General features: G+C 53.9%; 4 protein-coding genes across 11 annotated transcripts in view; 3 read left to right on the top strand and 1 right to left on the bottom strand.

Moving 5' to 3' along the window:
• Positions 1 to 5925, top strand: part of SRGAP2 (SLIT-ROBO Rho GTPase activating protein 2) — a gene marked incomplete at its 3' end in the record, with an annotated part of 89503 nt that extends 83578 nt beyond the window's left edge. The window contains exons 22-23 of one of the 2 annotated variants that reach the window (XM_079327272.1): positions 1 to 148; positions 3546 to 5925. The exon at positions 1 to 148 is cut by the window's left edge and continues 180 nt beyond it. In XM_079327272.1, coding sequence (XP_079183398.1) covers positions 1 to 148; positions 3546 to 3908 — 511 coding nt within the window. The remainder of the gene's footprint in view (positions 149 to 3545) is intronic. The other variant, XM_079327273.1, reaches the window with a different exon arrangement.
• Positions 5926 to 13143: 7218 nt separating this feature from the next.
• IKBKE (inhibitor of nuclear factor kappa B kinase subunit epsilon) lies at positions 13144 to 29060 on the top strand. Of its 3 annotated transcripts, XM_079327281.1 has the most exons (21): positions 13144 to 13237; positions 13338 to 13517; positions 14180 to 14320; positions 14419 to 14548; positions 14849 to 15030; positions 15671 to 15831; positions 16253 to 16363; positions 16540 to 16719; positions 17505 to 17707; positions 18250 to 18314; positions 18401 to 18492; positions 19271 to 19372; positions 21070 to 21139; positions 21215 to 21327; positions 22522 to 22598; positions 22844 to 22883; positions 23935 to 24036; positions 25343 to 25439; positions 26463 to 26557; positions 27411 to 27482; positions 27967 to 29060. In XM_079327281.1, the coding sequence occupies exons 2-21, from the start codon at positions 13431 to 13433 to the stop codon at positions 27998 to 28000; spliced, it is 2154 nt and encodes a 717-aa protein (XP_079183407.1). In that variant the 5' UTR covers positions 13144 to 13237; positions 13338 to 13430; the 3' UTR covers positions 28001 to 29060. The 3 variants fall into 3 exon arrangements, with proteins under 3 accessions (XP_079183407.1, XP_079183406.1, XP_079183408.1); XM_079327280.1 differs by lacking the exon at positions 13144 to 13237 and having other exon boundaries at positions 13321 to 13517; XM_079327282.1 differs by lacking the exons at positions 13144 to 13237; positions 19271 to 19372 and having other exon boundaries at positions 13321 to 13517.
• Positions 29061 to 30495: 1435 nt separating this feature from the next.
• On the top strand, positions 30496 to 59000 carry RASSF5 (Ras association domain family member 5; the record flags this gene model as incomplete). Of its 5 annotated transcripts, XM_079327483.1 has the most annotated exons (7): positions 34709 to 34809; positions 35920 to 35999; positions 39949 to 40058; positions 54083 to 54196; positions 55012 to 55309; positions 55565 to 55680; positions 56251 to 59000. In XM_079327483.1, the coding sequence occupies 7 exons, from the start codon at positions 34724 to 34726 to the stop codon at positions 56401 to 56403; spliced, it is 957 nt and encodes a 318-aa protein (XP_079183609.1). In that variant the 3' UTR covers positions 56404 to 59000. The 5 variants fall into 5 exon arrangements, with proteins under 5 accessions (XP_079183608.1, XP_079183611.1, XP_079183609.1 ...); XM_079327482.1 differs by lacking the exons at positions 34709 to 34809; positions 35920 to 35999 and adding an exon at positions 30496 to 30799; XM_079327485.1 differs by lacking the exons at positions 34709 to 34809; positions 35920 to 35999 and adding an exon at positions 31703 to 31733.
• A 527-nt stretch (positions 59001 to 59527) lies between these two features.
• On the bottom strand, positions 59528 to 66919 carry EIF2D (eukaryotic translation initiation factor 2D). The gene is made up of 15 exons (XM_079327296.1): positions 66776 to 66919; positions 65781 to 65971; positions 65468 to 65551; positions 63948 to 64038; positions 63289 to 63396; positions 62743 to 62993; positions 62530 to 62647; positions 62024 to 62069; positions 61800 to 61903; positions 61540 to 61698; positions 61339 to 61428; positions 61128 to 61223; positions 60802 to 60922; positions 59872 to 60046; positions 59528 to 59785 (listed from the first exon to the last, which is right to left on the bottom strand). The coding sequence occupies exons 1-15, from the start codon at positions 66829 to 66831 to the stop codon at positions 59715 to 59717; spliced, it is 1761 nt and encodes a 586-aa protein (XP_079183422.1). The 5' UTR covers positions 66832 to 66919; the 3' UTR covers positions 59528 to 59714.
• Positions 66920 to 67915: the final 996 nt, after the last annotated feature.

Genomic DNA, 67915 nt, shown 5'->3' with positions numbered 1-67915 from the left:
CAGTGGCCACGGCAGCCTCAACTCCATCAGCCGGCACTCGTCGCTCAAGAGCAGGATGGAGAGCCCGCAGCTGCGCAAGGCGGCCACGGCCGGCCGCTCCAAGAGCTTCAACAGCCACCGGCCCCTGGACCCCGAGGTCATTGCCCAGGTGAGCACAGCTGGGGGCTGGCACCCCGAGGTCATTGCCCAGGTGAGCACAGCTGGGGGCTGGCACCCCGAGGTCATTGCCCAGGTGAGCACAGCTGGGGGCTGGCAGGGTGTGGGACCCCGAGGTCATTGCCCAGGTGAGCACAGCTGGGGGCTCACAGGGCTGGGACCCCGAGGTCATTGCTCAGGTGAGAGCAGCCCCTGCTGGGGGCTGGGGGCTGGCAGGGTGTGGCACCCCAAGGTCATTGCTCAGTTGAGAGCAGCCCCTGCTGGGTGGCTCACAGGGGCTGGGGTGCTCCTGAAAGCAAAGCCACTGAGAGAGGTCACAGGTAAAATTCAATAGGAGAAAAAAAAAGGTAAATAAAATCCGTGCAGTAGTACAAAAGAAAAGCCCCTGACAGAGTCAGGGTACAGCCTGACAGCCTGCTGGTTAGGGTGGTGGTAGCAGTCCAGATGAAGTGATTCCTGTAGAAATCCTGGCAGTGATCCTGGTAGCTCTTGTCCTCTGGAATCCAGTGGAAAAGGCTGCTCTGGGGTTCCAAATCTCATTTTTATCTGGGTAGGAAAGGCTTGGCTCCTCCCCTGGCTGGAGCATCTCCCAGTGGGATGATGGAATTTTATCAGTCATGCCCTGGGACTCACTGGCCATGAACAGGAGATACCTCCTGGAGGGAGGATGGGCTGTGGAAAGATAAAGATGATTGCCCAGCTGGTTTAAAGATGGCCCATTAACAAGAGATGTCTCCTACAGGGATAATTCACTGCCACACCCAGTTTTAAACAATGACCCATTAACAGGAGATATCTCCCACAGGGATAGGACTCTCTGCCACACCCAGTTTTAAACAATGGCCCATTAACAGGTGATACCTCCTGGATGAAGGGTGGGTCATGGGAAAGGTAAAGATGATTGCCCAGCTGGTTTTTAACAATGGCCCATTAACAGGAGATATCTCCCACAAGGATAAGATTCACTGCCACACCCAGTTTTAAACAGTGGCCCATTAGCAGGAGATATCTCCTGAAGGGAGGATGGGCTGTGGAGAGATAAAGAACACTGCTGGTTTAAAGATGGCCCATTAGCAGGAGATATCTCCACAGGGATAAGGGTCCTGCCCCACCTGTCTAGAATCCAACCTTTGGGCACATCTTTACATTGTAACCTAGGGCAGGTACAAGGTCTGAGTTAATGCTGTGTCCATTCTCCAGGAGGGGAGGGCGGCTGTGGGTGGGACAGGCTCTAGGAGCTGGGCTTGGTCAGTCTGGGCAGGGGAAGGCTGAGGGGGATCCCACTCATCCTGCAGATCTCCCCAAGGAGTGTCAGGATGTGCCAGGCTCTGTTCAGCCACAGGACAAGGAGCCATAGATCAGAACAGAAAGTTCCAACATGAGGAAGAGTTTCTGTCCATGAGGGTGGCAGAGCCTGGAGCTGCTGCCCAGGAGCTCCTGGGCTTTCCCTCCCTGCTGCCACCCCAAACCCCCTGGACGTGTCCCTGTGTCACCCCCAGGTGACCCTGCCTGGACAGTGGGTTGGGCTCCAGGGGTCCCTTCCAGCCCCAGGCATTCTCTGACTGTCTCAGTGCAAAATTAACTTTAATTAAGGACACAGCCCCAGTCTGGGCTTTCACCCCCTCTGTGTGCAGGGCACTGAGGCTGCTTTCCTGAGGGCAGATAAACACTCAGGTCCTTCCTCCATAAAGACTTGACCCTGTTTGTTACCCAGAATTTAATCTCAGCACTAAAAACACCCATTTCAGAAAGTGACACACATTCCAAAGCTGTCAGCAGAGAATTAAACAATCATAACCTCAAGACATGAGAAAAATGAAGTATTTATTGTGGATTTAACACTCCTGGTGTGGCATGGAAAGCACATGGAGCAACAGAGCCCCAGTGGGAGCAGGCTGCTTTTACTGTGCAGGTCTCCAGTGGCATCCTCACCTTCCTGCAGGGCTCAGAGTGACCAGAAACCAGAACATAACCCTGCTGGATTTCAGGAGTTTGTTATTCACACAAGGGCCTTGAAGCAGGGCTGGCTCCAAAAGATGTGGAGTTACAGATTTCCCTCTTCCACCAGGGCCCTTCCTGGGTGGATGTGGCTGCATTTTTCTGTCCCCCTTGGATGGCTCAGGCTGAAGCCAAGGAATGCTCCAGGCTCAGGTTACAAAGCCCAGCAGGTTCCTGAGGAGCTGGGAGGGAAATACACGAAAATTAAACATGATTTTTATTGACAGAACAGCAACTCCACCTAATAAATAAGGGACACGTTAAAACCCAGTGGGTTTAATGCTGAGGGGAATTTGTATTTTGCCATTTTTGAGTACCTAGAGCCCATTTGTTGCAGTGGAAATGCAGTGTGCAGCTCCTGTTGTCTTTGTGGTTCCCTGTCCTGCCGAGGTTTAGCTTGATATAAATCAGATTCTTTGTTTTTTCAATTAGGCTCTGGCTGAAGTTGTTCTGTCTCCTCTCCCTGCCAGAGCCTTCACTCCATTGTTTCACTGGAGAAGAGTCTGGGGACAGAAAGGAAAGGGGAGAGGAAAATAAATAAAAAAGGAGGGAGAGAAATGCAAGCTGTGTTAAATCAGTGTTATTCTCTGTTAGTATCTGCTCAAACACCATGCAATAACCATCTTACATATTTCCCCAACTTCACAAGGAAAATCTGCCTGGCCTCAAGATAGAGTGGGAGGTGTCAGATTTCTGCCTCTGCTTTCTTCCACCACTCCTTGAGTGATTTACCTTCCCCACCCCCTGAAAAAGCTCTGAGGAAGCTGGAGAGCTGCAGCCAAGAGTGTGAGTCAGGCAGGCTGAGCTCTCCTGCTCCCCAGGGAGTTCTGTGCACCACTGGGCTCTCCAGCACGAGTGTAGGTCCTGAGACAAAACCCCCGATTTTAGCTCCAAAATCCTCTTTATATTTATTTTTAATAACTGTAATACTTTTCAAGAGGAAAGAGAAGGGCCAGTTTTGGTTTCTGCACGTGCTTCTGACATCCTCTGTGTTTTCTAAAATTCTGAGTGCTGTGAAATACATTTCTGGGAAGAGCCCAGGAGGAAAACCAGTGAGGCAGCAAAGCCCAGGAGGGTTTCAGCATTCAGTGTGTCCGAGCCATCGGTGCTCCTCCAGGAATTCACTCTGCTGCATCTCAGCGCCAAATAAACGGCAAGAATGGGCAGCAGTGCTTTGCTTTCTGTTCACCGCTGTAATTTGGGGCTTTGCTTTGAAGTCTGGGCAGCGAAGGGCCAGATCAGCACCCAGGCAATGCAACAATCGCCTCCCTCCGAAAATCCCGGCGATCATTATCTGCAGGACGCGGTGCCAACCCACCCCCTGCTGCTTCAAACACACCCCAACCCTTTTCCCTTCCTTGTTCCCCTCCTGACCCTGCGCTCCCTTGCAGGACATCGAGGCCACCATGAACTCGGCGCTGAACGAGCTGCGGGAGCTGGAGCGGCAGAGCAGCGCCAAGCACGCCCCCGACGTGGTGCTGGACACGCTGGAGCCCCTCAAGCCCCCCCCGGCCGCCCCCACCTCGGAGCCCTGCAGCCCCCTGCACGCCCAGCTGCTGCGGGACGCCGAGCCGCCCTTCCAGCGCAGCGCCAGCGCCGCCGGCGACATCCCCTGTGCCCTGCGCCCCCTCAAAGCCACCAAGGCCACCAAGCCGCCGGCCACCCGCCCCAAACCCGCCCTGTTCCCCAAGGGCGGCGCCCCCAGCCCGCCCTCGCCCGCGCAGCAGCCCCCCGACAAGTCCTGTACTGTGTGATGCTGCTGCCCCGGGATGGAGCACGGCGGGATTTCCATGGAGCAAACCCTCCTGAGCAGCCCCGGGATGTCCTGCCGGGCTGGGACAGCCACAGCAGCGCCCACCCGCTGTGAGCTGGGCAGGGGAACGCCAGGGGATCGGCTGGAGGGAACATTGGTGGTGTCCTTTGGGATGCTGTAGTGACTTCTGTATTCTGTGTTTTCATTTACCACAGGGAGACAATAGGATAGATTTTAGTCTGTTGCATGTTTTGGTGCCACTGGTTACGTGGAGCTTGGACATGCCTATTTCTTGTGCATTATTATTATTATTATTATAATTATTATTATTATTATTCCGTCGCCCGCTGGTGCCACTTTGGTCAAGGGTCTGTCTCGACCTCCATCACACCCTCTGGTTTTGTTTGTTTGCTCCCCATTCCTCCCCCCTTTGGCCATCCAGCCTCATGCTTCTGTTGTCATGGAAAAAATAGTTTACTCTGGAGCACTCGTAGGTTTTGTGGAGTTCTAGGTAAGATGTGTCTGTGCAGATGGAAACAAACACGTTCCTGAGCTCTGGGAGCACAAAGAGCCCAGTTGTTGCTTATGGACAATCTTCACTGGTTTCCCCTTTGCTCTCCCATATTTAAAAGCAGCTTCATTGCTTCCAGTGTCATTTTCAGCCCGTGGGCTCTGATGTGCTGTTTGCTCTCGGGAGACTGAATGTAAAAAAAAATTACAAAACAAAACAAAAGAGGTAATTTTGAAAAGAAGCATCCTCTGCTGGGAGCCCATCCCCATCCCTCTGCTGCTTTGCCCATTGCTCAGGACAGATCCTGACCCCAATCCCAGCACCAAGCACTGTAAAAACTTCTCAGAAACTTCTCTCAGGAGTTCTCAAGCTCCCTGCCTTGTCCCTCTCTGCTCCTCTGGGGCTGCCCTGGGGATTTCTGCTCTTATAGAGCAGTGCAGGAGCTGCTGGGGACAGGGGTGTGACAGCACAGTGGCCTCTGGAGTGGCTTCCCTGCAGGACTGACCTGTGAATGAATGAATGAATGAATTCTTTGCTATTATTTGTATTTATCCGTAGCCAGCAGCATCCACGGACTCTTTTGTACTCCTCTGGGAATTCTCTGCAGTGCCCACATTTATTTAATTTCATAATTAAAAGGCTTGTGCCACTTAGCAGTGGAGCCTGGCTCTCCTTGTTCCTCACTTTTCCAGGATTTCAAACGAGCTGCACATCTTAGGCTTCCATCAAACCAGCAATTCAGGACAAGGGAAGAAAAGTCATTTTGAAGCTGAGTTTCCTTTCAGTTTGTGGCTTCCTGGTGACTGCAAAGTCACTTTAATTGGCACTTAAGAAAGAAGAAACAAAGAAGAGTTGCTGAAATGTCCTTTGCTGATGCATTTAGGATGCTGGAAAAATGGAGCAGGGTGTTCTGCAGCCCTGGCCATGTCCACACGCACAACCCCTCCCTGCAGAAGCAATCAATCCATAATTAATGACTTCCCAAAAAGCTTCCTCTGGGCCCTGGTTGAGGACATGCAGGACTGGGGAGCCCTGGTGAGGTTCTGGTGAGAGAATTCCTCATTTCTCCTCCTGCCAGGAGCTGGGGACCCCACGGTACGAGTGTCACTGTCCTGCCACAGCCACCTCTGCTCTCAGGTTCTGATGGACTTCACCACCAAGGAATCACTTGTTCTTTTGGGAAAACAAACACAAATAGAATTATTAAACTTGTGATTTTTTTGCTCAGGCAGAACTTTCTGGCATTATATTTTTTAGTAAGATTTTTTGGGGTTTTTTTTTTATTTCCTTCCTCTTTTTTTTTTTTTTTTTTTTTTTTGTTGGTCTCAAATGACTGAAGTTAATCTGTGTCAAGAGCAGGATCTCTGTAAATTGACTTTGCCTCATTTTAATGCCTTATTTTCTTTCTATATTTTTATGCCTAGCATTCAATATTCCTAAGAATCAAGTGTTCAGCCACGCACAGCACATTGGAGGAGCTGCAGGTCTGAAGTGTGGAATGAGATGGAAACAAAATTTTTTTAAAAAATGAAAAAAAAAAAGCAAACTTCAGGTTACTGTAACAGCAACTGTCTGTATCTGAATTCTTCCTGTGCTTCTCTAGCATCCACAGCTCTGGGACAATCCTGCTGCCAAGGGCAGGATCACCTGGAAATGGAGCAACTCAACTGGAATTCTGGTGTGCACTGTGATTGACACAAGCAATAGGACAGGATGAAGCTCGTCCTTCCTCTTCCTCACACACTGGGGGGGATGAAACAAGAAAATCACAAAAATAATGGCAAAAAAAAAAGGAGATTTTCAGCTTGTCCTCCTCACTCTGTGAGCACACAAGGCTGAGAGGATTTGGCAGGAGTGTTTTAGGAGCAGGCACTGCTGGGAAGGTGGAGGAGGAACTGGAAATGTTTTCTCCCTGCAGAACCAGGAGTGGACAGTGGTTTCCTTGGGGAGGTACCAAGGTCACTCCACACCTTCATATCCTGAAAATATCTTAGCTCTTCCACAGAAATCCTCTTTTCATGACTTTTTTTCTGTAATGTCTGTGTCAAATATAAAGACAAAAGAAGTGTTTGATAACTGGAATTACGTCTGTCTGTTGGATAGTGCTTTGTATGAACCTTGTTCATCAGGTGTTGGATTGAAATAATCCAAAACAAAAAAAAACAACAAACTTTTAGAATGAAACACATTTTTAGGTGATCAATCTGAATGGTTTCTGAAGCTCAGACCTTTTCTGGGTTGTTTCCCTCGTTGGGAATGGAGCAGTGTAACCATTGCTTAATTTCTGCCTCTCTGAGGTTGCCCAAAGTTTATGAATTGTAAATTTGTCCTTCATGTCTGAGCAGTGGGACACGATCAAACCCTCTCACTTTATCTGTGCTGGGTATTTTATTGCAATGAAAATGAGTAAATAATTAAGAGTGCACTGTGACAGCAGAACAAAAAAAAAAAAAAAAAAGGAAAAAAGAAAAAAAAAAAAGTTGTTGTATATGTCTGTATTTTGATACCTGTTCAAAAGGAGTCTTTGGGTTTCCTGTGCTGAATACCTCATGTGTTGGGTTTTGGGAGTTTTTGTTGATTTTTTTTTTCTTTTTAATTTTTTTTTTTTTTTCTTTTTTAAGGCAAGATCATTCTTGCACAAAAGTAGGTTAAGATAACCGAGTTCTCATAAATTTATTTACTGAATCAAAACACTTCAGCTTGGCAAGAAATCCCATCTGTTGTAATTCCCCACCTTGAACTGGGAAGAGCTCCAGCAATACTGGGACAGGAGAAGTTCACTGCAGGTGGAGTTTGCTGCCTTATTTCTCTTCTTCTCTGTGTCAAAATCCTCACATTCAGTGGAGCATGGTGTAGCTTTGGGGATTTATGGAGCTTTTGGATGATGTTATCCTGGAAAAAAATAGCATCTCTGGTTCTCAGCACTTCAGATCCTTCCTGGATTGGGAGAGTGGAACCCTCCCTTGGTGTGGAGGGGACAGTGCAGGAGGTGATGCTGTCAGAGAGGGATCAGCAGGATGGAAACGTGCCCCAAAAATCCCCCTGGGCACAGCTGGGGGGTCCAACAGGAGGCTGAGCTCAGCCCCATGAGGTGGGAGGGGAGGGGAAGGAGGAGCCCCTATGCCCCCAGGTGCCCCCAGGTGAGGAGCCCCTGTGCCCCCAGGTGTGGCCAGGTGAGGAGCCCCTGTGCCCCCAGGTGTGGCCAGGTGAGGAGCCCCTGTGCCCCCAGGTGAGGGGCACCTGTGCCCCCAGGTGTGGCCAGGTGAGGAGCACCTGTGCCCCCAGGTGAGGAGCCCCTGTGCCCCCAGGTGTGGCCAGGTGAGGAGCACCTGTGCCCCAGGTGAGGGGCACCTGTGCCCCCAGGTGAGGAGCCCCTGTGCCCCCAGGTGTGGCCAGGTGAGGAGCACCTGTGCCCCAGGTGAGGGGCACCTGTGCCCCCAGGTGAGGAGCCCCTGTGCCCCCAGGTGAGGAGCCCCTGTGCCCCCAGGTGTGGCCAGGTGAGGGGCACCTGTGCTTGGCAGGACCAAGCCCTGGGTGTGGAGGGATGTAGAGAGTACAAACACACTGAACTCACCTATGAGCCACAGGGCAGGGAACTACTCCAAAACCTCCAAAAACTGCTCCAAAAACTGCTCCAAAAACTCCAAAAACTGCTCCAAAAACTGCTCCAAAAACTCCAAAAACTGTTACAAAACCTCCAAAAACTGCTCCAAAAACTGCTCCAAAACCACAGGAGAACGGGAGTGTTGGGGCACTTCCATCACTTGTCCAGAACAGAAACAGCCAGGAATTTATTTATTTTCAGATTTTTAGCTTTCATAAAAAAATCCAGCCCTTTTTTTGGGCTTTTCTGGCCTTGGCTGATGCCCCACAAGCCCAGCTGAGCACACAAAGCTGTTCTGGAGTGGGAGGTGGAAAGGAGGGAAAATCCTTCCCCAGGGACACTCCAGCCCTGGGGAGCACCAAGCACTTCATGGACTGAACTTTGAGCTCTTCCCACATCATCTCTCTGCGTGTCTCTGTGTCTGTGTGACAACCTGGTACTTGAAAATAAGAAATAAAACCAGAAATACTTGATCCTCTGCCTGGTGCCTGCCCTGGCTGTGTCACGCACAACTGTTCTACCCCCCAGAACACAGGTGGGTTCTGTTCCAGCCTCAGCTCTAGCTGCAAACATCAATTTTGGTGGCTCTAGAGATGCCAAAACAGCAGTTCAAGGTCTGGAAAATTGAAGGGTTTTGTTTGGTTTTGTTTTTGTTTTTTTTCCTGTTAAATTTTGTGCTTCCTCTAAGGTAGTTTGGGATTAAAAGTGTTTTTCAGCCACGGGCTGAAAAGAGGTGAAGGTGGAGAGGGCAGAAATCTTCCTGCTGTGCTAATACTTGATGTGCCAAGCTTCACACTCAGTTTGCAGTGGGAATTGTAGGTGTAACTTGACTCCTGGACTTCACCAGCCTTTCCTCCAGCCCTGGGATGTGAAAACAGCCCAAACCCAAGGGGCTGGACCCGAGGGTGCCAAACTGCAGGAGCAATATTTGGGAGCAGCAGCTTCTCCAGCCCAGCTCCATGTAGCTCAAACAGGGCAATTGCTGAAATCCAGCTCTGGTTTCCCAGGTCCTGCTGCCAGGCAGGAAAATCAGGGTGCAGAGTGTAGGAATTGTGTTTTTCTGTCTGAACCTGGGGTTGTCAGCAGCAGTTGTTTCATGGTGGGATGGAATGTTCTTGCTAAAACAAGTTTCCACTGTTTCATGTCTTCTACACCAGTATATATATGGTGTATATATAAAACTGTGTAAAATTGTACTTTGTACATAGAACTCTGTACAATATGGAGGTACAGCCTTTTTGGTTTTGTTTTTTTTTCCCCCCTTTTGGTACAGTATTGTACAGTATTAGGAGTCGATGTGTTGGAAGTGTTAAATCCATACTGGGGCAACAAAATGTATCCATTGTCATTAGCAATAGTTTTGGAGAAATAAATGTTTTGGGTATGGTGGAAACACTGACCTGAGGGTGCTGCTGTGTGATGTCCTGGGTTTGAGAGGGGGAGCATGGCCTGGGGGGGCTTCTGGAAGCTCAGGAATTGTTGGAGGGGCTGGTGAGTGGGTGAGGAAGGGTCTGCAGGAGCTCACGGTGCCACCCTGGGCATGGGGACACTGATGGCAGCAGGGCAGGCACAGAGAGAAGGGGACACCAAGGATGTGGTGGTGGGACAGGGGAATGGCCTGAAACTGGAGGAGAGCAGGGCTGGGTGGGATTTTGGGGGTTTTTTTGTTCCCTGGGAGGGTGGGCAGGGCTGGCACAGGTGCCCAGAGAAGCTGGAGCTGCCCTGGATCCCTGGCAGTGTCCCAGGCCAGGCTGGGGCACCCTGAGATAGTGAAAGGTGTCCCTGCCATGGAATTACAACACTAAACATCTCTTCCAACCCAGGCCATTCTTTCTGTGCCCCCCCAGGTTCCTGGGTCTGTGTCCCCCAGCCTGGGCTCGCACGCACCCACCACAGCAGGATGGATTCCCCAGGCAAACCCTTCCCTGCCAGTGACCTGATTGAAAAATGCTTAATCTTCATCATTTTCCTGGGGAGGATGGGCCCCCAACTGTCTCAGGAAAGAGGATTTAAGATTGAGATTAAGGATTGGATCATTATTATTATCATTACCAGCTTTTCCCCATCTCTTTTTTCCATTGGCCTTTTTCAGAGCGTGGAGGGGAACGTGACAGGGCTGTGTCATTTTGGCTTTTCTTAACATTCAAAGGAATTATTTCCAGTGAGATTTGATGTTTAACTGAGGCATTTTGTCCCTCCTGTCCCTGGGGTGAGCATCCCTGTCCCCCAGCATCTCTTGTAGGGCACAGCTGGAAATTTTTAATCCAAAATCACAGCAGCTCCTGTGGTACCAGCCCAGGGCCAGCTGGGCACCCTGGTGGTGCCTTTTTTTTTGTTTTTAAAACATGAAATAGGAGTCAGAGTGGCACAGATAACAAGGGATTGTTGATTTTTCCTGGGTCACTGTCCAACAGAAGATGCTGTGATGATCTCCTAAACCCTCAGCAAACCACAGGTGGGTCTGACCCTCCCTCACAAACCCCATTATCCCATTTTTAACAAAAACCCGCCGTGGTGAGTGCTGGGAGGGTTCAGCTCTCGGGTTTGTCACAGTGGGGACACCACTGGGCTCGTGGATTCTCAGTTTTTCTGACCCCAAGCACGATGTCCCTGCTGCACACAGAGCTCGCTGCTGCTCCTTTATTCTTCGGGCTTTGCTGCCACCAGGTGGAACAATTCATTCTTGTCACAAATCGCTTTCAGGGCCGGGTTTTTTCTCTCCCAGATGCTCTATCCCACCACACCAGGGTTTATCCTCTGTGTGCACATCCAGTCCTGGGGTTCAGATGGGATTGAGGAGTCAGCTGGGAGGAAAAATCTGCTGATGGGGCAACCAGGGAGAGGAAATGAGCTGGGGATTTTAAAAGGATAGCAGAAGAAAGGATAAGGGGGCTGGAAGAAGCCAGGCAGGTGTGGGGGTGAATTCCCAGCCACGGGCTTGGCAGCAGCATGGGGACAGAGTGATGCTCCTGTTTTAAGGACACAGCCAGCACATGCATAGAAAATAAAACTAGACACAATTTCAAGAAGTCACCCTGGGCCTTTCTCTTCCTGTCAGCTGAGCTGCAGCAAAATGACTTCAAACAAAGTGAATTTATGTTTCATGTGGTTAAACAGATGTCACTGAGACTCTGCCACCCTTCCCAGCCCTGGATAACCCCAGGGAAGGGCCAGGCTGTGCCCTCCCTCAGCCTCCAGAGGCTTTTCCAGGCACACTCACCCGTGGCTGGGAAAATGAAGCTCAGCAGGAATTAAGGAACTAATTAGGGGTGGAGTTTGTGTGCAGGCTGGTGGAGTGGTGTCACTATTTGGATGTCCCACACGTTGATAAACTCTCAGACCTCTGGAGGTTTTATTGGTGAGGATGGAGCCTTTAGACACATCCACACCAGCCTGGAATAATTCCTGAGAGTGGGGCCCTGGTGCTGAGCTGGTCATAGGGGCAGGAACAGCCTCACTGTGCCCTGTGCAGGCAGCAGAGTGCCCTGAATCCCATATCCTGCCCTGAATCCTACCCTGAACTCCACATCCTGCTCTGCATCCCACCCTGAACCCACATCCTGCATCCTACCCTGTTCCACATTACATATTCCATCCCTGCATCCTGCATCCCATCCCACCCCACATCCCATATCCTGCTCTGCACCCTGAATGTCACCTGCATCCCACATCCACCCTGTCCTACATTACATATTCCATCCCTGCATCCTGCATCCCACCCTATCCTGCATCCCACATCCCGCTCTGCACCCTGCATGTCCCCTGCATCCCACATCCCACCCTGTCCCACACCATCCCAGGGTCCCGCACAGCTCCGTGCCAGCCTCGCCAGTCGCTGCCGTGTCCGTGCCACTGTCCCTGCGCTGGCACAGCTAACAAGGGCTGGACACGGACCCTGCACACGGACCCCGCACACGGACCCTGCACACGGACCCCGCACACGGATCCCGCACACGGACCCCGCACACGGACCCTGCACACGGACCCCGCACACGGACCCTGCACACGGACCCCGGACACGGACCCTGCACACGGATCCCGCACACGGACCCCGCACACGGACCCTGCACACGGACCCCGCACACGGACCCCGCACACGGACCCTGATATGGACCCCGCACACGGACCCCGCACACGGACTCCGCACACGGACCCCGCACACGGACCCCGGACACGGACCCTGCACACGGACCCCGGACACGGACCCTGCACACGGATCCCGCACACGGACCCCGCACACGGACCCTGCACACGGACCCCGGACACGGACCCTGCACACGGATCCCGCACACGGACCCCGCACACGGACCCCGGACACGGACCCTGCACACGGATCCCGCACACGGACCCCGCACACGGACCCCGCACACGGACCCCGCACACGGACCCCGGACACGGACCCCGCACACGGACCCTGATATGGACCCTGCACACGGACCCCGCACACGGACCCTGATATGGACTCCGCACACGGACCCCGCACACGGACCCCGCACACGGACCCTGCACACGGACCCTGATATGGACCCCGCACACGGACCCTGATATGGACTCCGCACACGGACCCCGCACACGGACCCCGCACACGGACCCTGCACACGGACCCCGCACACGGACCCCGCACACGGACCCTGCCCCAGCTCTGCTCCCCAGTCCCCGGGCTCAGCACGTTCAGCGCCCGCCGGGGCCGGTCCGGAGCAGCGGCGGCGAGCCCGGGGATGGGCTCGGGGCTGGGAAGTTTTTTCTCGAGCAGGAAGCTGCAGCATTTCCTCCTCCTGCAGCGTGGCCGCTCTCGCCGGGCGGGTTTTGCAATCCGCGGGTTTCAGTTCCCGGCCCGGGGAGGTGCCGAGCTCTGGCAGCTGGCACGGCTTTGTTTGCCAGCCCCGGCAGCTCCGGGCCGGGCGGGTCCTGGCAGCGCTGGGGGCTCGCTGCGTGCTCGGGGGGCTCGCTCCGTGCTCGGTCCGTGTTCGGGGGGCTCGGTCTGTGCTCGGGGGGCTCGCTCCGTGCTCCAGGGATCGGTCCGTGCTCGGTCTGTGCTCGGGGGACTCGGTCAGTGCTCGGGGGGGTTCGGTCCGTGCTCGGGGAGCTCGGTCCGTGTTCCCAGGGCTCGGTCCGTGCTCGGGGGGCTCGGTCCGTGCTCCAGGGCTCGGTCCGTGCTCGGGGGGCTCGGTCCGTGCTCGGTCTGTGCTCGGGGGGCTCGGTCCGTGCTCCAGGGATCAGTCCGTGCTCGGGGGGCTCAGTCCGTGCTCGGTGAGCTCAGTCCGTGCTCGGGGGGCTCGGTCCGTGCTCGGGGGGCTCGGTCCGTGTTCCCAGGGCTCGCTCCGTGCCCAGCCTTGGCTCCCCTTGGCACCAAGGCTGCGCTCGCTGGGCAGCGCACCCCGGGCTGAGCCCCGCGCTCCCCGCCGGCCATGCAGAGCACCCCCAACTACCTGTGGAGCACCGAGGACCTGCTGGGCCAGGGGGCCACGGCCTCAGTCTACAAAGCTCGCAACAAGGTGAGCGGGGGCAGCTGGGGGGGGCAGGGACCCCAAAACTGCAGAGCCCCGGTGCCCCCCATCTCTCCCGCCCCAGCTCCGCTCCCCTCGCCCTGCCGCGAGATCCTTGCCCGGGCAGCAGCTCGGGCGCTGCTTTGGGTTTTATTTTCATTTTCCATGGGGCTCCTTGCCCTGCTCTGCGGGTCCGGGGCGGTTTTTGGGGCGCTCACAGCCGGGTGCTGCTCGCCGCCTTCCCGAGCGGCGCGGGGGGAAGGAGCAGCTTTCCGGGGAATGCCCAGAGCTTTTGAAAACCCCATCCCTGGCCATTTGCATACTTCATGCAAACACTCGCCTGGCTTGCAGCGGGCCCTCCTCCCCAGCAGCCTTTGAAGTTTATTGAGCAAACTGCGGGAGCTGCTGGGAACATCCCCATCCCTGCGGAGCTGCCAGCCCGGAATCCAGACGGGAACTGTGTGTGGGGCCGGGTAAACACAGCCCGGGCTGCAGGGCAGGAAGAGCGAGCGGGGAGGGGATGGCAGCGGTTTGTGTGTGCAGCGGAGCAGAGCTGCAGCATCATTTACATCCCGAGCGGGGTGTGCGAGCCGGCACTGAGCTCCGCAGCTGCTTCACACGTGAGCGACATCACAGCGTGTTTCCTTTCCCTCTTTCTCCCCTTTCCCCAGAAATCGGGGGAGCTGGTTGCCGTGAAGGTCTTTAACAATGCCAGCTACCTGCGGCCGCAGGAGGTGCAGATGAGAGAGTTCGAGATGCTGCGGAAGCTGAACCACAAAAACATCGTCAAATTATTTGCCGTGGAGGAGACAGTGAGTGGGAACCCCTCTGGGGCAGCCGGGGCGGGGGAGCCGGCCCTGCTGGCTGGGAGACACGGGGCTGGCTGAGCCCTCCTGGTCTCCCACCGCAGGGCAGCAGCAAGCAGAAGGTGCTGGTGATGGAATATTGCTCCAGTGGCAGCTTGCTGAGCGTGCTGGAAGACCCAGCCAATGCCTTTGGCCTGGCCGAGTCCGAGTTCCTGATCGTGCTGCAGTGTGTGGGTGAGTGTGGGGTCAGGGACTGAGACCCCCCAGCCCTGGGCAGTGCAGTGAGGGCTCAGGAACTGCACCCTGAGCAGGGCGGGGTTGAGCTCTGTGCTCCGTGGGGTTTCTCCTTGCTCTGGGAAGCTGCTGTGACACTGAGCTGTGCCATGTCCTCATCTCTCCATCCTCCCAACCCCGTCTAAGTGCAGCCACCGTGGGATTCATCCCCTCCCCAGCCCTTTCCTCGTTCCTGAATTCAAACTGTCCCTAAATTCAAGCGCAGTGCCGCAGCCCCAGAGAGGAATTTGCTTCCCCCAGTGTCAGGGATGAACCACCTGCGTGAGAACGGCGTGGTGCACAGGGACATCAAACCCGGTAACATCATGCGGCTGGTGGGGGAGGACGGGCAGAGCATCTACAAACTGACCGATTTCGGAGCCGCACGGGAGCTGGAGGACGATGAGAAGTTTGTGTCTGTCTATGGGACAGAGGAGTACCTGGTGAGCAGGGCTGGGGACCCTGTCCCTCGCTCTGACAGCGCGGGGGCTTGGGAGCAGCGACTGGAGGGGCTGGTCCGTGTCTGGGCAGGGGAGGGGTCGGTGCTTTGTGGCGGGGGAGGGATTTTGAGGAGGATTGGGAGCTCTGTTCCAGGGGATGATTTTGGGGAGCACCCACAGCTCCACTCCATGTGCTGGTTTTTGGGGAGCACCCAGAGCTCCATTCCATGTGCTGGTTTTTGGGGAGCACCCACAGCTCCATTCCATGTTTGTGCTGTTTTTTTGGGGAGCACCCAGAGCTCCACTCCATGTTTGTGCAGTTTTTTTGGGGAGCACCCAGAGCTCTGTTCCATGTTTGTGCTGGTTTTTGGGGAGCACCCACAGCTCCACTCCATGTTTGTGCTGTTTTTTGGGGAGCACCCACAGCTCTATTCCATGTTTGTGCTGGTTTTTGGGGAGCACCCACAGCTCCACTCCATGTGCTGGTTTTTGGGGAGCACCCACAGCTCCATTGCATGTGCTGTTTTTTGGGGAGCACCCACAGCTCCGTTCCATGTGCTGGTTTTTGGGGAGCACCCAGAGCTCTGTTCCATGTTTGTGCTGGATTTTGGGGAGCACCCACGTGCCTGTGCCTGCCCCACAGCACCCCGACGTGTACGAGCGAGCCGTGCTGCGCAAGCCCCAGCAGAAGGTGTTTGGGGTCACCGTGGACCTCTGGAGCATCGGGGTCACCTTCTACCACGCTGCCACCGGCAGCCTCCCCTTCGTGCCCTTCGGGGGGCCCCGCAGGAACAAGGAGATCATGTAGGTGGGGCTGGCTGCTGCCTCTGCTGCCGGCTCAAACCCTGGCAAGGAGCCTGTGGGATGTGTGGGGAAGAATCCCTGTGCTGTTTGCTGTGTTCCCTGTCCCAGTGGGATGCTTGGATGGAGCACTGAGCATGGGTGGCATCCCTCCCATAGCAGGGGGGTGGAACCACACGATCTTGAAGGTCCTTTCCAGCCCAGACAATTCTATAAAATGCATTCCCATGACCTCCTGGCTAAGCAGCTGGAAGGGGAGGCAGGGTTAATGCTCTCTTGACTGTTCCTTGCAGTATTTCCCCTCAGTTTCCCCCAGTGAATCGTGTCTTTCCCAGCACATCCACGCTCTGCCCCCTCCCTCCACCCCAGTGCCCAAACAGAGCTCTCTTGCTCGAGTCAGCAGCCAGCAATTCCCTTCCCACAGGTACAAAATCACCACGGAGAAGCCTCCTGGGGCCATTGCAGGGATCCAGAGGCAGGAGAACGGGAACATCGAGTGGAGCTACGAGCTGCCCATCACCTGCCGCCTCTCTGAGTGAGTGTCCCTTGCAGCTCCTGTCCTCAGGCAGCACAGGAGGCGTTAACGAGGCACAGAAACTTTCCCTCTTCAGGTGTCACAGCTCTCAGGCAGATCTTTGCTTTCCAGACAGGAAAAGGGGCTGCAGGGCAGGGCAGTGTTTGCAAACCTCTCTCCTTCTCTTGCTGCTGCAGGGGGCTGAAGGACCAGCTGATCCCCATCCTGGCCAATATCCTGGAGGTGGATCAGGAGAAGTGCTGGGGATTCGACCAGTTTTTTGCAGGAACCAACGACATTTTGCACAGGATGGTGGTGGACGTGTTCTCCCTGCAGCAGGCATCCTCCCACCGCATCTACATCCACTCCTACAACACGTGAGGCTGCTCAGGGCTGCACTGCTACAGGGCAGGGTTTGGGGAGCACCCAGGGCTCTGCTCCTGGTGATGGTTTTTGGGGAACACCCAGGGCTCTGCTCCTGGTGATGGTTTTGGAGAGGACCCAGGGCTCTGCTCCTGGTGATGGTTTTGGAGAGGACCCAGGGCTCTGCTCCTGGTGATGGTTTTGGGGAGCACCCAGGGCTCTGTTCCTGGTGATGGTTTTGGGGAGCACCCAGGGCTCTGCTCCTAGTGATGGTTTTGGGGAGCACCCAGGGCTCTGTTCCTGGTGATGGTTTTGGAGAGGACCCAGGGCTCTGTTCCTTGTGATGATTTTGGGGAGCACCCAGGGCTCTGCTCCTGGTGATGGTTTTGGGGAACACTCAGAGCTCCATTACAGATTATGATTTTTGGGGAACACCCAAAGCTCCATTACAGATTATGATTTTGGGGAGGACACAGAGCTCTGTTACAAGTGATGGAAATTTGGGGATGGAGCTCAAAACCCTGAGCCCCTCACTTTAACAGGGGAACCTGGGGGCAGCACCATTCCCTTTGCACTGCTCCCAAACCAGGTTAAAACACACCAGGCTCAAATCAGCCTTTGCTGGGGGTGCACTAATGGAGCTGTGGGCACACCAAGAGCTCCAATGGGCTCTGCTGACCTTGTCTGATACTTTGCTAAGAGGAAATATCAACATTTTGGTATTTTGAGGGCAGCAGGCTGCTAAATGGATGGGAATCTGTGTGCTCATCCCCATCCTTTCATTCTTTCTCCATTTCAGTACCACCAAATTTTTAGATGCCGTCTTCAAACAGACAAATATAGTCCCTCACCATCAAGAATATTTCTTTGAAGGACATCTGTACGAGCTGGATCCCAATCTACAAGTTCATAATTTCTGCAGAACCACAGAGAGCAGCCCCCTGACCTTGCTCAGCACCTCAGAGCAGCCCGAGGATGTGGTGGGGGTCCAGTACAGAGACCGTGAGTGTGGGAGAGGGGAATTATCCCAGTCCTTATCCTGAGAGATTTCCCACTGCCCAGCTGGGTGATGGGCCCATTTCCTGCATCATCCACGTTTCACCTGGATCCCAGTTCCCAGCAGGGTTCCCAGTTCACCAGACTGGTTGGTTTTCCCACTGCCAGTCCCCATTCCCAGCAGTGAGCCCAGTTCCAGCAGCAGGAGTGTTGATTCCCAGTGCCAGCTCCCAGTCCTGATGCCATTCCCCAGTCCTGATGCCATTTCCCAGTCCTGATGCCAGCTCCCAGTGCTGATGCCAGCTCCCAGTGATGTTTCTGGTCCCTGGAGCAGGATTAGGGGATTTCAGGGTCAGTTTTCCCCTGCCATGTGCTGCTCCTCCTCAGCCAAGTGCCACACTGGGCTTTGCACAGAATTCCTGCCTTCATCCACACTCCCAAAATTCCTGGGAGGGCTGCACTGAGCCTGCACCCCTGAGCTGGAACCCTGAGTGGCCCCAGGGTGTATTTGGAGCCCAGCTGGGGACAGACCCTGCCTGTCTTTGCAGCAGCACTGGAGTTCCCCAAGCTGGTGCCCAGGGTGGACGTGGTGGCCGACTGCAGTGCAGCCAAGGTGGGTGAGGGGCCAGGGCAGCCCCTGGCAGGGGCTGGCAGTGCCCTGGGGCTGGCCCAGAGCTGGCAGTGCCCTTTGCCTTGCAGAGTGCCCTGGGTGCTGCTCACCAGACCCTGCGCCTGGGGCAGAGCCTGCGGAGGGGCCGGGAGCTGCTGGCCAGGGGTCTGCACTGGCTGATGTGAGTCTGGGCTGGGGGCTGCTGGGCTGGGGGCTGCACTGGCTGATGTGAGTCTGGGCTGGGAGCTGCTGGCCAGGGGTCTGCACTGGCTGATGTGAGTCTGGGCTGGGGGCTGCTGGGCTGGGGGCTGCACTGGCTGATGTGAGTCTGGGCTGGGAGCTGCTGGCCAGGGGTCTGCACTGGCTGATGTGAGTCTGGGCTGGGGGCTGCTGGGCTGGGGGCTGCACTGGCTGATGTGAGTCTGGGCTGGGGTCTGCACTGGCTGATGTGAGTCTGGGCTGGGGGCTGCTGGGCTGGGGTCTGCACTGGCTGATGTGAGTCTGGGCTGGGGTCTGCACTGGCTGATGTGAGTCTGGGCTGGGCTGGGGTCTGCACTGGCTGATGTGAGTCCCTGCTGGGCTGGGGTCTGCACTGGCTGATGTGAGTCTGGGCTGGGCTGGGGTCTGCACTGGCTGATGTGAGTCTGGGCTGGGCTGGGGTCTGCACTGGCTGATGTGAGTCCCTGCTGGGCTGTTGTCATCACTGTGAGCATCTGTTGGAAATGTTTCTGCCCAGGGCAGGAGGTTGGGAATGAAATGAGCTTTAATGTCCCTACCAACCCAAACCATTCCATGATGAATTTCACTGCTCCTTTTGGGGCAGCACAGTGAGCAGAGGGTGAGACAAAACCCTCAAACCAGCAGCCCCAGCCCATTTTAGGTTCCTGCAGCCCCCAGCTCCTGCCCAGCCCCCCCAGCAGGGTGGGCTGTGCTGGAGCTGCTCCTGTCTCTCCTGGCAGTGGGACCCTGAGGACAGAGTGCTGCAGGATCCTGGAGCAGAGCAGGGGGGCTCACTCTGTGCTCACCTGCCTGCAGCTCACCCAGGGCAAGGCTCACCTGCTGTAAGTGGCTCTGCGGGCTCTGGGCGGTGCCTGGGGAGATCTGGGGCTCTCAAAGGTGCCTGGACAATCGGGAAAAGGAGAATTCCAGGAGCAAGGGAGGCAGGAGGCTGTTCCACTGTGTGGGGAACGAGCCACTCTGGCTGCTCTCCCTCTTTGCTTCAGTTTTTATTATCAGTCCTTGGTCTCCCAGGGGCCCAGAGTTAGTCCTGGCTCTGGCTGTGCTCTGGCAGAGTTAGTCCTGGCTCTGGCTCTGCTCTGGCAGAGTTAGTCCTGGCTCTGCTCTGGCAGAGTTAGTCCTGGCTCTGGCTGTGCTCTGGCAGAGTTAGTCCTGGTCTGGCTCTGCTCTGGCAGAGTTAGTCCTGGCTCTCCTCTGGCAGAGTTAGTCCTGACTCTGGCTGTGCTCTGGCAGAGTTAGTCCTGGCTCTGCTCTGGCAGAGTTAGTCCTGGCTCTGGCTGTGCTCTGGCAGAGTTAGTCCTGGCTCTGCTCTGGCAGAGTTAGTCCTGGCTCTGGCTGTGCTCTGGCAGAGTTAGTCCTGGCTCTGCTCTGGCAGAGTTAGTCCTGGCTCTGGCTGTGCTCTGGCAGAGTTAGTCCTGGCTCTGGCTCTGCTCTGGCAGAGTTAGTCCTGGCTCTGGCTCTGCTCTGGCAGAGTTAGTCCTGGCTCTGGCTGTGCTCTGGCAGAGTTAGTCCTGACTCTGGCTATGCTCTGGCAGAGTTAGTCCTGACTCTGGCTGCTGCTCTGGCAGAGTTAGTCCTGGCTCTGGCTGTGCTCTGGCAGAGTTAGTCCTGGCTCTGGCTGTGCTCTGGCAGAGTTAGTCCTGGTCTGGTTCTGCTCTGGCAGAGTTAGTCCTGGCTCTGGCTGTGCTCTGGCAGAGTTAGTCCTGGCTCTGGCTGGGCTTCTCTGACTGCTGCAGCCCTTGGGCAGGAAGGAGCCAGGGCTGCCACCAGCTCCAGGAGAGGCAGATGGAGTTGGGGTAAAACAAAGAGCAGGAGGGCACCAGCTGCAGCCCCCATGGGGGTCTGGCCCCATCCCCAGCCCCATTCCCTGCAAACCTGGGAGCTGGGCTGCATCCCAGGGACCCTCCACGGGGAGAGCCCCTGCAGGAGTCTGCACTGAATGATGGAGAACCCTGGGCTGCCCCCAACCTTCCCCAGCTACCCTGGGCCGAGCTGAGCCCAGTTTATCTCAAGCAACCCACTGATATTTTGCTTTTCTGCTGCTTTTTGTTGTTGTTGTTGTCGTTGTAGTGGAAAATTCTTTGCTGCTGTATTGCTGTTCTTTCATTCTCTGCCATTTAGCACAGTCTCTTAATTTCCATTTCTTTAAAAAAAAAATAAAATAATAAAAGCCAAGAGCAGCAGTGCTGCAGCTGTCTGCCCTGGCTCCCCCAGCCCTTCCAGCACTCAGCAATATTCTGGGGCTGAGCCAGTGCCAGCTGCAGGGGCACACACAGCCCCGAGCTGGCCTGGAGCCAGGGGGTGCAAAACCAACAATTTTGGAGCAAATTAGGCACAACAGGGAGAGTTTTTACCAGATCAGCACTTTGCACCTCCTGGCTCAGATGTGGCTCTGAAATCTGAGTTTCTGCCCCCCTGCAGCCCCCAGGGCCCCAGCACGAGCTGGGCTCCTCTGCCCCAGGGGCAGCTGCCAGTGGAGTGTTGCCTCCTTCAGGAAATCTCATTTTCTGTCCTTGCTCAGGTACCAGGCTGCTCCTGCAGGCAGCAGGGGCCCAGCTGGGGTGGATGTGCTGAGGACAAGGCTGCAGAGGGTGAGCAGCACCCCCAGCCCCTGCAGCCCCCAGGGCTCTGGCAGCAGCTGGTGCCAACCTTGCCCTCCTCTGCAGGTGGATGAGGAGCTCTCCCAGTGCTCCCACAGCATCCTGGACTTCCAGGGGGCACTGGATGGGATTTTGGCTGAGCTGGTGAAGGACAGGCAGCAAGTGCATGAAGACAAAAGGTGTGGGGGGGAATCCCTGGGCTGGATGGAGCACTTACCCTAACCCTATTATTATTATTATTATTATTATTATTATTATTATTATTGTCATTATTGTCATCACTCTGTGCATCTGTTGAAGTGTTCCTGCCCAGGCAGGGGGTTTGGGATGAAATGAGCTGTGTCTGTGTGCAGGGACACGGGCAGCAGGGTCACAGCAGGTGCACATTCCACCCCAAAAGTGGTCACTGCACTTTAAAATGAGGATTCCACCCCAAGGAGCCTCACACTTCCTTCCCTGTGTCCCTGTCCCATCCCTGTCCCTGTCCCATCCCTGTCCCTGTCCCATCCCTGTCCCATCCCTGTCCCCTGTCCCTGTCCCATCCCTGTCCCTGCTCAATCCCTGTCCCTGTCCCATCCCTGTCCCTGTCCCATCCCTGTCCCTGTCCCTGTCCCATCCCTGTCCCCTGTCCCCTGTCCCTCTCCCCTCTCCCCTGTCCCTGTCCCTGTCCCATCCCTGTCCCCTGTCCCTCTCCCCTATCCCCTGTCCCTGTCCCTGTCCCATCCCTGTCCCCTGTCCCTCTCCCCTATCCCCTGTCCCCTGTCCCTGTCCCTGTCCCTGTCCCATCCCTGTCCCCTGTCCCTGTCCCTCTCCCCTGTCCCTGTCCCTGTCCCATCCCTGTCCCTGTCCCTGTCCCTGTCCCTGTCCCTGTCCCTGTCCCTCTCCCCTGTCCCTCTCCCCTGTCCCTCTCCCCTGTCCCTGTCCCTGTCCCATCCCTGTCCCATCCCTGTCCCCTGTCCCTCTCCCCTGTCCCATCCCTCTCCCCTGTCCCTGTCCCTGTCCCATCCCTGTCCCATCCCTGTCCCCTGTCCCTCTCCCCTGTCCCTGTCCCTCTCCCCTGTCCCTGTCCCTGTCCCTGTCCCTCTCCCCTGTCCCTCTCCCCTGTCCCTGTCCCTGTCCCATCCCTGTCCCATCTCTGTCCCTGTCCCATCCCTGTCCCTGTCCCTGTCCCTGTCCCTGTCCCTGTCCCTGTCCCTGTCCCCTCTCCCCTGTCCCATCCCTCTCCCCTGTCCCTCTCCCCTGTCCCTCTCCCCTGTCCCATCCCTGTCCCTGTCCCTGTCCCTGTCCCTGTCCCTGTCCCTGTCCCTGTCCCTGTCCCTGTCCCATCCCTCTCCCCTGTCCCTCTCCCCTGTCCCATCCCTGTCCCTTTGCAGCACCCAGCAGATGGAGTGCTGCCTGGAGAAGATGCAGGTGATCTACAGGCAGTTCAGGAAGGCCAGGACGTGTCTGAGTGAGTGCTGGGCTGGGGGCACGGGGCAGGGATGGCCATGGAAAAAGGGATGGGTTTGGTTTCTGGGACTGGCAGTTACTGCAGGGAGCCCTGAACCTCAGGAACCTCAGGAACCTCAGGAACCTCAGGAACCTCAGGAACCTCAGGGGCTGCTGTGCCCTGCCAGTGGCCCAGGAACAGCCCTGAGTGCTGGGAATTGATGGGCTGGGAGCAGGAAATGTCTGTGACTCTTCTTTCCTCCCCAGGGCTGGGCTACAACGAGGAACAAATCCACAAACTGGACAAGTGAGTCCCACCCTGTGCCCTGCTGGGGCCAGGCTGCTCTTGGTGCTTCTGCTTGGACCCCAAAGGATTTAGATACAGGATAGATAGATATGGCATTTAGAGATTTCATTTCTATAGATTGATAGATTCATATATTGATATATTCTTATAGTCCTATATTTATATATTTTCATATATTTATATATTCATCATTTATATATTGATATATTTAATTTATATATTGATATATTTATATATTGATATATTGATATATTCCTATGGTCCTATATTTATATATTTCATATATTCATTTTTTATATATTTATATATTTAATTTATATATTTATATATATTTATAGATTTATTTATTCATATATTGATATATGAATATAGTCCTATATTTATATATTTTATATATTCATTTTTTATATATTTATATATTTAATTTATATATTGACGTATTTAATTTATATATTGATACATTGATATATTGATATATTCCTATATTCCTATATTTACATATTTTATATATTTATATATTCATAATTTATATATTTATATATTTAATTTATATATTGATATATTTAATTTATATATTTTTTTATTGATATATTTATAGATTTATATATTCATATATTGATGTATTCCTATATTCCTATATTTTATATATGTATATATTCAGAATTTATATATTGATATATTTAAATTTTATATTTATATATTTATCTAAATATATATTCCTATATTGATATATTCCTATATTCATATATTGATATATTCCTATATATATTAATACATACATTAATAAATATTAATATATATTTATATTTATATTTATATTTACATTTACATTTATATTTATATCTATATTTATATTTATATTTATATTTATATCTATATTTATATTTATATTTACATTTACATTTATATTTATATTTACATTTATATTTATATTTATATTTACATTTATATTTACATTTACATTCACATTTACATTCACATTCACATTCACATTCACATTCACATTTCCATTTATCTATATAATAATTCTCTCTCCTATTCCTGATTTCAGGCTGAATTTGGGGAACCTGGCCAGGAGGGTTCTGGCCATTTTCCACAATGACTGTGTGCAGCAGTACCAGGGGGCCCTGGCCCTGCACAGCAGCAGGATCAGGTACAGGGATGGCCTTGGGATCCCTCACTGGCATTTGGGACAGGGAACTTTAAAAACCCACCAGGGGTCAGATATTCCTGTGCTGTGGGCTCAGTGGGGAGATGGAAATGGGGATTTTGGGAGGGCTGGCTGCTTTTCCCCATTATTCTATCCCTGCTGTTTTAAATTTATATTTTTTAACCCCCCCTAAATTATATCTGGAGTTCAAGCAGCTTTTCCCTTGCTCTGGAGGAGGGGGAGAGGTGATTTTATCAGGACAGAATTTGATGTTGAGACAGAATTCTGCTTGCTGGGGGTGATTTTCTGTGAAACAGTGCCTGGGGAATAATGCAAAGAGCAAACTGAGCAAAGCAGTGCCCGTGGGAGGGGGAGGCAGGAGGTGCAAAATTTGGATTTTCATGGCAAAGATGCTTTTGGAGAGGAGCAGCTTCCCCTGGGCTGCTGCTGTGGCTGGAGGGAGGAGGAATTTCTGGAATATCTCACAATTAAACCCATTTTTTGACCCAGTCCTGTTTCTGGTGAGGGATTTCTGGGCTGGATTTACAAGTGGGGAGGATTTTTAGGCTGGAAGTTTGATTGGGATGCTCAGAATTTCTCCAGGAGCTGAGGGCAGGGTTTGCTCTGTGCCTGTGCTCTCCTTGCCTTTCCCCATTTTCCCCCATTTTTTTCCCCATTTTTTTCCTAATTTTTTCACAGTTTTTCCCTGTTTTTTTTCCCCAGTTTTTCCCCAAGATAAAAACCCTCTCCATCTTTTCCTGGGGTATTTTTGTCCCTGTTTTCCTGCAGAAAGCACCATGAGTCACAGCTGGATATTTTTAATTTCTTGTTACTTCAGTTTTAATTGTCCTGTTTTGTTTCCTGCTGGGGTTTGTGGGATTGTTTTTCTGGGTACTTGAGGTGGATCATTCACCTGAAATATTCTTTGTTTGTTTTTTTTTAAAGCCAAAACAAACTTTTTTTTTTTTTTTTTAATCAACTCCTGATGTGCCTGCTGGGTGTGAGGATTTTGTGGGGAGATGCTCAATCTAAGGCACCAGGTTGAGTTGGGTGAAATGATGGGCCTGAGCTGCCTCATTTACAATCAACTTTCCCTAATTATTTTAATTAATTAACCCTCAGTGCTGTTGGCATAACCTGGCCTATGGTGGTGACAATTACACCAAAGCTGTGACTCATTTATTTTCCTTCAGGATTTTGAATCCAGGCAGGACTGCAGAAAGCAGCATGCAATTAAAACACATTAAAAAAAAAAAAAAGAACGATGCCAAGTGCTGATTGTAATTTTGTCATCCCTTTCTCCTTCCAGGAAGGTTTGTGAGATAAAGAGGCACCTGAAGAGGCTCAGCAACCACATCAGCAGCTGCAGTGTGGAGATGATGGAGTGCCAGGACTGCCTGCAGGGTGTAGGTGCCCACAGCCCCCCCTGCTCCCCCCAGACACCTGCAGGATCTCTCAACCCCCTGCTGCAGTTTTTGTGGGTGATCCAAGCTGGAAATGTTGATTTGTGTGAGCAGGAAAACCTTTGGTAAAGGCACTGCTGGTCCCAAGGATTGCCTGGCACCAGGGATGTGTGCCCAAAAAATGGGAATTGCAACAGGAGGAAAATGCTGCTCCACCTGCAGATTGCAGCAAAGCTGCTGAGCTGGGGCACAGCCTCCTGCTCCATGTGCTGGGCCTGGGCTCATTATTGAGTTTGTCCTGGGTGGGACTCTCTGGGTGTTTGGCCCTGGGGTCAGCTCTACACGCAGCCCCTGGCACTGCCAGGACCCCAGGGTGGGCACTGCCAGGGCCCCATGGTGGGCACTGCCAGCACCCCAGGGTGGGCACTGCCAGGATTCCATGATGGGCACTGCCAGGATTCCAGGGTGGGCACTGTCAGCACCCCAGGGTGGGCACTGCTAGGATTCCATGGTGGGCACTGTCAGCACCCCATGGTGGGCACTGTCAGCACCCCAGGGTGGGCACTGCCAGGATTCCAGGGTGGGCACTGTCAGCACCCCAGGGTGGGCACTGCCAGGATTCCATGATGGGCACTGCCAGGACCCCAGGGTGGGCACTGCCAGGATTCCATGGTGGGCACTGCCAGGATTCCATGATGGGCACTGCCAGGACCCCAGGGTGGGCACTGCCAGGATTCCATGGTGGGCACTGCCAGGATTCCATGATGGGCACTGCCAGGACCCCAGGGTGGGCACTGCCAGGATTCCATGGTGGGCACTGCCAGGATTCCATGGTGGGCACTGCCAGCACCCCAGGGTGGGCACTGCCAGGATTTCATGGTGGGCACTGCCAGGACCCCATGGTGGGCACTGCCAGGATTTCATGGTGGGCACTGCCAGCACCCCAGGGTGGGCACTGCCAGGATTCCATGGTGGGCACTGCCAGGACCCCAGGGTGGGCACTGCCAGGACCCTGCACCTCCACAGGCTCTGGACAGGCTTCTCCAGACAGAGAAATGGGATTTGGCCCCAGCTCCTCCCGTGCCTCCCCCCGCCCCCCTGAGCCAGGAGATGGCTCTGAGGTGAGTCCTGGGGAGGGTCTGGGCCAGCCCAGCTCCTCAGGGAGGAGCAGAACCTCCTGTGCCCATCCTTGGGATGGGGAGAGGCTGCTGTGTGTGCAGGGCTGGGAGCTCTGACCCTGCTGGGTGTGATCCCTGCTCGGTGTCCTGTGGGGCATCCCAGCCCTTCAGCAGGAGCTGCTCCCATGGGAGGAATTCCCTGCAGGAGTTAGGGCTGGATCTGCCCCTGCAGGATGCAGAATTAGGGCTGTCTCCCTGCAGGAATTAGGGCTGTGTCCCTGCAGGATGCAGGAATTAGGGCTGTGTCCCTGCAGGATGCAGAATTAGGGCTGTGTCCATGCAGGATGCAGAATTAGGGCTGTGTCCCTGCAGGATGCAGGAGTTACAGCTATGTCCATGCAAGTTGCAGAATTAGGGCTGTGTCCCTGCAGGAATTAGGGCTGGATCTGCCCCTGCAGGATGCAGAATTAGGGCTGTGTCCATGCAGGATGCAGAATTAGGGCTGTGTCCCTGCAGGATGCAGAATTAAGGCTGTGTCCCTGCAGGATGCAGGAGTTAGGGCTGTGTCTATGCAGGATGCAGGAGTTCGGGCTGTGTCCCTGCAGGATGCAGAATTAGGGCTGTGTCCATGCAGGAATTAGGGCTGTGTCCCTGCAGGATGCAGAATTAGGGCTGTGCCCCTTCAGGATGCAGGAGTTAGGGCTGTGTCTATGCAGGATGCAGAATTAGGGCTGTGTCCATGCAGAAGTTAGGGCTGTGTCCCTGCAGGATGCAGAATTAGGGCTGTGTCCCTGCATGATGCAGGAGTTAGGGCTGTGTCCCTGCAGGATGCAGAATTAGGGCTGTGTCCATGCAGGATGCAGGAGCTGCTGCAGCAGATGAGGTCGATCACCTGTGATCTGCAGCTCAACAACAGCATCATCGAGCGGTGAGTGAGAGCCCCAGCAGGACCCCTGCTCCTCCACAGGGATGGGCTGGGGTCTGGGGGGCTCCTGGGACACCCACACTCACTCCTGGGACACCCACACTCACTCCTGGGACACCCACACTCACTCCTGGCATGTTTCACATTTGCACCATGGCCTGGCAGCAGCAGAATTTCTTTTTCATTTAGCCATGAACTTCTCCATCAATTCTTCACCCCCTGTCCAGCCTTTTCCCTGGCTGCTGCTCACTGCCATGGAGATGCAGCTGCTTTCTCCTTCTGTGTGAAAATCTCTGTAAAACCCAGAGTCCACTGCTGAACCCTCTGTGATTTTCCTCCTCTGCATCCTTTTCTTGGGGCCCTGAATGCAAATGGACCATGGGGATATGTACAACAGGATTTCCAGGAGTTTTAAGAGACAAAACCCAAGGAGTTGAGAATTCAGCCCTGTTTTTAGGACCTAAATTCTTTGGTTTTGTCCCTGCAGGTTGGGTGGGGCTGCTCCCACTCCCCCAGTCTGAGGGACATGGTGAAGGTGCAGCTGCTGAAGCAAAACCACTTCCCAGCACAGGGAATTCAACGTGCCTGGAGCAGCAGAATCATCGATTTCCATGCCCTGGGAGCTCCCTGTGTCCTCCTACCTCTGTGCTCCAGCACTTTGCACCTTCACCCCACCAGCTCCCTGCACCTCTGGGAGTTTGGCCAGAAAACTGAGTGGGGTTTTATCTTTTTCTTTGTAAAAAATGCTTGAAGGACTTGGTGTTTTTATGGTTTCTCTGAATCACTGTGTCAGATGAGGAAGAAAAAGAGGTTTCACCTTTTGTCCTCTTACTTATTTAGGAATTATTCCAATTTTTACCCTGCTGGAGTGGGGCAGGGGGGATGCTGGTGGCTGTGAGTGCTTGGGATGACATTCCCAACCTTTCCCTGCTGTTCTGCTCCAGGGAAACAGGATGGAGGGGGAGCACATCCCTGCCTGCAGAGGGAAGGAGGAGCAGCACTGCAGGGCTGTGCCCAGCCTGACTTTCTTGTAGGAACACGCTGAGGGTGCCCAGGAGCCTCCCCCGCCCAGGAAACCTTTCCCCAGTGGAATTTGGCACCAGAGCTCCCCATTCATTTTAATTATAAAAACCAACATCCTGAATGTCAAACCCAACTGTTTGCTGTGGAGACATGGAACTAATCCATTGCTTAAAAGCTTTTCTCCTACCAGATATTTTCTGGGGTTCACCAAGTTTTCTGAGGGACTTCATTTTGAATGCAGGTAGAATTCCCTGATATTCCCAGAGGGTCCCTGCTGCACCTCCTGGATTCACTGGAGCTGCACTGAATCACACCAGCTGAGAATTTGACCTGGAACACGTTTGGCTTCCACAAAAAGAGATTTATTTCTTGGCAAACAGAAAAAAGAGTTTTTGCTAATAGCCCTTGTCATGCTTTAACTGCTGTAGCACAGCAGCTGCACAAGGGACTTCTGGAATTCAAATGAAACAAGAATTTTCCTGCCAATTTCAATTACTTGGGGTTTTCATTTCCCCCAAAAATATTTTAACCTGTGGCCTAAAAGAGCTTGCTGTGCTGTCAGCTGTCAGCTGTCAGCTCTGAATACCTGAAGGGACAGGAAAATGATTGTCATGAGCCTCTTGTGCAGGCTGAGCCACAGCTTGCTGTGGGGACAGAAAATATTGCATTTATTTAGTGTTTTTATGCCCTGAGGCTGCAGAGATGTGTCCTGGGATGGGATGGTTTTAGGAGGTTCCCAGCCAGGTGCCAGGTAAACCTTCACCCTCAGAAATTTCCTTTATTGTAGGTGATTCCTGGTACAATTAACAGTTTGTGGAGGGCATAAGATAAAAACAGCAAACTTATGTGGAACAATTTACTGAGGAATAATCTGCTGCTGCTTTCAAGCAGAAGTAGAGGGGATGTGAAAGTGAATCAGGATCCTGAATTGGGAAGAGAAAGACCTTCCAAAAATTAATATTGCTGCTTAGCACAAACAAAAGTCGAATTTTTCCAGCTGTGTTATTCCTCCTTTGGTTTGAAGCTCTTATTAGGGGCTGCTTATGGCACTAGGCTGCTGAGATTCAGAGCCAGTGTTTTAATCCATCCTTCAAATTAGAATCCTTGCAAAGGATTTAGATATCCTTGGCTTATCCTGTCCTCAGGAGTACACGGGAGACGTCAAATTCAGCTTTTGATAAGCCCGGATTCAGCCAGCCCAGCTCTGCCCTGGCTGCAGCTGCTCTCAGCTCCCTTCTCTCCCCATCCCGCAGCAATCCGGGGCATTTGGAAGGGTCGCGTTTCACTGCAGGGCGAGTGACAGCAGCAGGGACGGGTCGGTGGCGCCCGGCTCGGGGCTGTGTCACCTCTCCAGAGAAATCGCCCTCCTGGCCAGCAGGGAGGGGGTGACAGGGACCTCCATCCCCTGTGCCATCCCCGCGGTGACAGGGGACGCGCAGCCCCGGCTCCGGCCACCCCCGGCCGTGCCCGGGGGAGGAAGGCACCGCTGGTCCCCGAGCTGCTGCATTTCACGGTTTTTTCGGTATTTTCCCTTCCACGTTTCCCACAAGCACGGAAAGGCTCGGGGGGAGGTAATTCCTGCGCGTCGCAGCCCTGCAGAGGGGACAGCGGCTTTTCCCCAGGTGTCCCATCCAGCATCATGGGGGACAAAGCGGGCGCGACAAAGCTGCGCTCCCGCAGAAACCGCTGGGGAAAAACCTGGCTGTGCTTGGTGGGACCCCCTCGGGGGATGCACGGACCCCCAAACCCGCGGGAGTGACTGTCCAGCGGGGATTCCCGGGGAGAAGCCGCTGCGGGGACATTCCCAGGGAAATCCCAGAGCGAGGAGCGGGTGAACATCGCTCGGGGGCCGCGAGCGCGAAGCGTCCCGGAGCTCGGGGAGGGGGATCCCCACGGGCGGGGGCCGGTCCCGGTGCCACCCCCGCCGTGTCTCCTCCCTCCCGGCCGCTCGCAGGCGCCTGCGCTGCCCCGCTCTGCCCGCCGCTCCGAGCCCATGGCATCGCCGGCCGTGGGGCCTCTCCCCCGGCCGCTGCCGCCCCCCGAGCCCCGCTCCATGCTCCGCTGGCCGCCCCGGGGCGGCCGCTGCCCGGGGAGCCCCGGCGGGGCCCGGGCCGCCAGGAGGCTGCGGAGGCGCGGGGGAGCCCCGAGGCTGCTGCCCGACGTGCGGAGCATCTTCGGGGCGCCGCGGGATCCCCCCGAGCGCGGCCGCGGGCACCGCTTCGCCCCGCGGCTGCCGCGCCGGGGATGGTGCGACCTGTGCGGGGAGGCGGTGCGGGAGCGCGCCCTGCGCTGCGACTGTGAGTGCTGCCCGTGTCTGAGCGTCCTGCTGTCCCCTGCTGTCCCCTGTCTGTCCCCTGCTGTCCCCTGTCTGTCCCCTTCCTGCCTCTCGCTGTCCCGCACCGCTGTCCTTCCCGCATCCCCACCCGGTGCTGCCATCCCGCATCCTTACCCTGCCCGGACTCTGCCCCCCCCGGACCCTTTCCCTGCTGTTCGCCCCAGCTCTGCACCCCCCAGGTCAGGGTCTGCACCCCCCAGGTCAGGGTCTGCACCCCCAGGGTAAGGGGTCTGCACCCCTCAGGTCCGGTTTTGGGGCCTGCGGGTCCCCCTGGGGCAGTCCCGGGGGGCTGCGCACCGCGCCGGGGGCTGCGGGAGCGGGTGCGGTGCTGCCGGGCGGGTTTGGAAAATGAAGCTGTTCCAGGAAAAGAGGAGATGATCGGCTCATGGGCGGGGTGAGCAGGGAGGGTTCGTGTTTGTAAAGCTTTACAGTGAAGGGTAAAGTCCTCCAGAATTTGTAAATTCGCCTGAAGCTCTGCCCGAACTGCTGGGGAGATGCACCGGGGCGTTCTCATGTCGCTCCGTGCTGCTGTTCGTGCTCTGCGGGAGGGATTCATCCTCCCTCCGGCTGGGAAGGGGCAGGAGGGGCCCGAGGTGACCCGGCTGGGGCTTTGCAGTGACACCCGCGTGTCCCTTGTCCCGGGTGCCGCTCCTGCTCCCTGGCGAGCTGTGACCCGCGTTGGGTGTTGCAAGAGGTTTTAGCAAATTTGTGTCGCTGATAACTTGGGGATTTGTGCCCTGCTGCCTCTGAAGCCGCTGCTGTCCAGCTCAGTCCCTCAGGCTGGGGGGAAACTTTTTTGGGATACAGCTGGTTGTGCTTGAAAAATTGCTGGTCGGGGTCAGCTGAGCCTCTTGAATTTTGGCAGAAGGTGTCAGTGCTGATGCCATTCCCTGCAGGTTTGTGCCCATAAAATGACCTGTACCAGTGTGGGTGTGGAGGGCAGGGAGGTGATGCCCGCGGTAATTTGGGGCTGAGCCGCGTCCCACCGCGGGCGGGGGGTGGGGGACGCGTCGCTGCTCATTTTTGGGGTCATTTGGGAACTCTGTGCCAGGCACGTGCAGCAGCACCAGCCTCACCGGGGCTATTAATGCCAGTCCTGGTCCTAACGCTGGGCTTTCCTTAGGTGTGAACCATTCCGTGCTCCTGGTGGGGATTCGCGCAGCTCTCGGGATGAAGAGCTGGGCAAGGGGCAGCAGCCCCAGATGGCCCCGCTGCAGCTCATTAAGGCTTCAGCCCTTCCTGTGTTAATTAAATGTCACCCGGCCGCCGCCGCAAGGTGACACCGAGGGGCTGGGAGCGGGGGGAACCCTTGGAGGGGGATGTAAATCTCGTTTTTGGGGTGCACCTTTGCTTTCTGCCCGGTGTTCTGATGAATTCCCTCAAACGCTGCTCGGGGCCAGGTGGTTCCCCGGGGCTGGGAGCTCCTGGCACGCTGCAGGGAATGTGTGAGTGCGGGTGCTTAAAAAAATGTCCAGTTTGGGAGAAATGAGGTTTATTTGAGGGGAAGAAACTTTGTCGAGGCTCTTTCTCCAAACCCTGGGGTCAGGTGTGAGGTGAGGTCCTGGCTTGTGTGCTTTCAAATCCTGACTTTAAATACAAATTCACGGAATTTTGTGGTGTTGTGAAATCCTGTATAAATAGCTGTTTTGAGGGACTTCTCCTCTGACAGGATGTTTTCCATACTTATATTGAAACAGATTTTAAATAACTCTATTTCCCTTTTCATTTCAGAGAATTATGCAGACTGTGGGAGTAGTTCTGCCTCAAAAACTCCCCAAACAACTGGAATGGAGGGGGAGGGACACTCATATCTGCATTTCCTGTCATCCCAATAGTGATTCCCATTAAAAATGCCTGAGAGCTGCAGACGGGGCGTGCTCTCCCCGCTCGGTGAACATTTATTTTTTTCTTCCTGATGCAGAGTTGCTGCTTGTTTGCTTTTGACTTGAAGCCTGAGGATACTCAGGTTTTTGTTTGCACAGTCCTGGCCTATTTTTATTTATGTCAGATCTGGTTGTATTTAGTAGAATGGGAAAGTGGCATTTCTTTATTTATTTATTATAATTATTGACTGTTCAGTCTGGAGGAAAGGAGGCTCAGGGGGATCTTTTCTCTGATTTTAACCCAAGTCCTGCTGCACCTGGGGCTGATACAGATGTTGCCTGAGACATGGCAGATGTTGCCTTTTTCCCCTGCTTTATTTGGAGTGTTGCAGGACAGACATCCAGTGTGAAAGGAGCTGGGAGCTCGGGAGTGAATCCTTCTGGCATTCCCTGCAAATCCTTGTTTCCAGCCGTGGAGGGGATGGATTTGGGCAGGAGTGGCTGTGCCTTGAGTATCTCCTGTCTGATGTGTGTGGCTTTGTGCTGCTGGCACCTCTCAGAGCTGAGTCTGCAGTAAATAACCTCGTGTCAGGGTGTAAATCTCTGTACTGGGACAGCTTTTCCTGCCAGCTTTTCCTGGCTGGATGGGCAGGGTGCAGGGGTGCTCTGGGGTGTTTGGGTGCAGTTCTTGGGTGTCCTGGTGACTAATGCAGCTTCAAAGTCCCCTGTGTGTCCTTTGGGACAGCACAGAAACCAAGCTGGTTGGGCAGACACCGGCTGGGAACGGCTCAAGCGCTTCCCTGGCTCTTGGTGTGTCTGATAACCAAAAAACCAAGTATTTTGATATGTGTGTTGATAAAATAGAAGGGTTTCTCTGCAAGAAAACCGCCCCAGCTGCCCGTGCTTCCCTGTGGGCAGCCCTGGAGGGAAACCTCAGAGCGTGCCCAGCGCCTCTGACAAGGCGGCCACACCTGGAGCCGCCTTTTGATCTGTGCCGGATCAGCCGCACGGATCCAGCTCAGCTCGGCATCCCCGCGTTTTGTGCCCTGCCCCGGAGCCGCCCTGAGCTCCCCAGCAGCTCCCCTCTGTTCAGGCTCTGCGCTGGACCAGCCCCTATTTCCCTAAGGAGGGAGTTGGTAAAACAACATTTCTCTTTCTCATTTGTAGAACTGGCTTCAGTTCTACTGCTGCGGGTTCCCCAGGAGCAGTTTGTTTAAGATAAGGAGCTCTGGAAGGAGCCCAGCCTCACCTGGAGGAGGCTCTGCTCACACCGCTGCTGCTTTTTGGGGCACGGAGGTTTTTGTGCCTCTGCTTCCACCGCATCCTCCCACACTCAGTCTCGCCGCTGTAAACAATAATCGCCGACAGTTCACAGGACCCACAGCGCTTTGCATTTCTGTCCCATTTAGCTGATCCGGGCAGATTCCTGAGGCTTTTGCTGCTGCCAGGTGACTCGGGCAGGTGGGGATGGCGTTTGCCGGGGTTGGGTGGGGTCCGAGGGTGCCCCAGGCAGGGCGTGCTCCTCCCTGGGAGGAGATGGAGCGGCGGGGAGGGACAGGGACAGAGCAGGGCTGTGGGACAGGGACTGGCAGAGCTGTGGGACAGGGACAGAGCAGGGCTGTGGGACAGGGACTGGCAGAGCTGTGGGACAGGGAATGACAGAGCTGTGGGACAGGGACCAGCCCAGAGCTGTGGGACAGGGAATGACAGAGCTGTGGGACAGGGAATGACAGAGCTGTGGGACAGGGACTGGCAGAGCTGTGGGACAGGGAATGACAGAACTGTGGGACAGGGACCAGCCCAGAGCTGTGGGACAGGGACTGACAGAGCTGTGGGACAGGGAATGACAGAGCTGTGGGACAGGGACTGGCAGAGCTGTGGGACAGGGAACAGCCCAGAACTGTGGGACAGGGACCTGCCCAGAGCTGTGGGACAGGGACCTGCCCAGAACCGTGGGACAGGGAATGACAGAGCTGTGGGACAGGGAACAGCCCAGAGCTGTGGGACAGGGACCTGCCCAGAACCGTGGGACAGGCTCCTGGGTGGCTCAGGGCTCCAGGGTCATGTTTCCTGCTGCATTCCCCTCCAGTGCCTTGGGAAGGGTTTATGGAGAGAGACCCCAGCCCAGGCTCCAGCTCTCAGCTTGCAGGTTGGTTTTTGGGGTCTCCCTCTGCTTCATGCCAGGGAAGAGGTTGCTGCTCTGGCTGTGGGGAGGAGGGAGGTGCACAGGGGCTCTCTGGGTGACTGAGGAATTCCCTGAGATCAGTCATTGCTTTGGATGCTCAGGGTGGGTTTTGGCTCGGGTAAATTCCACCTTTGTCACTCCCTGTGTTGTGCTGGGTGCTGTTTGTGAGCACAGGGGGACAGGGCAGGTGTCAGGGGCTTGTTAAACTGGTGTTGGTGTCCCACCCTGTCACTTGACACCTGGTAAAGCTGTAACTGCTCCACCATGGAGCAGTTTGGGTGGGAAGGACCTGGAAACTCATCTCATGGCAGGGACACCTTCCACTGTCCCAGGCTGCTCCAGCCTGGCCCTGGGCACTGCCAGGGATCCAGGGGCAGCCACAGCAAATCTGTGCCAGCCCTGCCCACTCTCCCAGGGAAGGATTTATCCCAATATCTTACCTAAATCTCTCCTCCTTTAGTTTAAAACCATCCCCTTTGTCCTATCACCCTCTTCTTAAAAATGCCCTGATTTTCAGGGATGCTGTGAGAGGCTCTACAAGCCCCTCTTAACACTGTGCAGAGTTTAAATGAATTTTATAAATACAGTTAATCTCAGTGTATACCTTTAACCTCTGATTAAACACTGGGGGACTTTTTTATCCCTCAAACTTTAAAAGACTGTGGGGAAAAGCAGCAAAGGGAGAAGGGAGGATGCCAGGGGGAGACCTCCCAGCTCACGGCCGAGCCCTGCACTTTCTCTCTCTAATCTCTTCCGTTGGGTTGTTTTATCTTATCAAGCAAAAAGCCCCAGAAATAGAAAGTTTTCCATGGCTTACAGGAGATGCACGAGCCCTGAGCTGCGCTCCCTGCTCAGAAAAATAAATAAAGAGCCCCTGTCAGATGGCAGCAGGTTGTAAATGGACAATGTCAGTGCTTTATCTCCTCTGGTGGGAGCGGGCTCAGCTTGCTGCATCCCAGAGCATTTGGGGCTGGAAGGTGCCTGGGGAGCTGCTGTGCTGAGGATGATGGAGGGGAAGGCAGCAGCAGCTGCCTGCTTCGGGCTGGTCACCAAGAGAATCCGTAAAATCTTCAGGCACTTGCCCAAATCCAAGCCCTGGTCCTTGGGACTGCGCCTGCCCAGGAGGCCCAGCAGGGAGGTGCTGCTGCTTAAAGGTGGGTGCTGCTGGGGTTTGGGGTTTTGGGGCTGGGATTGGGGTTTTCTGCTGGATTTTGGGGTGCAGGGTTTGCCTTGGCACTGCTGGGCACGGGGCTGGCAGCACACCTGGGGCACCAGGTGGGTTCAGCTCTCCTGTGGCTCCTCTGCTCTGGCAGGAGCACAGGGCATCACTGCTGTCCCACCTGCACTCCCAGGGAAAAGTTGGGATTGTTAAACAATGCTCCAGAACATCTGGCAGCAGCTGGGGCTGTGCTGTGACACAGGCACCTCACAGAGGGGTGGCTGCCACTGAGGGAGCCCTGGGCAAACAGAACCAGCCTCTGGGGCTGCCAGTGTTTGCAAACAAACCAACCCAAACCAGCTGGGTTGGCCCCAAAAGTGCCAAGAAGGGAGTGCAGAGATGGAGCTGCAGGGCTGGGGCTGGCTCAGTGCCCTGGGGGGTTTCACTGAGCTCCTTCCCTGGGTGCTGCACCCACCCTCTGTGGGTGCTGCTGCCCTGTCCCTTCCCCCTGTCCTGGTGCCACATCCTGCTGCCACCCCTGAGGTCACCCCAGTGACGCCAGGCACGGCAGCAGCACCTCAAGATAAAAAAAATAAAAATAAATATTCAAAATGCAGCCTCAGGTGCAGCCTTGGAGCTGTGTGAGCCCCTGCAGGAGTGCAGAGTTTGGAAGGAGGAAATCTCTGTTCTGCCACCTGTTCTAGACATCTCTGCAGCCTCCTTCTCCTTTTGCCCCCATTCCCACTGGGGCAGGTGGGGTGGGAGATTCCCCTTGGGGTCTGTGGGACCCTGGGGTGGGGATGGGAGGATTGGGGTGGGCAGGATGTCTGGAGAAACTTCCCTGGGAGGGTGGGGAGGCCCTGGCAGGTCCCAGGCCAGGCTGGAGCCAGCTGGGGTAGGTGAAGGTGTCCCTGCTATGGCAGAGCAGCTTTGAGTCTGTTGTGACCCAAACCATCCTGTGAGTGCTCTCCTGTGTTTAGGCACTGATGGCAGTTTATGTAGGACTGCTTTAACCCATTCTACCCCCTGAGAGACTTTATCTGGGGAGAAAGGGAAATTCTCTTCAGCCCCCCAAGTTTTTCACAGTACCATGACCTTTCTCTCTCTCTTTTTTTTCAAGCAACTCCATTTCCAAGTGTTCCATTGTTTGACTGGAATGGAAATTCTCTTCAAGCCTAAGTGGAGGCATCCTGCTCCTCTTGGCAAACTGGTCACGTGGCTGCTTCCCAAAGCTGTGCAGGGTTTCTAAAATTAGTGTTCCCCACCGGATCCCAGTGATTAGCTCTGTTAATAGGTGATGGTGACTAAGGAGGTGTCACACTCTAATCCCACAAAGCAAAGCCACAACGGGCCTGATCTGGAGGAGGTGCTTGGCAATTGGCATTTCTGTGGTGCAAATTACCTGTGCCAGACCTTTGGCTGCCTTTGCCCTGCACCTGGAGCTGCCCAGATTTGAAAATCTGGGCTCACAGGGGGAGAGGGGACGTTGTGGAGGTGGCAGATGCTCAGGTAAACCCACATTCTCCAGCTGGCAGCTCCAGCAAAGACTTGGCCAATGTCCCCCATTAAAAGGCTTTTCCAGTTGCTGGAAAGGTCATGCATTAAATTAGTGTGTAACTGCAGCTTATCTCTAATTAAAAAAAAAAAAAAAAAAAAGCTAAATCTCCCTGCTTTTCCCCCAGGCTTGCTTGAGACAACTGACATGGAATAGGAGAATGACAGACAGCTCACGCCAGATGAATGTTAAATGATAAATAATTTCTCTGTATCCCCTGGAGATTGATTTCCCCCCTCAGGCACCAGCTCCCAGCTCCTCTCCCTCATTCTCAGGCACTGGAGAATTCACCAGAGCTGAGCAGAAATCAATTTCCAAGCCAAAGATGGGATATTCCTTTGCTTTCTTGCAAGCCCCAGACATTCAAAACCAATGACCCAAATGCTAAAGGGTAAAAAAAAAAAAAAAAATGTAAAGGAAGAAAAAGGAAAAAGAAAGAAAATGAGTATTTAAAAGGCAAGTTCAGTGGCTCTTAGCAAGTTCTTGGGGCTGGTGCAGGACAGGCACTCACATCCCTCTGTGGAGTGAAATCTCTTGCCTTGCTTTTAGGGTATAATTATTTTTTTTCCAGGTTGGTGACCGCTCAGGAATTCTGGGCAGTGTAAAAAGTAAATTTAAGGCTGTTTGTATGGCAGTTAAAAATTAAAAGGCTCAGATGGGCCGTTAAAGTGGAAGGAGGCTGTTCACTGCAGTCAGGAGGGTTGGGAGGAGCTGGGACTTGGAGGAGGGGGTTGCAGGAGTGGTGGCTGAGGGTATGGGGTAGCTGGAGCTGGCTGTGCCAAACGTGCCCCTCTGCAGCTGGGGGGGAGCAGGACCCGTGCATGAAGGGGTTAAAGCTGCTCTGTGCAGAGTCAGCTGGGCACGAAGGGGTTAATGTCTGCCACTGGGGCAGTACCCAACAAAAACAGCCACAGAAATGCCTTGGTGCACCTGGGGACGGGGTCACACCCTCTGCTGGGGCTGGGATGTGTCCCTGCCCCCTCCAGGGGTGGAATTGGGGCGGCTGGGGCAGATCTGGATTTGGGGCTGCTGGGGCAGATCTGGATTTGGGGCTGCTGGGGGCAGATCTGGATTTGGGGCTGCTGGGGCAGATCTGGATTAGGGACTGCTGGGGCAGATCTGGATTTGGGGCTGCTGGGGGCAGGTCCCCATTTGGGGCTGTTGGGGGCAGATCTGGATTTGGGACTGCTGGGGGCAGGTCTGGATTTGGGGCTGCTGGGGGCAGATCTGGATTTGGGGCTGCTGGGGGCAGATCTGGATTTGGGGCTACTGGGGCAGATCTGGATTTGGGGCTGCTGGGGCAGATCTGGATTTGGGGCTGCTGGGGGCAGATCTGGATTTGGGGCTGCTGGGGCAGATCTGGATTTGGGGCTGCTGGGGGCAGATCTGGATTTGGGGCTGCTGGGGGGCAGGTCCCCATTTGGGGCTGTTGGGGGCAGATCTGGATTTGGGGCTGCTGGGGGCAGATCTGGATTTGGGGCTGCTGGGGGCAGGTCCCCATTTGGGGGTGCAGGGGGTCTCTGCCCCCCGACCCTGCCCTTGGAGGTTTCATGTTTAGTCCCTGGCCCAGAGCTGTGGCTGCCCCATCCCTGGACGTGTCCAAGGCCAAGTTCTTGGAGCATCCTGGGATGGTGGAACTGGATGATCCTTAACATCCCCTCCAACCCCAAACCCTTCTGTGCTATTTAGTGACCTTAAACCGTTTGACATCTGTGCACACAAAGATATTTCCCTGTGGAGAGGGTGAAGGATCCTTTCCCCATGCACTGGCCAGGCTTGTGCTGCAGGTGACACCTGCCAGGAGCAGAGCTGTCCCGTGGTTTGGTGGCATTTGGGGATTTTTCCATCCTTTATGTACCAGAGAGGCAGCAAGGTGCAGGAATGGGGTTTGTGCTGCTCTGTGCATCCAGGAACTGAGAAAGAGAGAGGAAAGAGAGACAGAGGGTGTGGGAACAGTTTTGCTCTGGGTGAGGTTTTCTGGTGCCTCTGCTCACCTGCAGGAATGTGCCTGAAGAGGGACATGTGTGTTCAAAGGGACATGTGTGTGGACATGGATATACGTGTGAATGGGGACATGTGTGTGAACAATGACCTGTGTGTTCAAAGGGACATTTGTGTGAACAGGGACATGTGTGTTCAAAGGGACATGTGTGTTCAAAGGGACATGTGAGTAGACATGGATATATGTGTGAATGGGGACATGTGCCTGAACAGGGACATGTGTGTTCAAAGGGACATGTGTGTTCAAAGGGACATGTGTGTGGACAGGGACACGTTCCTGCTCTGTCTCTGGGCTCCCTCTGGCTCTGGCCCGTCCCTGGCCGTGTCCCCCCGCTGTCCCCAGCCCCGCCCGTGCCGGTGCCTCACGCTGTCCCCTCTGTCCCCGCAGACTGCAGGTACACGTGTCACCAGGAGTGCCGCAGCCTCATCCAGCTGGATTGTCGCCGGTGCCAGAGCCAGCTGTCCCCGGAGGGGACGCTGCTGCCAGCCTGCGGCCAGGTATGCGGGGAGGGGTCCGGGGGGCGCAGCCCGGGCGGGGTGTCCTGCACGGAGCTCGTTCGCTGCTCCCTGGGGGTTTTCCAGGAGGGAAGGGCTGGGCAGGGCTCAGCTGGGAGTGTCGCTGGGAGTGTCACCCCTGTGCCACCTGCAGCCCGTGACAGGGGAGCTTTAATGTTCCCTCCAACCCAAATTGTGTGACTGCACAGCTGTGTTTAGGCGCTGATGGGAGTTTATGTAGGACTGGTTTAACCCATTTTATCCCCCTGAAAGGCTTTATCTGGGGAGAGAGGAAGGGATGGGAGAGGTGTGTGAGCAGCTCTGCCGTGGTTAAACGTGTCACCGAGCTGCTGTCACCTGGGGCAGAGCTGTGTCACCTGGGGACATCAACCCCCACACGGCCCAGATCCCAGTGCCTGCAGGGACTGGGATCCTGGGATACTGGGATACTGGGATCTTGGGATCCTGGGATACTGGGATCCTGGGGTACTGGGATCCTGGGATATTGGGATTCTGGGATCGTGGGATACTGGGGTACTGGGATCCTGGGGTACTGGGGTACTGGGATTCTGGGATCGTGGGATACTGGGGTACTGGGATCCTGGGATGGGATGGTCCCAGCACAGGGTGCACAGAGATGCATTTTCGGCACCCCGAGATGCATTTCCCAGGGCACCAGCAGGGATTTCCAAGGAGTGCTGGCTGCCAGCCTTGTTTGGGGAATTTCAGTGGTCCTGGGGGATGGAGACTCTTCAGTCTGTGTTAGGATGTGCAGTTAATCCTGGCTTACTCCGGAAGGCTCAGCTTTGCTTTAATCCTGCCGTGTCTGGGGCTCCTGCGTGGGTGGCACAGGCTGCAGGGCCAGGGAGGCTCTCACCACGCTGGAGGAGATGGGAGATGCTTAAGGCATGGCTGGGAGAGCTGCCTGGAGTGGATTTGGCTGGGATGGATTCTCTTCAGGCTCTGTGTGCTTTTTGGAAACGTTTGGAACAGCTCCTCAGGGGAGTGGTGGAGTCAGCACACCTCCAATTGTTCAAAGAATGAGTGGATGTGGCACTTGATGATCTGGCTTAGTGGTGTGCTGGGATTCAGCCAGAGGCCTTTTCCAGCCTTGATGGTTCTGTGGTTCTGTGTTTGTCCCTCATTACAACCCCCTGTTTATGTCCCTCTTCGTGGAGGACCTTGATGTGCTCGTGCAGAACTGGGGGTGGGAACATTTTGCACTTTTCCAAGGACAAACAGGTTTTCTGTTTGGGGTGTGGGGTTTGGTTTTCATCCATCCTTTGCTGGACAGCTGCTGCTCAGTATAAAATGATCAGGAGGGATCTGAAGTGGGATGGGATTTGATTACAAAAGGGCTCAGGGTGGGTTCTCCACTCCAGGTGTTTGTGTAAGGGGTGAAGGTAAATCTGTGTGTGGCTGCATCTCCTTAGGATGTCACTGGGCTTCCCCAGCAATTGGGCTCTTGGAAAAATGAAAAAGGCTCGTTTCATCTTCAGGATGATCACCCCAGCCAGGGTTATTGATGGCCCTAATAACAAACAGGGAGCCTGTGCTTGGTGGCCATCCATCACCCTGCCACAGCCCTGCTGTCCCCTGGGGAGGGGGAGGCATCCTGTGAAACAAAAGTGTCTCTCCAATTCCAGCAGCAGACAGAAATCCATCAGCCCATCCCAAAGTCCCAGCTGGAGATTGCACCTCAGAATCCTCAGCACAGCAAAGCCCTGGCTGGGATCCCATGGCCTGTGCTGGGGGCTGGTTTGAGGGTTAATGAGGGTAAATCTCTGCTGTAAAGCTCCATTATTCCTTATGGATAATGGATATTCAGGGACAAATCATTGCCAGGTTTGCTTGATCTGAGCAGGCAGCCACGTTCCTGGAGGGTTTCTGTTGGTCAGGCAGGTTTTGCTGCTGGGAGAGGAGGAGGATGGAGGGAAAATTAAAGTCAATATTCCAGTAGGAGACTAATAGGATGCCTGAATACAGTGGCAGGAGGGGAAGAGGCCCGAAAACACATGAAAAAATTAATAGCTGGCATAATTGGAAGTCATTAAATCATATTTTCAAAATTAAGCAAAGCGGAAGCATCAGAGAAATAACTATTTTAATACCACCTATTTAAAGACTGTTACCATGTAATAGCAGGCATTAATAATTTGGGCTTTGATCCAGTTAAGTATTTAGGAGTGTTTTACATTTGGGTCCCAGATCAGCCTCCCAGGGTGACATCCAGACTCTGCTGAAGCTGCCAAAAGCCTCCTCTGGTCTGGGCAGCAGCAGGAGCTTGTTCCCTGATTTGGCAGGGCAGGACCCCGAGGTCAGGGGGGTTTGGGGGGCTTTGTGCAGGTAACCATTACATGGAGCTGCTGCTGGACAAAGGGCTCAAAGTTATTTGGTTTATTTGGCTTTGTTGTATTTTTTATGGAGCTGATGTCCCAATCAAGGAATAAATGAGGCATTCTTGGAGAATCCCATGGAGCATCCAGAGGTTGCACCTTGGTTCCCCTGGGAAACTTTTGGGCTGAGGCTTCACAGAAGAGCCCAGTGCTGATGCTCCCAACCCTCACTTTCTGCTGGTATTGCACATGCTCAATTTAACCTTAATTCTCCTCTAAATTTATCCCTGTGGAGCAGAGGGAGTTGTGCTGCTGCAGGAACACGCTGCTGCCATAAGAACGTGGCTTTTTTATTCCCTCTGTAAATAAGGCATTTGGATTCTTGCCTTCCCCTTTCTGAGCTGCAGATGTTGCCAGGCTTTCCATCCACATCCCTGTTTGTATTCATGGGGTGCTGCTGTGGTGGGCACAGAGCTCTCAAAGCCTTGTAGCAATTGAAGCTCTTCAGCAGATACAGCTGGGAGGGTTTGGAGCAACATCTGCAATCTGTCAAGAGGTTTTGGTGCTGGCTTGTGGTGGGAAGGTCTGGAGGAGCAAGTTGAGATATTGGGAAGAAATCCTTGCCTGGGAGGATGGGCAGGCCCTGGCACAGGATGCCCAGATGTGGCTGCCCCTGGATCCCTGGCAGAGCCCAAGGCTGGACATGGGGGTTTGGAGTGGGAGGTGTCCCTGAGGGCAGCAGAGCCCTTCCCCTGCCCAGCCCCACAAATCCCTGTGATCCTCCCCAAGCAGGAGGGTCGGGGCTGCTGTAAAAGCAGGACTCAGGAGCAGCTTTTTCCTGGGCTGCAGTGGAAGCTGCCTCAGCCTGGCTGCTGGAATCAGCTGCAGGACAGGGAGACACCCGCTTGTGATGCTCCTGGCACCCCGAGGGGGTCTGAGCTGCATCCTCACCCGCCTCCCCCTTCCCCACCACCTCCATCCCCTGGGGTGATGCCGCAGCAGCTCCGGGGATGCTCCAGCAGCCCCCATCCCCCCGTGGCACCGCGTTTCGGGTCTCCAGGGCGATGCCAGGGGTCCGCAGGGGCCAGGGCCGAGCCCAGCACCTCGGCTGCGAGCGGGGTGAGAAATTTTGCAAGAGGAAGTGGCCGGGCTGCGGCAGTGCGGGGCGAGGGCAGGAAGGGGAGGCGATGCTGCCGCTGCCGCTGCCGCTGCGCGGGCACCCCCGGGAGCGCACTGGGAGCGCACTGGGAGCGCACTGGGAGCGCACTGGGAGCGCACTGGGAGCCGTGCCCCTTCCATGCCGGCCCGGCGCCGCCGCGCAGGGAGGGCTGCGGCGAGGGAAGGGTTACCCGGCACGGCTGCCTGTGGAGCAGCAGCAGCTCGGCAGGATGAGCGCAGGGAGCCGGTGAGCGGCGAGCCGGGGATGTGAGCGCAGCGGGGACCCCGATGGTCGCCGGCCCCCCGAGCCCCTCGCCCCTGCCCGGCTCCCATGACCATCGGCAGCAGCATGAGCAGCGGCTACTGCAGCTTGGATGAAGACCTCGAGGATTGCTTTTTCACGGCCAAAACCTCCTTCTTCCGCAGCGCGCAGAGCAAGGTCCCTGCCAAGGTAACGCGCGGAGCCGGGGATGCCGGCGGTGCCGCAGGTTGGGGCGCGGGCGCTGCCAAAAAGGAGATGCTGCGGGGTTCAGGGCAGGGCTGCGGGCACGGAGGGGGTTCTGCCCTATCGTATGGGGGTTCTGCCCTCTCCTATGGGGGTTCTGCCCTCTCCCGAGGGGGTTCTGCCCTCTCCCGAGGGGGTTCTGCCCTATCGTGTGGGGTTTCTGCCCTCTCCCGAGGGGTTTCTGCCCTCTCCCGAGGGGGTTCTGCCCTCTCCTGCGGGGGTTCTGCCCTCTCCTATGGGAGTTCTGCCCTCTCCTATGGGGGTTCTGCCCTCTCCCGAGGGGATTCTGCCCTCTCCCGAGGGGGTTCTGCCCTCTCCTATGGGAGTTCTGCCCTCTCCTATGGGGGTTCTGCCCTCTCCCGAGGGGGTTCTGCCCTCTCCTATGGGGGTTCTGCCCTCTCCTGTGGGGGTTCTGCCCTCTCCTGTGGGGATTCTGCCCTCTCCCGAGGGGGTTCTGCCCTCTCCCGAGGGGGTTCTGCCCTCTCCCGAGGGGGTTCTGTGCCGCTGCGGGTTTTTCTCAGCCGGGTTTCCCCGTTCCGCGGGGATTCACGCCTCCTCCATGGGGTTTTTTCAGCGTTGGGTGAAATCCTTCAGCAGCCTTTAGGCAGCTGCCAGCCCCGGGTCAGGGATCTGTGGTTTGGCCTTGCAGGATCTGGGGGGAAATTGCACCTGTGCGGTGGATGGGAAAGTTCATGGCAGGATTAATGTGTGAACTGATTAACACGATGATGAACGTGGCTCTTTTCTGGGAGCCTGGGGCTGTGTGTGCTTGCCTTGGAGAAGGACAGAGGGTTTGGCTGGGCAGTGCTTCACCCTGGATAAGATTTGTATCTCAGCAAGGATGTTTCTCAGTTTTTAAATGTCTGTTTTAAAAATAAATTAATAAATTAAAAATCCCTGTCTTGAACTTTGGGGCCCCAACCAGAGCTGAGCATAAAAGGAGAAGGCACTGCTGCAGAAGTGGGAGTTTCACACGGGAACGAGAGCCCTGCAGCACCCAGAGATCAAATCTGGCCCAGGGAGCAGCATTTCACTTCAAATCCTCCTGTAAACCTCCAGCACCAGGCTCAGCTCAGCCTCTGCTGATTTGCACCCCTCAGCAGGTGCTTTGGGGTTCAGCATCCTGCAGCAGCTCCAAGGGCTCTCCTTGGCCAGGGGGAGCTTCAGTCAGCTGGGAATTTTATTGAATTCCTCTGCAGATAAGGTTTAAGAGGGGATATTCCCCTCTAGCCAGCAGCTCCCTCTCGCTATGATTAACAGACACGTCGTGCTGGTTTTTAAATGTCATTTGATGATTCATTTGTGTAGGACATGCAGGAGATTGGGGTGCTGCTGCAGCCAGAGCTGCTCTGTTTGAGCCAGGGCACTGCAGATCCTCTGGGAATCAGCCTGCTGCTGCTGCTGCTCTTTGGCATTTCTGCCTCTCAGAGGGCTCAGGGGCTGCTGCAGCCCCTTTTTTTTTTTGCCCAGCTCCTCACCTGGATGTGAGCAGCATGGGTGGCAGAGGTCAGGCTGCCAGAGAAGATGGAGCCTCTCAGGGGTTTGGTGTGGTGGGGAGGAAATGGTTCCTGTGCAGGAAAAAAAAAACCCCACATGCACTAGAGACGCTGCTGAATGCAACTGGTGTTGTGTAATGGGGCTGGGTGAGGAGGTGGGCTCTCACAGAGGTGGAAACCACGCTCAGCCCTTGGGGGAGGAAGGTTTTGGGGGGGTTCAGGGCTTATTTGGGGTTGTTGGTGGTGCAGGTCCTGCAGGAGGAAGAGGAGGTGGTGGGGATGGAGGAGGTGGTGGGCATCTCTCCTGGGTTTTGATTCCCTCCCTGTCTCTCTCTTGGCACTTTATCTAAGTGATAATTATTGAATGTGGAACATTCTCCCCCTATCCCAAGAGCTCTGTGGCAACAACTCTGTTTTTCACCATCTGCTGCTGGCCACAGGGTGAAAATTGGGAATGATGATGATTGTCCATCCTGGGATGCCCAGGGATGATTCCTGAGCCAGGACAGTGTGGCAGGGCCTGCTCTGGGCAGGAGGCAGCTAAATGTGGATAATTTAGGCACTCATGTCCTGAAAGACACAGGAAACATCTCTGGGGAGGAAATGAGGTGTGGGTGGGAAGGAGGGGACACACAGGCACTGCAGGGAGTGGGATTTGGTCTGTGGGATTACAGAAACAATTTTCTGATTGAAACAACTGTATTAGTCTGTAGAAGAGCCACTTTCTAGGAACGCTGTAATTCCTTTTTATTTTCAGAACCATCAGTGAAATCACTCTTCATTAGCAAAGAGCTGGTTTAGATCTCACCCCTGCAGATCCAGTGCTTTGCATTTTCAGGCCTCTCCAGCTGAATGGCTCCAGAGGCTTCTGCCTGAAGCCTGACTGCTTAAAACTCTGCAAAACTGGGGTCCTGCAGCAGAGGCTGATGAGAGAAGGGAGGGAAGGGAATGTCCAGGGATGGGGAGCACAGGAGGGGCAGGACCCAGGCAAGGCTGCATGAAGGGATCTCCAGGATCCCATTGCCCCATTCCCCCAGCTGGGGCTGGGCAGGGTTTGGGGAGCAGAGTTTGGGGTGCAGGGTTTGGGGTGCAGGATTTGGGGTGCAGGATTTTGGGGTGCAGGGTTTGGGATACAGGGTTTTGGGATGCAGGTTTTGGGATGCAGGGTTTGGGGAGCAGGGTTTGGGGTGCAGGATTTTGGGGTGCAGGGTTTTGGGGTGCAGGATTTTGGGGTGCAGGGTTTGGGATGCAGGGTTTGGGATGCAAGGTTTGGGATACAGGGTTTTGGGATGCAGGTTTTGGGGTGCAGAGTTTGGGATGCAGAGTTTGGGATGCAGGGTTTTGGGGTGCAGGGTTTGGGATGCAGGTTTTGGGATGCAGAGTTTGGGATGCAGAGTTTGGGGTGCAGAGTTTTGGGATGCAGGTTTTGGGGTGCAGGTTTTGGGATGCAGGTTTTGGGGTGCAGGTTTTTGGGGTGCAGGGTTTTGGGGTGCAGGGTTTGGGATGCAGGTTTTGGGGTGCAGGTTTTGGGGTGCAGGGTTTTGGGGTGCAGGGTTTGGGGTGCAGGGTTTGGGATACAGGGTTTTGGGATGCAGGTTTTGGGATGCAGGTTTTGGGGTGCAGGGTTTGGGGTGCAGGGTTTTGGGGTGCAGGGTTTTGGGATGCAGGTTTTGGGATGCAGGTTTTGGGGTGCAGGTTTTGGGGTGCAGGGTTTGGGATGCAGGGTTTAGGGATGCAGGGTTTGGGATGCAGGTTTTGGGATGCAGGGTTTAGGGATGCAGGGTTTGGGGAGCAGGGTTTTGGGGTGCAGGGTTTGGGATGCAGGGTTTGGGGTGCAGGATTTTGGGGTGCAGGTTTTTGGGGTGCAGCCACCCAGCTGGGGCCGGGCATGGTGCAATGCAGAGACCCCCACCCTGGACCCCCCGAGATGCAGCTCCCTGGATGGACCCTGTCAGCTCTCGGTGCTGGGCTGAGCTGTGGCAGGAAAATCGGTTTCTAAGCGAAATCTCCATGGCAATCAAAACACGGAGCTGTCTTCCCTCGCTCCAACCTCTCCGAAATGCAGCAGCCATCCCAGCTCTCCTGTCTGCTGCCTTTTCCTCTGAACCCCAAGAAAAGCACAGCACCCCAGCTGAATTTCTCAAAGGGAGGGAAATCTTGGGGGTATTTACATTTTTGGGGGTTTTTTGGTACAGATCTCTTGTATGGTTCTCCCCCCTGCCTGTCTGTGCTGGAGCAGTGGATCCTTTCCCAGATTAGTGCTGTGAGCCCTGGCAGTGGGTGTTGAAGGGCAGGTGTTGGGTGTTGTGCAGGGATGGAGAGCTCTGTGAGAGCAGAGATGTCCCAGCTCTGGTGACAGCCTTGTCCCCAATGTCCCCAAGCTGCCACCACTCCCTGCTGCAGCTGAATTTGAGCTCTGAGCTGCTGGTCCTCACGATTCTGACTCAAATCTGAAACATTCACATTTCATTCCAGTCCTTTTGTTTGTGGTCTCAGGTGATGCTGCTCTGAACTGCAGCTCCACATCCAGGGACACTCACATGGGCTTCTCCAGCCTTTGTTTTGTGGTGTTTTAAAGCAAATCTTTCCTTAATAAGCAGAAAAACTGAGGATTTATTGGCCCAGCTGATAAAATCTGACTCAAATCTGAAACATTCTGACTCAAATCTGAAACATTCTGACTCAAATCTGAAACATTCACATTTCATTCCAGTCCTTTTGTTTGTGGTCTCAGGTGATGCTGCTCTGAACTGCAGCTCCACATCCAGGGACACTCACATGGGCTTCTCCAGCCTTTGTTTTGTGGTGTTTTAAAGCAAATCTTTCCTTAATAAGCAGAAAAACTGAGGATTTATTGGCCCAGCTGATAAAATCCCTTCAGAGGAGATGTCTGAGATGCTCCTGCAGTGTGAACAAGGAGCCAGAGGGAGAGCTGGGGCTGTGCTTTGGGAATGCTGAGCACACCAGGGAGGGTTGGCCACTCCTGCCTCCAGATCAGACTGCCAAGAATGTGCTGGGCCAGATCCATCCCCAGGGCTCTGCTCTTGCAATTCATTAACCAAAGAGCTGGTGAGGAGAACTGGCAGGGAGTGAGGGGCAGGGATGGTGGCCAGGGGCTGCAGGGATGGTGGCTATAGGGGTGCAGGGATGGTGGCCATGGGGCTGCAGGGATGGTGGCTATAGGGGTGCAGGGATGGTGGCCATGGGGCTGCAGGGATGGTGGCCCTGGGGCTGCAGGGATGGTGGCCATGGGGCTGCAGGGATGGTGGCTATAGGGCTGCAGGGATGGTGGCCATGGGGCTGCAGGGATGGTGGCTATAGGGCTGCAGGGATGGTGGCTATAGGGGTGCAGGGATGGTGGCTATAGGGGTGTAGGGATGGTGGCCATGGGGCTGCAGGGATGGTGGCTATAGGGGTGCAGGGATGGTGGCTATAGGGGTGCAGGGATGGTGGCCAGGGGCTGCAGGGATGGTGGCTATAGGGGTGCAGGGATGGTGGCCATGGGGCTGTAGGGATGGTGGCCATGGGGCTGTAGGGATGGTGGCTATAGGGGTGCAGGGATGGTGGCTATAGGGGTGTAGGGATGGTGGCTATGGGGCTGCAGGGATGGTGGCTATAGGGGTGCAGGGATGGTGGCTATAGGGCTGCAGGGATGGTGGCCATGGGGCTGCAGGGATGGTGGCTATAGGGCTGCAGGGATGGTGGCTATAGGGGTGTAGGGATGGTGGCTATAGGGGTGTAGGGATGGTGGCCATGGGGCTGCAGGGATGGTGGCCATGGGGCTGTAGGGATGGTGGCTATAGGGGTGCAGGGATGGTGGCCATGGGGCTGTAGGGATGGTGGCTATAGGGCTGCAGGGATGGTGGCTATAGGGGTGCAGGGATGGTGGCTATAGGGGTGCAGGGATGGTGGCCATGGGGCTGCAGGGATGGTGGCTATAGGGCTGCAGGGATGGTGGCTATAGGGGTGTAGGGATGGTGGCCATGGGGCTGTAGGGATGGTGGCTATAGGGCTGCAGGGATGGTGGCTATAGGGGTGCAGGGATGGTGGCCATGGGGCTGCAGGGATGGTGGCTATAGGGGTGCAGGGATGGTGGCCATGGGGCTGTAGGGATGGTGGCCATGGGGCTGCAGGGATGGTGGCTATAGGGGTGCAGGGATGGTGGCCATGGGGCTGTAGGGATGGTGGCCGTGGGGCTGCAGGGATGGTGGCTATAGGGGTGCAGGGATGGTGGCTATAGGGGTGTAGGGATGGTGGCCAGGGGCTGCAGGGATGGTGGCCATGGGGCTGCAGGGATGGTGGCTATAGGGGTGCAGGGATGGTGGCTATAGGGGTGCAGGGATGGTGGCTATAGGGGTGCAGGGATGGTGGCCATGGGGCTGCTGGTGAAGTCACAGTTCCAGAGCTCCTGGAGTGGGGCTATGCTGGAACAGCTCCTGGGTCCCACCTGGAGCTGTGATTCCCAAACCAGGGGCCTAGAATGATGCAGAGCTGATCCCTTGGCTGCTTTAAAAAGGTTTTTAAGTTGGGAGTTGACTGGAGAAGGTGAGAGGTGCAGGGAAGGTGCTCTTTGAATGTGGGGTGTGTCACTGCAGCCAGCACTGGGCTCTGGCACTGTCACAGGACTGGCACAGCCCTCACCTGCTGACTCTGGGCCGTGCCCACCTCTGGCCCTGCAGTGTTTTCAGCAGGTTTTCCTGGCAGTTCAGGCTTTTCCTGTGGTTTCCCTGCTGGTCACACATGAGGGTGGCACTGGGAACGTGCCCATTGCTCTGGCTGCCACCCCAATGTCCTGTGCCCATTCCTCTGGCTGCCACCCCAATGTCCTGTGCCCATTCCTCTGGATGCCACCCCAATGTCCTGTGCCCATTCCTCTGGCTGCCACCCCAATGTCTGTGCCCATTCCTCTGGCTGCCACCCTGATGTCCCAAGATGAGACACTGCCCAGCTGCTCCCCAAGGATATCTGAGCTGGCTCATCCCTGTTTTCCAGGCAGGCCCAGCAGGGTTGAGGTGCAGATCAGAGATGTGGTTTTGTTACCAGTTCGTTTCATCCTGTCACAGTACAACAGGAAATGTGGCAACGGTTTATGGTTAAAAGCTTCTGTTTTTCTTCCCTTAGTCAGAATTGCAGATTCTGCACCCGAAACTGCACAGCTGGGGGTTGGGGTTGATTTGTGAGGAGCAGGAGTGGCTGATCTGGTCATGCACTGCAGGAGGAGCAGCACTGCTCTTCCCAGGCTGTGCTGGTTTGGGTCTGGAAGCAGAAAAGCAGAATGTAGCTATTTTTGGGAGAATATTCAGCTGTGCAGGACTGATGGGTGGGTGCTCCCTGCTTGGGGGGCTCATGGTGTTGCCTGGCCTGAGCATCACTTGAGTGGCAGGAGGTGAAGGCTTGAGCCCTTGGATCCCCAGTGCCCTCATGGGGCTCCCCCATTCCCAAACAGCTCCTGGAGCTGGGCTGGCCCCACTCTGGATCCCTGGGGCTGCAGTTTGTCTTGAGTTTTGTCTGTGACACTCCCTGGCACTGTGCCTGTGGTGGGATAGATGCATGAAATCAATTATCAGAGTTTTTTTTCCCTGGATTGGGAGGGTGTGGCAGGGGCTGGGCAGGCTGCAGGTACCCCTGAGCTGCTCAGGGTGGGGAAGGCAGGACAGCACAGCTGGCTGTGGTTTGTGACAGTGAGCACTGAGGTGACATGGTGTGACACCAGTGCCGTGCTCCTGAGCCAGGCCCCTCCTGCTGGGAGTGGTTTGGGTTTCTTGGAAGCCAAAACCCTCCTCCCCTGCCTGTGCCTGCTGCCAGGCCCTGGGGCACTGCTCCGGGCCCCTGCTGTGCCTGTCCCTCCATGGACACCCAGCTGCTCCCTGGCTCTGAACTGCTGCCACAGCTGTGTCCCTCAGCTGGGACATCCCACCAGGGCAGGGACCTGGGGACAGACAGGCTGCAGGGACAGGGACAGAGACAGGGACAGGCACAGGGACATGGACAGGGACAGGGACATGGACAGGGACAGGGACAGGGACAGGGACAGGCACAGGGACAGGCACAGGGACATGGACAGGGACAGGGACATGGACAGGGACAGGGACAGGGACAGGGACAGGGACAGGCACAGGGACAGGCACAGGGACATGGACAGGGACAGGGACAGGCACATGGACAGGGACATGGACAGGGACAGGGACAGGGACAGGCACAGGGACAGGCACAGGGACAGGGACAGGCACATGGACATGGACAGGGACATGGACAGGGACAGGGACAGGCACAGGGATAGGGACAGGCACATGGACAGACCCAGGCACAGGGACAGGAACAGGCACAGGCACAGGGACGGGGACAGGCACAGCTGCTGGGTTTGCTTTGCCAAAAGCAAAACACACTTTGTGTGTGTCTGGAGGAGGGATGCAGGGATGGAGGAATGGATGATGGATGTATGCAGGAATGGATGCAGGGATGGATGCAGAGGTGGATGGATGGATGGATGCAGGGATGGATGGATGGATGGATGCAGGGATGGATGCAGAGATGGATGCAGAGGTGGATGGATGGATGGATGCAGAGATGGATGCAGAGATGGATGGATGGATGGATGGATGGATGGATGGATGGATGGATGGATGGATGGATGGATGGATGGATGGATGGATGGATGCAGAGATGGATGCAGGGATGGATGCAGGGTTGGATGGATGGATGGATGCAGGGAGGGATGCAGAGATGGATGCAGGGATGCAGGGAGGGATGATGGATGGATGGATGGATGGATGGATGGATGGATGGATGGATGGATGGATGCAGAGATAGATGCAGGGATGGAGGGAGGGATGCTCTCCGTGCTGGGCAGTGTTTGTGCCATGGGTGATGTTGTGGTGCCCTCAGCTCTGCAGCTGCCCCTCTCTGTGTGCAGGAGGGGACAGTCCCGGGGGTCCCTGCCCCCCTCCCTGTGCTTGGGGTGGGGGCAGCACAGCTGTGCCTGTCTCAGTGCTGTCACAGGAGGAAGTGCAGGGTTTCTGAGAGTTCATCTTCTGTTAACTTACAGGGAATTCAAATTCTCAACCCTCAGCATGATTTCTAAAGATGATTTTTAAGGACTCCCCTGCCAGCCCAGCATGTGTGTGTGGCCAAGACCTGGTACAGTGTGAGCCACAGGACTCTGACAGATTGGGAAGTTCTGATGAAGGGATATTTATGTGCAGGTCTCAAATAACCCAGGAAAGCTTTGCCTTTATTGCCATGGAATGGTTTGGGTTGGAAGGGACCTTAAAGCTCATCCAGTGTCACCCCTGCCATGGCAGGGACACCTCCCTCTGTCCCAGGCTGCTCCAGCCTGGCCCTGGACACTTCAGGGATCCAGGGGCAGCCCCAGCTGCTCTGGGCACCTGTGCCAGCCCTGCCCACCCTCCCAGGGAAGGATTTCTCCCCAATATCTCATCTAAATCTCCCCTCTGAGTTCAAAGCCATCTCCCTTGTCCTGTCACTCCTTGCTGTTGTCTCAAGCCCCTCTCCCTCTCCTGCAGTGCCTGAGCTGCACCCCAGTGTCACTGAGTCCCCTGGGTGCCTCGAGCTGTTCCCTGCTCTGAAACTGGGAAATCATGAATGGCCCCAGTGAATCCCCAGTCCCAGACTGCAGCTGCCTTGCCAGATTGCAGCCAGGGCTTCAGTTTGTCCTCTGCTTGATCCTCCTCCTGAAAGAAATACCAGGAGTAGCCTTGGGCAATACTGGCTGATGTTCAGCTTGCTGTGTCCTTGTCCTGTGTGCTCTGGGGCTGCCTGTGAGACAAGCTTTGCTCCCCAAGCTGCCTTTCCCCTCTTTTTTTTTTCCTTCTCAGATGTTATAATTTTCATTCTGAGCCTTCCCAGCCTTGATGGCACATCCCTTCACGCTTTCTGCTCCCTGCTAATGCCAGCTTCAGAGCAAGCCCACATCCAATCTGGGCAAAATGCATTCCCAGGCTGTCACCAGGGAAGGTGGAGAGCTCTGGGAAGGCAGCAGAGCTCGGAGATCCAGCCCACTGAGCATTGCCCAAGACTCACAGAGGCTGTTTGCTGCAGATGGAGCAGATAAAGCAGGCAGTGCTGTGCAGACCTGCCCTCCTGGCTGCAGGGGAGCTTTGGTCTGCATAAGTGACAATTTCTTCATGAAAGGGTGGCCAGGTGTTGGAACAGTCACCATCCCTGGAAATAGGATGGGATTTTTCTTCTTGTATTGCAGGAAGGATATAAATGCTCCCAGGTGCAGGTGGCTTTGCTTTGGAAATGGGTTTTAAAGGCTGCATTTTTTGCCCTGGTTTGTACTGGGATGTTTTCCTGCTCTGTGCCACCTTTTTTTGTGCTGCCCTCCACTGCCTGCCCTGGTGGCAGAGGTGGTTTGGGGTTGGGAGGTGGCATCCTGCACATTCTGGGACCATTCTCACCTGTGCCATCACTGTGCAGGATCTGTTCCTGCTTTCCCAGGATAACGTGGAGCTGAACAGATGGAGTGTTACCCAACACACAAAGCAGCTAAAGCCCCTCTTGTGATTGCAGAATGTGGCACAGACAGTAGAAGAAGAAAAACCCGAGCCTCCGACCGTCCAGGAGATCAAGCAGAAGATTGAAAAGTACAATGCAAAGGTCACCAACTGCCTGTTGATGAAACTGGTGCGTGCTGGGCTGGTTTCCCCTCACACACACAGACTGCTGCTGGTTTCTGTGGGCTCTGAACGGGGCCAGCCTGTGGGGAAGGTGTCACTGGGTTAGGGGTGGCTGCCAAGCTGCTTTTCCTCCTGCTTGGCTTCACTGGCAGCCCAGGTAACCCTTCCCTGCCTCCATCCCTTCCTGCTGGCACTGATCTCTGGCAAGGAGTTGCCAGGAAAGTCTTGTCCCAGATGGGTGAGCCCAAGTGGGGATGAGTCACTGCAGCAGGGCTGCAGTTCAGAAGCTGGTGGGGATGGATTTAGGAACACAAAACCTTTCTAGAGAGAGGTGCTCTGCCCTCACTCTGCCAGGCTTCCTGGGTGGACTGTGCAGAAGCAGGATTTTCTCCTGATTCCTGCAGTTTTGTGGAGCTGAGGGTGGGGTAAGAGACCTGTGGTGGGAGCAGCTGATATCCAGGGATGATCTGTTACACGGAGATGTGAGAATCCCTTAAATGGGGAATAAAACATAAGGAATAAGTTTGGGACATCCTGCCAAACCAGGGATTTTGAATCCATATGAAGTGCAACTACAAATTCCATGTAATGGAATTTCCATAACTGCCTGGTAGCAGGGCTGGTTTGAAATAAAACAAGATCCCACAGTCGAGAGGAAGGGATGAGTCATTCAGTGACTGTCCTGAAATTACTGGGTACTTTTAACATGATTAATGAGAAACACCGAAACTGCCAGAGCAGGGGCAGCTCCCAGCTTCTTGTGGTGGGAACAGGGTCTGGAAGAGCTGCCTGGAGCTGATGTGTGTGTGTGCTGTGCCCCAGAACGACGATGGCACCTACACTGGTTTCATCAAGGTGCACCTGAAGCTGCGGCGGCCGGTGACGGTGCCGGCCGGGATCCGGCCCCAGTCCATCTACGATGCCCTCAAGGACGTGAACCTGGCAGAGATGACAGACAAGAGAACCTCCTTCTACCTGCCCCTGGATGCCATCAAGCAGCTGCACATCAGCAGCACCACCACGGTGAGCGAGGTGATCCAGGGGCTCCTGAAGAAGTTCATGGTGGTGGATAACCCCCAGAAGTTTGCGCTGTTCAAGGAGATGAGGAAAGATGGGCAAGGTGAGTTCAGGGCCTGGCACCTGCCTGCTCTCCCTGGGGTGGTGAGTTTGGCTTCTCTTTGGACTCACTGGGGTGTCAGGAGGTGATGCTGCTCAGGTTAACAGGGAATTGTTTTCAGAAGGGGCTGAGACCTTACAGGATCCTTGTGAATCTGTGATAGAGCCCTGTGATCCTGAGCATCCTTTCCATGCTGCAGCTGAGCTTCCCCTGCCCTGGCAGCCCTGATCTCACTGGGGGTGTCTGCTGTCCTTGCAGTGCTTTTCCAGAAGCTCCCCCTGACCGAGTACCCCCTGTACCTGCGGCTGCTGGCAGGGCCTGACACCGACGTGCTGAGCTTTGTGCTGAAGGAAAACGAAACGGGGGAAGTCGAGGTACGTGGGTGACTTTTCCTTGCTTCTCACACTAATGTGGAGAACTGCTTCCCTCTGACAGGGCTGCTTGGTATTTTACTGCTCCTAAGTGATCTGTTTTTTTTTTTTTTAAACAATTCAAAATTGAGCTGGGAAAATGCTGAGGCCACTTCTGATGGGCACTCCATAATCTGTTGGTGGAACCCAGCAGTGCCGCCCCAGGGTTAATCCTCACTAATTAGATTAGCTGAGCACTGTTATAAGTAATCCACTAATTTAAGTAAAAGCCGGGGATAGTCAGGCAATAAATCGCAGTAAGTTTTTGGTTGAAATCTTGCTCCCCACCACAGTAAAACAAATGCTGGGAGCTGCTGCATCCTGCAGGGCTCTTCTTCCTGTGCTGTGGGAGAACTGGGGTATGGTCCTTCATGCTATAGCCCCTTATCCCATCTCTATCACAGCATGAGGTTAAAATCCCTGAGATCAGACACATTGCAATGTATTTTATTGCTCCTCCTCACAGATGCAGAGGTAAGAACCCACAAAGCCCACCAGGTGTGTGCTCACTTTGCCTCTGTGCTGCTTTTGCAGTGGGACGCGTTCTCCATCCCAGAGCTGCAGAACTTCCTGATGATCCTGGACAAAGAGGAGAAGGAGAAAATCCAGCAAGTGCACAGGAAATATGAGAGGTTCAAACAGAGACTGCAACAGACCCTGAAAGAAGCCAGAGGCAAGCCTGGATAACCTTCAGGAGGCACTGGGCATCAGACTAAGCTAGAGACTTTTTAAATGAAAAGACTTCTCAGGACACCTTAGTAGTCATTCTCCCTCTTCAACCTTCCATAAGGACTGGCTCCCAGCACCCCTAAAGCAATCCTATTGCATTTTCTGCTTCTGAAACCTCTTCTCCCAGCACCAGAGCCAGTCCAAGCCTGTTTTTGAACCAGCTTCAAGGAAGCAGACACAGCTGCTGGTTGGCTCTGCACCCGCTGCAGAGGCTGCGTGGAAAATCCTCGGTGTGACACCCAACAGGACCCACCTGCTGGCTGGAGTTTGGAGCAGCTCCTGCTGCTCCTGCTGTCCCAGTGAGCTGCTTGTTCCTGTTGGGAGGTGCTGGGCCCACGGTGCCCTGGTGGCCCAGTTCTGGTTTCGTAAGGAGGGCAGGGGAAGCAGCAGGACAAGGGGAGGAGGTTTGCACCAAACCACGTGGGTGTTGCAGCTCTGAGCAAGCCCTGGGCTTGTTGAGGGCTCAGGCAAATGCCAGGTTATGACACCAAGGCAGCTGCAACACCCCAACAGTCTGTTAGTAAATATTGCTGCAGCTTGGTGATAGTAATTCCCAGGAAAAGCATTCCTTTTGATTCTGTTTGACTTCTGATTTTGAAAAGAGCTGAATTACAGTAACTGCCCCTGATGCTTAGCTAAGTTAGCCATTGTTTCACCAGTTCTCTACTCTGTAGGAATTGGTACTTAATGTTTCCAGAAATTCTGTTTGAGAAGTATAAAGGTGATGGTTGGGGCACAGGCTGGGGGTTCAGTGTGGAGGGTTTAGCAATACATGTCCATCAGAGGAGCCCAGGAAAGCTCCAAAACCCCTTCACAAATCAGATTTGGAGCTGAGAAGGTGCCTGGCCCCGAGGGAGAGGAGCCCCATCCTGGGCTGGGTGTGGAGGTGGCACCAAGTAAGGGAATTACAGTCCTTGGATGCTTTCTGCTCACCTCCCCTGTGCTTCCAGCCCTGCTGTCCCTGTCACACCCTCCCTGTGCCCTGTTCTCACTCCCCCTCTCAACTGGTGCTGTTCCCAGGATTTGCTGTCTCTGGGAGTCAGGAGAGGACAGCAAGTCCCTCTCTGCCTGTCTCAGGGCTGCCACCAGCCGAGCATCCCTCAGCAAACCCTGGAGCTGCAGGCTCAGTCCCTGGTGCTGAGGAATCGCTGCAGGGCTGGGAAAGCTCCAGGGATTCCCGGGGAGAGGATGAGCCCGTGTTTACCCTCAGTGCTTGGTCCCAGGCACTCTGCACACAGCCAGGGCCAGCCCTCCCTCTGCTCACACCCAGGGGATGTCACAGCCGGGCTGGGATGGAGCAGGGACAGGGGTTGTGAGCTCATGAACAGCCCTTGGAGCTCCCTGTCACCCCACCTGTGCCCAGGGCGAGGGGAGCCAGCAGGTTTGGGGACGGGGAGGACTCTCAAATTTACCTCAGTGCCTTTTTTTTTCCCTTAAGTGTGAAAACTTTGCATTTGGGCTAAGGAGGAAGCTGTGCAGAGCCCTTGTCCCTCCTGTCCCACAGCAGGGGTGTGACAAACCCCTTGTGTCCAGGCAGGGATGAGGAACTGGTTTGTTTCTTGCTGGAAGGTGACTGCTTGGGGTGTTAGTTTTTTTTTCCAGATTTGAAGCGTGTTTGTTTCTAAACCTTATGAGAGGAACTGCATCACTTGGAGGCCTGGGCTGGTGTGAAAAGCACTTTGTGGCAGGCTCAGCTGCAGCTCCTGCTGTGCCAGCAGAGGGTTTGGTGCAGAGGAGCCTCCAGCTGTACTGTTCTCTACACCAACAACCTTTACCAAGGGCTGGCAGCCTCAGGGCAGACTTAGCACTTCACTCCTCACTTGTGGAGTCCTTTCAATGCCGTTTATCTGGTGCTTTGAGCCTTGGCAGCACCCTATAAATACTTCAGTTCCACCGTGGGGAAGAACGCTGTAAAAACTGCCAGTGGCTCTCAGAGGGAAGAGCCACGCGCTTGGCTTGAAATCCCTTTTCTTTCTGGCTAAAAGTTGTGCAGGTTTCCTTTTTTTATGATGATGATTTTTGGTGAGTTTTGGTGTCCCCTGTCCCTTGCTGGCCCAGCATGTCCTGGACAGTTTGCAGAAGGCATGGCTTGGTATGCAATCACTGTGGGTGCTGCTGAAACCCTCCTGCCACCAGCAGGGCAAGCTCGTTTATTTCTGATTTTCAATTTCAGGGGCATTTGGAGAGTTGGTGGGTGCTGAAACTCAGATTCTCATGGGTCAGCTGAGCTGGTTTTAGAAGTATTTGCCCCTTCTTTAATCCTGTTGGCAGTGCCTTTGGTTAGCAATTGTCTTGCCTAGGTCGTGTGAGTTTATTTTCCATGGCTACTGTAAAACCTGTAAAATAATGTGTACAGGATGGAATAGTAGAGCTTCTATGGCAAAGTGAAATGCATTTTTGCAATGCTGTAATTTATTTTTACTACTCCCTAGTGATTCTATGGCATTTTTACAAAATGTCTCACTCTCAGCTTTTTTTGAAGGTTCTGGAACTATTTGTTCACATGCAGACAGTGTAAGAGACAATGATAATAAAACTGTCAGAAATTAAAGAAATCTCTTGGACTTCTTTTTCTGGTCTCCTCCTATGGAACTTCAATGGATTAAGTTCAAAGGGAAATACAGGAATCCTTCCTAGAAGTGAATTTAAATTTCCTAAAGAACATCCACCCCTGTAAGAGCTGACTGAAGTGTTCCATTAATTTTTTACCTGGGGCTGACAGAACTTCTACCTGTGATAAATTACAGCTCATGTCATACATTAAAATGTATTTTTATATAGAAAAAGAATATAAACTACAGAAATCCAGCAAATACAGTTCATTCTCAGTGCTGAAATATCTGGAAATGTTTAAAAGGATAAAATCTAAACCAGAATGGGTTTTACTCAATGGCAGAACACACTGCACTGTGCCAGGATTGTGTTGGAATGTTTTTTTCTCACATTTCAGTGGAGGTTTATTCCCCATCCTTGATCAAAGATGCAAAACAAGAATATTAAACCACCCAAAACCCACTGCAGCATCCAATGCTTCACTACCAATTTCCAAGAGAAAAACCACAAAAGGATTAACACCAAAGGATTTATTCAGATTTTATTTTTATATGAAAAAATGAACACCTGGAGCAATATTATCATTTGGACAAATTGCAGACCTTGTAAACACCCAGGTCTCATTCTGGAATGAGCAGGGCCTGTACCTGATCCTTGATTTGCTGGCAGCAAACATTGCCATCAACAGAACTGAGCAATCCCTGCAGCTTTGCCTCCTACTTCTTGTGGCTGAGCTTTGGAGCTTTCTCCAGCCCCTGGATGTATTTCCGAGGTAGCTGATATTCTTCTGCAACACAAGCAACAGCTCACTTCAGCTGAGGAACAGTTCAAGAAATGAAAATCACAGTTTTGCTGCAACCAGAATCTTCTTACCCAGCAGCATCTTGGCCAGATGGTGGATTTGGTTGCCTTGGATCTGGACCTGGACTCTGTCCTTTGCTCCTGGTGCTGGGCTGATGGTGGCACTGGCTTGGACCTTCTGTTGGAGGGTGTTGGCCACACACTGAGGGTCCAGACCATACAGCTCAAGGTTCTTGATAATTGTCACCTGTGGGATTAAGAATGATTGGAAACATCACCTGCTGAAGGCTTAAAAATAAATAGAATATCACTGGTGACCTGTTAATTATGATTGGAAACATCACTGCTCACAGTTTACTATGGATTGGAGACATCACTGCTACAAAATTTAATAATGATTGGAAATATCACTGCTGAGGGGTTAATAATGATTGGAAACATCACTGCTAAAGGGTTAATAATGATTGGAAATATCACTGCTGAGGGGTTAATAATGATTGGAAATATCATTGCTAAAGGGTTAATAATGACTGGAAATATCATTGCTGAGGGGTTAATAATGATTGGAAACATCACTGCTAAAGGGTTAATAATGATTGGAAATATCACTGCTGAGGGGTTAATAATGACTGGAAACATCACTGCTAAGGGGTTAATAATGACTGGAAATATCACTGCTGAAGGGGTTAATAATGATTGGAAATATCACTGCTAAAGGGTTAATAATGATTGGAAATATCGCTGCTGAGTGGTTAATAATGATTGGAAATATCATTGCTGAGGGGTTAATAATGATTGCAAATGTTACTATAGGGTTAATAATGATTGGAAACATCACTGCCAGGTTGATAAGCATTGGAAACATCACTGCTAAGATTTAAAAATGATTGGAAATGCAAGGATTGGAAATGTCAGTGCTGAGGTTTAATGATCACTGCCAAAGCTGCCCTCAGGATCTGGCATCTCATCTGCTCATCCCCCCATTTAATTCTCTTTTTTCACCTTCTTGTTGGATGATCTCTGTGCTATGCTGATGTCAATGGGCTCAATGTTTCCTTTCCTCACCACAGGCTCTTGTCCAGAAAACGTCACCTGGTGTAAGGGCTGCAGTCGTTCAAGGCACCTGGACATAAAATAACCTGTGTGACTCAGGGGAGGGCTGGTGACAACAAGCACTGCTCAAAAGGCTGTTCCATGAAGGGGTGAGATCTCCTCTTGCTCCCATTTATCTCCAGGAAATTACAGCTCAGGCAGCTCCCAGCACGGGGCTGGAGCTGCAGGCAATAAATCTGTGCAGTTCTGGGAAGGGATGTTGAGAGAAGCTTCACCTGCTCAAGAGTTCATCCCATTTGAGGTGGGAGATCTCATCCTGCTCTGATTTATCCAACAGGCAGTCACACAGAATGGCATTCACCTTTACAAAGCTGCAAAACAAAAGCACACAGAAGGAGCAAACCAGGTCACTGTTTGTTGTTTTTTTTTCTCTAATTTCAGCCTCTCCTGTGAAAGCAGGGGAGTGAAACTTCCACCTGTACTCACTTTTTGTTTGTTTCATCAACCAGCTCGTTACTCTTCACATAGTTAATGATGGTATTTCTCACCTCACTGCTTGAGAGGATGCTGCCTTTTCTGAAGACAAAGAGAATTTTTAACTCAAGTATTTGGGTGTTGGGTTCTGGCACTAAGAGAGAAACAGAACTGTACTTTTATTGGTGTCAATATATTTTTTTTTGTGCTTACCTGTGTCCAGACTCCTGAAAGAGTGGGATCATTTTTGTGGAGACCCCATAGAGTGGAATGATTTCAGGAGCATGGTACACTTGCTCTCTGTCTTCACTTTTGCTGTCTTGGGCAGCAGAGGCTGAGGAAAATCCTTCAGGCACTGCAAATGCTTTAATACTGCCACAAGAATTGTTTGGTGTGAGTAAAAGGGAAGCAGCAGATTGCACTCCCTTCTTTCAGAGACTCCCAGCTCTTTTAAAAACTGATATTCTACATACTCTGGGTGTTTCCAGTCCACATCCACGATGCTCTCCACACCTTTGCTCAGCTCCTTCACCTGTAAGATCCTCTGGTGCTGCTTGCATTGCAGGAATTTAGAGAACTGAAGCAAGCAGAAATGTGCAGTCAAGGATTTTAAACTCCTGCTCTTGTGTTCTAAATTTTTTTTTTCTTATTAAAATTGATTCAATCAGAACCACCCAAACCAACAGAAAAATCTCACCTTCTTATAGCTGGATTTCTTTATGTCCAGTTGTTTTCCAGCAGGGCTATAAATGGATTTTTTAAAAGTTCTTTAGTTGTAAGTTACCCTTCATTTTTTTCTTAATCTAGAAGTTTCTTAACAGTGGGAATACAAATCACACAGAGAAAGAATTACTCCAAAGCTGATAAACAGAATGTGATGAGTGAAATTAGTGCTGATGTTCTTGTGGGCAGGCAAGCAGCCACTGAGGGGATTAAACCATGGTGAAACCAATGTCAGCCAAGTCAGGTTGGTCCCAAAGTGCAAATCCAGGTCTGGACAATCCTTACATCCAAGTTTAATTTTATATATTTAATATGAGGATTGTATTTGATCAAAGTATGTGATGGCAGAAGTGAGTTTAACTTAAGAACTGGATTTCACTTTTCACTCAAAGCCTTTTTCCTAAATATCCCACACAATCTCCACGTTTTAAAGACCAAATCCCAGCATGCAAATCCCAATTCCATCTCCTTCCCACGTACCAGCAGGAGACCATGTGGCTGCCCAGAAATGTGCTGGTGAGCAGAGGGAGATCTGACTTCTTTACTTTGCATTTTAAGGCATGGAAAAAGCACTGATGAAACAGTGCATCCATTTGCTCTGCAGGAGAGAAAAGGACAGGTGGGCAGTGAGTTCTGTGGGTTTCACCAAACCCAAGGTGCAGATGGGTTGGTTTCACTGGGATCCCCAAATACCTTGTGGGGTCCTGCTGTCCTCAGGTTGCTCCTCCAGGCTGCCACCCTCAGCTCTGTCCTCAGGCAGCTCCTCCTTCCCCAGCTCTGCACAAGTGTCTCTGTCCTTCAGGCTCAAATCCCTGATGTCCATGAGCTGCTGGGGCTCAGGGCAGCAGCTGCTGCCAGGCTCCTTCCCCTGCAGCTCCTCATCTCCAGCACAATCTGTTCCCAAGGGAGCTAAGGTAGGAGGAGAAGATTTGTCACCATATTCCCTACAAAAGGAAGAAAAAGCAGAGCACAGCTTTCCTTTTGCTGCTTTGAACCACGGGACAGTGAACAGATGTTATTCTGAATAAAGTCACTGGCACCTGCATGGATCTTTCTCTGCAATCTCTGAACTGTAAAATTTAATTCATTTACATAAATTCTAAGTAAAGGTCCTATCTAAGCTGCACCCAAATAATTCAGTAAGTTGACCTGACAGGTCAGTTTTAGTGGGGCACAGATTTGGGTTCCATGAACACAAGACCTGTTGCACTTGTTGCCCAAGGCCTGGCAGGTACCCACCAGAGGTGATCCAGGTGAGTGTGCAGCACAGCAAAGCCCTTCCCTTTCATTCCTGCAGCCAGCATCTCCTCTGTGGACATGGTGGCAACTCCAACTGCCACAGGAGCTCTGGGAAAAGAAGGGGATGTTGGAGCAGGGAACACAAATATGCTGTGCTGTTGTGAGATTGAATTTTTTTTTACAATGTCCTTGTTCTTTACAAGCATCTACAGATTTCCTGGTTATCCTTCTGGTATGTGAGGTTTCCCAAAGAATCCTGAGGATAAATGCAGCCTGGATGAAGTGAAGGCTGTGCAGTGACATTCTTGCTTTTAATAAATTACCAGAAGTACATGCACTGCCAGAAGAGATGAGCAGAGAGAGAAAAGCAATGGCTTCAGCACTCCCTCATTCAGAATTTCCACACAGACACAGAGAAAATCCTGCACAATACAATCTTTTAAAACACTGGTCCAAATGAACCAATTTACAAAACTTCCCACCTCAGCTCAAAGATATGCTAACCCTAAAATTAAGATTTTTTTTTCCTGCCGTATTTTCCACCGCTGAGGTTCCCAGCGCATCAAACACACGCCAACACTTCTGCTTTGATTTCCTCCAAACCTTTCACTTCATTTTTTAGTTTTTGGCCAGGCTCTGGGCTGGAGAACGCCCCGTACCTGTTTCCCAGCAGGGTGACAGCACAGAGCGTGCCCCGTTGCACTTGAGCGAGGCCAGAGGGTGGCACCACAACTCCCGGCAGCATCAGGTCTGCGGGAAGAACGAAGCGCATCCATTTCTCAATGAAACGCTCAGGCAGCGCCTCCTCCGCCCCCTCCCTCCCGTTACTCAGCAAAACCACGAGCTGAGCACACGCCAGGGACTGCAAAATCTCGATTTCTCCTCCTAAGGCAGCGCTTTTCCCCCGTGGAGTGCGGGATCCAATCCATAAAGGGGCAGGGCACATCCCAGACACTGCAGAGGACTGAGCTGTTCCACGGCTTGGTTGTACAGGAATCTCACTCACATTTTTAACGTAGAGGTTGAAAAAGGCAAGATTCTTCTCCCTGTTCATTGTCACGACTATATTTATCAATATATAAACTGCCACCAGAGCCCCACGTGGCTGGGGACAGAAATCCCATCAAGGCCTTAAGGTGAGCATTAAATGATGTAAATTACCAGGGCAGACAGCAGGGATTTGAATTAATGGGAGAGATATCCCAAAACTGCTGCTTTTAGGAACTGAATCTCCATGTGCAGCACTGGCAGCCTGTGCCTTTCCCTCCTGAGCAGGGGCTCTGCCTCTCCCCTGCCTTTGTGGCCACAGCTCCTTATCTTTGCATCCTGGTTGCCAGGGGAGATGAATGACCCTCAGGCCTCTTTCATCAATGTCCTTCCCCATTAGCAAGTCTTTTTCCCCAGAAACTGGGTCATTTCCAGTCAGCAGCAAGGCTGTGATGTCTGTCACAGCTACACACCCCAGCAATTCATTGTCCCCAAAAGCAAACAAAGCAGGGAGAGTCCCACTTCACACCTGTGTCAAAAACACATCCCTTCCTCTGTGAGCACTTCCAGGTAGAGGGCAAGGCTGCAATTTAATCTTTTTCTGCTTGAGCAGTTCAGCAATTTAAAGTTTATAATGAGCTGAGTCTGAGCTGCATCCAAAGCAGCTTCCAGCAAACAGACTCCTTTGCTGTTAGTCTGGATCCACAATGAGGTGGCAGAGCCAGTAACCCAGGAATTCAGCTCCAACCTCACCTGCACAATCCACAGCCTGGCAGACACTGAGTGCACTGTAGCTTCCAAAATAAATCCCCTTTTTATCCACAGAATGAGCTTGTTCACCTGGGCACTGACAGGAAACAGGGTGGCAGCAAAGGAACTTTCAGAAGGGACAGAGCAATGGCAGGGGCAGCTCTGTGTCCCAGTTCAGGGCTGCTCATCACCCTGAGAAGGGATTTCCAAACCTGAGCCTCCCACATGGAGCAGTCACTGCATTTAAACAGCTCCACCGACTTTCTTCCATCCACAAACTCTTTTTACAGCTGATTTGTTTCCTTCTTAGGACACCACCACGAATTATTTTTGAGTCATTCCTTCTACTTGTTACAGGTACATTTTTGCCACTGTGAAGAAAAGACCTAAAAAGCCCTGAGGCAACTCCTTTTAGCAGTGCAAAAGGACAAAGTTCTCTTACCTGCTCCTCCTGCAAGTTTCTGTAGCACTTGGGGCCATGTTGCAAAGGCAGGGAGAAGGTCTGGGTACACCCACAGAGTGTACACTGTCGCAAAACAGAAGTAAAGTTAAAAATACATCATTAAGAACACTTCTAGCTGTTGTTTCTTTTCATCTTTAAGACTAAACTCTTCTTGGATAATCACAGATTAAACTGAGCTGGATAATAAAACACTTAGCTGGATAATAAAGAAATGTGCAATCAAAACAGCACCACAATCATTAACTGGGAAGGTAAGCAAAGAGAGAGGATTACTCCAGCCCCTTCCCCCTACCTGTTGGATACAGAACTTTCTCAACTTCAAACAGAATTGGGTTCCTGTGGTTCATGTAAACAGTGATGGCCTCCCCTTTGTGAGAGTGGATTTTGATGACATTGAGCTCCTCCTTGTTTGGAACCAACTCAGCCAGTTGTTCAGTGCTCAGGGTGGGAAAAGCTGCTGCCACCTCATTTCGCAGCTTCCTCCTGCAATGACACGACCCCAAATATCTCACAAAGCTGTCTGGGCCTTCCCCCAAACTAATTCCCACATCTGCTCTTACTGTTTTGTAGGCTGTTCCTGAAATTCCCACCTTTTCACAGGAGACAGCATCTGTGCCTGGGTTTACAAATGATGTAAGAACATCAGGAAAAGGCTGGATGTACTTACCCTGCTCCTATCTTCCTTAAACATCTGCTTTCAGTTCTGTTGCTGCCTGTGCCTCTGTTTTGTGCTGTGATTTCAAGCTGGGAGTGCCACGCTGGCTCTGCCCAGCCAGATTTCCCTGTTCCCCAGTTTTAATTGAAGTTTAAGCCCCAGTGACCAGCACAGGGGGTTGTGGTCATTCACAGCAGTGCCCAGTGAACCTGAACAATCAGGTCAGCCCAGCATCACTGCTCAGGCACATAAAGAATGAGAGAATTACAGATGGTTCGGGTTCAAAAATTTCCCCTACCCTGTCACTCCATGTCCTTATCCAAAACCCCTCTTCAGCTCACTTACAGCCCCGTTAGGCACTGAACGCTGCTATAAATAAGCACATGAGGCTCATCCAAGGCCTCGGCATTACATTTCAATTAAACCTGGATTAATTACGGCAGCATCTTCCAGGGAAACGCACATTCCGTGCTCGGGCCGGGAGCGTATCGAAGGAGGGGGTGAAAGCAGCTGCAGGCGGGGGCATCGCCGCCCGCGCCCCCGGGGCCGAGCCCGCGCGTCCCCCGGCCCGGCGGGTCCCGGCGGGTCCCCGGGGATCGCTGCGGGTCCCGGCGGGTCCCGGCGGCACTCACCGGTCCGAGCCCTTGATGTTGGTGTTGGCCCTCACGCGGAACGCCCTGGCGAACATGGCGGGCCCGCGCCTTCCCCTCAGCCCGCGGCGGCCGCCATGGCGCCGTCCGCGCCCATAATCCGTCCGGCTGGAAACGGCGCCCGGCCGCGCCGAGCCCCGCGACCCCCGGCCCGCCGCCCTCAGGGCTCCCGGTGCCCCTCGCCCGGTTGGAGACCCCCAGCCCGGCTCTTGAGGGGGTCCCAGTGCCCCTCGCCCGGTTGGGGACCCCCAGCCCCGATCCTTGAGGGGCTCCCGGTGCCCCTCGCCCGGTTGGGGACCCCCAGCCCGCCTCCCTGAGGGGCTCCCGGTGCCCCTCGCCCGGTTGGAGACCCCCAGCCCCGATCCTTGAGGGGCTCCCGGTGCTCCTCGCTCGTTAGGGACCCCCAGCCCGGCTGCCTGAGGGGCTCCCGGTGCCCCTCGCCCGGTTGGGGACCCCCAGCCCGGCTCTTGAGGGGGTCCCGGTGCCCCTCGCCCGGTTGGAGACCCCCAGCCCGGCTCTTGAGGGGGTCCCGGTGCCCCTCGCCCGGTTGGGGACCCCCAGCCCGGCTCTTGAGGGGGTCCCGGTGCCCCTCGCCCGGTTGGAGACCCCCAGCCCGGATCCCTGAGGGGCTCCCGGTGCCCGTTGCTCGGTTGGGGACCCCCAGCCCGGATCCCTGAGGGGGTCCCGGTGCCCCTCGCTCGTTAGGGACCCCCAGCCCGGCTCTTGAGGGGGTCCCGGTGCCCCTCGCCCGGTTGGGGACCCCCAGCCCGGCTCCCTAAAGGGATCTCCATCCCCCAGCTCCTTGAGGGGTTCCCGTTCTCCCCACCCGGGTCTGGCCCCCACCCCGGGCTCCTCCACACGAGGGGTTCTCAGAAAAGTGATGTTTCTTTTGTGTTTAAACTTCTGGGTTTTCTGGTTGACGTGCCCTGGCAGCTGGGCATTCTTGCTGGGATTTATACATTTGTTTGAATGTGCCTGATCGATTTCTAGCTGCAGGTTGAGGAGTGTGGAATGGGTAGGAGTGCTACAGGAGTATTGTAGTAATTGAAGCCTTCCCAGGATCACAGAATTATTGAGATTGGAAAATCCCTCCAGGATCATCGAGTCCAGTCTGTGCCCGAT

The sequence above is a fragment of the Erithacus rubecula genome, assembly GCF_903797595.1.
Source record: "Erithacus rubecula genome assembly, chromosome: 26".
Classification (NCBI taxonomy): domain Eukaryota; kingdom Metazoa; phylum Chordata; class Aves; order Passeriformes; family Muscicapidae; genus Erithacus; species Erithacus rubecula.
The sequence above is the reverse complement of the archived record's forward strand: the minus strand, read 5'-3'. Positions and strand labels throughout refer to the sequence as shown.

Bases quoted from the DNA above. Each gene is read 5' to 3' on its own strand.
- IKBKE (XM_079327281.1), top strand. From the start codon at position 13,431: ATGCAGAGCACCCCCAACTACCTGTGGAGCACCGAGGACCTGCTGGGC. The intron at 21,328-22,521 runs GTGTGGGGGGGA...GTCCCTTTGCAG, and splicing joins CAAGTGCATGAAGACAAAAG to CACCCAGCAGATGGAGTGCT. The intron at 24,037-25,342 runs GTACAGGGATGG...TTCTCCTTCCAG, and splicing joins CTGCACAGCAGCAGGATCAG to GAAGGTTTGTGAGATAAAGA.
- EIF2D (XM_079327296.1), bottom strand. From the start codon at position 66,831: ATGTTCGCCAGGGCGTTCCGCGTGAGGGCCAACACCAACATCAAGGGC. The intron at 61,429-61,539 runs GTAAGCACAAAA...CTTTGTCTTCAG, and splicing joins TTTCAGGAGTCTGGACACAG to AAAAGGCAGCATCCTCTCAA. The intron at 59,786-59,871 runs GTAAGAAGATTC...CTTGTGTTGCAG, and splicing joins TCTGGCCAAGATGCTGCTGG to AAGAATATCAGCTACCTCGG.